This window comes from Indicator indicator, chromosome 28 (genome assembly GCF_027791375.1).
Source record: "Indicator indicator isolate 239-I01 chromosome 28, UM_Iind_1.1, whole genome shotgun sequence".
NCBI lineage: Eukaryota > Metazoa > Chordata > Aves > Piciformes > Indicatoridae > Indicator > Indicator indicator.
Window position 1 is genome coordinate 10304929 of NC_072037.1, and position 70690 is coordinate 10375618.

At 51.6% G+C, this 70690-nt stretch overlaps 1 protein-coding gene across 3 annotated transcripts; it reads right to left on the minus strand.

The window, feature by feature from the left end:
- Positions 1 to 11371: 11371 nt before the first annotated feature.
- On the minus strand, positions 11372 to 49038 carry OLFM1 (olfactomedin 1). 3 transcript variants are annotated; one of them, XM_054393393.1, is made up of 6 exons: positions 48973 to 49038; positions 34704 to 34853; positions 28668 to 28823; positions 25591 to 25810; positions 17060 to 17166; positions 11372 to 12046 (listed from the first exon to the last, which is right to left on the minus strand). In XM_054393393.1, the coding sequence occupies exons 1-6, from the start codon at positions 49036 to 49038 to the stop codon at positions 11372 to 11374; spliced, it is 1374 nt and encodes a 457-aa protein (XP_054249368.1). The 3 variants fall into 3 exon arrangements, with proteins under 3 accessions (XP_054249368.1, XP_054249367.1, XP_054249366.1); XM_054393392.1 differs by lacking the exon at positions 48973 to 49038 and adding an exon at positions 36640 to 36756; XM_054393391.1 differs by lacking the exon at positions 48973 to 49038 and adding an exon at positions 36607 to 36756.
- Positions 49039 to 70690: the final 21652 nt, after the last annotated feature.

The following is a 70690-nucleotide window of genomic DNA, read 5'->3' on the forward strand; positions in this document are numbered from 1 at the left end:
TGGGAATACAAATGACATGTTCAATAGAGATCAGCTCATGGCTTTACAGCATCCCAAAGAACATAAGTACCACATTATCACAAGTCCTTGGCGCAGGCTGAGAACAAAAGCCTGGCGCACGGCGCTCCGGCACGGTGCTGTTTGTCAGGGCTTGACAGATCTCTCCTTACAGCTCTGCTGCACACCAGAGCTGCTTCCCTCAGTGATATCTGTCCTCCTCTGATGATTACACAACACACACTTCATGGGACATGAACTTATTCAGCCAGCAGGACCTGGGGACTCTAACAGGAGCAGGAAGCTGTTTGGGGTTAGTTAAAGCTCCGCATGCCAGTGCCTGTTGTGCTCCAGAGAAGCTGCATCCCTGCTTTCAGCTTGGATGTGGTGAAGGTAGCCATCCCTCCCAAATGGCTTGGGAATCATTTTTAAGAGACTTTCAGCAAATCACTTGATCCTTCTCCAAGCCAGCAAAGCCATTGCTGCTCCTCTTGCTTCATGTTTGCTCTGCGAATTCTAGGAAGAGCTTCACTCTAGGCTTGTAAGGTGCCCACCTCTCCCCTTTTCATTGCCCACCTCTCCCCTTTTCATTGCCCACCTCTCCCCTTTTCATTGCCCACCTCTCCCCTTTTCATTGCCCACCTCTCCCCTTTTCATTGCCCACCTCTCCCCTTTTCATTGCCCACCTCTCCCCTTTTCATTGCCCACCTCTCCCCTTTTCATTGCCCACCTCTCCCCTTTTCATTGCCCACCTCTCCCCTTTTCATTGCCCACCTCTCCCTTTTCATTGCCCACCTCTCCCCTTTTCATTGCCCACCTCTCCCCTTTTCATTGCCCACCTCTCCCCTTTTCATTGCCCACCTCTCCCCTTTTCATTGCCCACCTCTCCCCTTTTCATTGCCCACCTCTCCCCTTTTCATTGCCCACCTCTCCCCTTTTCATTGCCCACCACACAGACTCATCAAGGAACTCAGGTGAAGCCCTGGAACAAGCTGCTCAGGGCAGTGGTGACATCCCCATGCCTGGAGGGATTTAAAAGCCATGTGGATATGGTGCTGAGGAACATGATTTAGCAGCAGGCATGGTAGCTCTGGGTTACCAGAGCTCCATGAAAAGTCTATTCCAGTCTAAATAGGTCCACAGTTTTTTCCTTCTGTATTGGTATCTGGTAGCTGCACTCTTCCAGCTAACAGCTTATGCAATAGAGGGAATATAATCCATGCCCATCTGGCTTTTACTTAGTGGGCCTGATCCTGCAGTGTGCTGCTGAGTGAAGCTGAGCCTCTGCTGAAGGGTCTCAGCACCAACTGTCACCAGGTAGGGACATACCCAGTGGTAAGTTGATATAAAGAGGGATGTGTGCATTTATTTTTACAGGGCTATAAAAGGAGTCACAAGGAAATCAGCCTCTAATTGCCCTCTTAATTATTCCTTACTCTTCCACACTCAGAGAGCAGCATCTCCATTGTTCCAGGTATAAAAAGAGAGCAGCTCCACTGGCATGGTTTATGACTGTATTAAACCCCAGGATTTTACATGAATAACCAGCAGCTCCTCAAGCTTCTATTTCCCCAGTGAAGGCAATGTGTGGACTGATGGAGGTCCAAGGCAATTTGTAAACACCAAGCATTAAAGGGCTCAACAATTCTTAAAAAGTTTTAATTGGAAACTCAACAAATTGCTTTGCCACATCTCAATGCTTCAATATGGAGCTCTGAGATAATGAGGAGCTAATTAAGGGGCCAGGATTCTTTTTTTTTTTTTTTTTTAATACTAACTGTCTCCATATGGGCTCTGCATTCAGTGCTTGCAGAACTAATGAAGGTCAAAGAAGTAACAGTAAAGAAAGAAAGGAAAATTTTTAGCTGTGTTGTGATGATGCTAAGCAACAGCCAGGATTTGCTGCCTGGGTTTTAGGCCAGGTGCTGAGCAAACTTCATTTAATTCAAGGGGACAGGCTGGGGAAGAGCTGCTGCAGCTCTAAGCTGCATTTCACAGCCCACTGCTGCTCCCATGGGCTTTGCCACCAGAGGAGGAAGGATAAGCTGCATCTCCATATGGTAGTCCCAAAAGCCAGACTTACATAGAATCACAGAGTTGCTTCAGCTGGAACAGCCCTCTAAGATCATTGAGTCAATCATCAACCCAACACCACCATGGCCATTAAACCATGTCCCCAAGTGCCATGGCCACACATTTAGAATCATAGAATCAGTCAGGGTGGGAAGGGACCACAAGGCTCAGCCAGTTCCAACCCCCCTGCCATGCCCAGGGACACCTCACACTACATCAGGCTGGCCAGAGCCTCATCCAGCCTGGCTGCAAACACCTCCAGGGATGGAGCCTCAACCACCTCCCTGGGCAACCCATTCCAGGCTCTCACCACTCTCATGATGAAGAGCTTCTTCCTCACGTCCAGTCTGAATCTCCCCACTTCCAGCTTTATTCCATTCCCCCCAGTCCTGTCACTACCTGACACCCTCAAAAGTCCCTCCCCAGCTTTCTTGGAGCCCCCTTCAGATCCTGGAAGGCCACAAGAAGGTCAGCTCAGAGCCTTCTCTTCTCCAGACTGAACAGCCCCAACTCTCTCAGTCTCTCCTCATAGCAGAGCAGCTCCAGCCCTCTGCTCATCCTGGTGGCCCTTCTCTGGACACCTTCCAGCATGTCCATATCCCTCTTGTAATAGAGGCTCCAGAACTGGATGCAGTACTCCAGGTGGGGTCTCAGCAGAGCTGAGCAGAGAGGGAGAATCACCTCCCTTGCCCTGCTGGCCACACTTCTCCTGATGCAGCCCAGGCTCTGGTTGGCTTTCTGGGCTGCAAGTGCACATTGACAGCTCCTGTTGAGCTTCTCCTCCACCAGCACCCCCAAGTCCCTCTCCTCAGGGCTGCTCTCCAGCCAGTCCCTGCCCAGCCTGGATTTGTGCTTGGGATTGCCTTGACCCAGCTGCAGGACCCTGCACTTGGTCTTGTTGAACCTCCTGAGGTTGGCTTGTGGCCTGGTGGTGTTTCCTGAACACCAGCAGGGATGGGGTCTCCACTGCCTCTCTGGACAGCCTTTTCCAATGCCTGACCACCCTTTCAGGAAAGAAATTGTTCCTAATCTCCAACCTAAACCTCTCCCGGTGCCATTTTAGGCTATTTCCCTTGTTGCATCACCTGATACAAGGAAGAAGAGACCAACCCCAACCTCACTCCAACTTCATAGAATCAGTCAGGGTGGGAAGGGACCACAAGGCTCAGCCAGTTCCAACCCCCCTGCCATGGGCAGGGACACCTCACACTACAGCAGGCTGGCCGGAGCCTCATCCAGCCTGGCTGCAAACACCTCCAGGGATGGAGCCTCAACCACCTCTCTGGACAACCTGTTCCTTTCAGGTAGTTGTAGAGAACACTGAGGTCTGCCCTCAGCCTCCTCTTCTCCAGCCTAAATAGCCCCAGATCCATCAGCCATGGCTCAAAAGGCCTTTCACCAATCTTCCCTGCACACAAAACCAGTTACATGCATTGCCAGACCTGGACTAGAGAGAGACAGGAGGATGATGAGGTGGAGGGAGCTGCTGCCTGGGGTTAGAGCTGGCCAGACACAGCTGTACTGTCAGGAGGCTCTGAGCTGTCTTCTCATCCTACCATCCTGCTCATGTTTTTCCTGTGTCCAGGGCTAAACCACAGCAGTTGCTCTGTCACCTGATGACCCCTGTCCAGCCAAGACCAGGGATCAGGCAAAGGAGTGAAAAACCATGGGCTGAAGTGAAAAATGATTCAGTGAAGCATCCAAACTGATACCAACAGCAGCAGAAAGCATATAAAATGATACTAACCTCAGTGAATGCAGGTGGTCATGAGAAGCACAAAGGTGGTCCTCAGGAGCAGGATCTTCCTTCAAGGGAGGGAGAGAAGCAGAAGGAGAAGACATAAACAGGAGGAAGCCACTCTGAGCAAACTCCCCCTTTTATACTGAGCATGAGATTTATGGGATGGGATACACCTGATACCCAAATCAGGTCAGCTGACTCCAAATTGCTAATGAGCTACAAGCCATGGCTGGTCCAGCAGAACTGCATGTGGCAGCATGCAGCTGGGCAGGTAGCTTCAAGGGTGGGCAAGACAGCTCCTGGGAAACTGATATGTCTCAAAGCAAAGGACAGAAAAGGACCATGGCTTGGTGAAGTGCAAGAATGAGAGCAAAGCCCATCAGATACTCCACTCACCCCAAGCAAGGTATGAACCATCATTGGTTCAGGTGACCTGAAGGATGAAGGGCGGCAATGTTGTGATGTGAAAAATGGGATGGTCCTGTTACTTGCTCATCTCTTAAGCTGGGACTCATCAGGGTTACAGTATCACAGTACATTAGAGGTTGGAAGGGACCTCCAGAAATCATCCAGGCCAACCTCCTTGCCAGAGCAGGAGCACTGAGGGGAGTCTGCACAGGAATGCATCCAGGTGGGGTTTGAAAGTCTCCAGAGAAGGAGACTCCACAACCCCCCTGGGCAGCCTGCTCCAGGGCTCTGTCACCCTCACTCTAAAGAAGTTTCTCCTCATGTTGAGCTGAAATCTTCTCTGTTCAAGTTTGAACTCATTGTTCCTTGTCTGATCACTGTGCACCACCCAACAGAGCCTGGCCCCCTCCACTTGCCCCCCACCCCTCAGCTATTGATAGACATTGATCAGATCCCTCTCAGCCTTCTCTTCTCCACACTAAACAGCCCCAGGGCTCTCAGTCTCTCTTCCCAGGGGAGATGCTCAAGTCCCCTAAGCATCCTCCTGGCTCTCCCTTGGATTCTCTCCAGCAGGTCTCTGTCTCTCTGGAACTGGGGAGCCCCAAACTGGACACAGGATTGCAGCTGTGGTCTCAGCAGGGCAGAGTAGAAGGGGAGAAGAACCTCCCTAGCCCTGCTGGCCACACTTTGCTTGCTGCAGGATGCCATTGACTCTCTCAGCCACAAGGGCACATTGCTGTCCCATGCAGAACTTGCTGCCCACCAGCACTCTGAGGGCTTTCCCTGTGGAGCTGCTTTCCAGCAGGGCAGCCTCTAACCTGTCCTGGTGCCTGGGTCGATGGGGCTGGGGACATAGCTTGGGTTCTGCATCAAAGCAGAACCCCTCACAGATATCTAGTCTGGTGCTTTGGAATCCATCCCTTGTGAGATATGAACAGCACACAAACACACACACACAAGCACACCCCCCCAAAGCAGGGTCAGATGCTCCTCTGAAGTTGCTGGCTGACTCCCATGACTAAATTTGGACCAGCAAGCCTTGTGCACCAAATAATTAAGTCACAGGCTATAGAAAGCCCTCCTCTGGGATGTACTTGTCTTTGAATGGCTCATCCACTCCAGAAGTAATAGATAGCATTAAGAATATGACCATATGGCATCCATTTATAGAATATTGCATTATGGGCAAATAGGACAAAGGTACACACCCCTCAAAGCACTTTTGGGTTGGGTTTGGTTTGGTTTGGTTATTTTTTCGCCCTCCCCCTCCCCCCTTTCATCTCATTAACTTTGGGTACATGCTACAGAAAAAGCTTCTCTGCCTTTGTTGTGCTCAAGGACTTTTTGTGCTGTTGAGCCTTGTCTTAAATGAATTGCACCAGGAAAATGAGAATCTAAATGTGGCTGTGCCCTAAAGCAAACAGCATTATTTTGCCTTTCCCTAATCCAATTTAATTTTAAGGGTTTTTTTTCTGGGGCGGAGGGAGGGAGGGGTGGGGATGTGGATCAATGTTTTGAAGTGAACAGTGTTTCTCTTGTCCTCAGATCTCACCCAATGGCAAAGCTGACCTTGGGGAGCTTGGCATGTGGCAGTGCTTTGGTGTGGCAGTGTGCCACATGGCTGGCTGGCTGGCTGCTGGCTGGCTGGCTGGCAGATTTGGGTGGTGCTCTGGTTGACCTGAAACCTCACTCTGGTGAGAGCCCCACCTGGAGTACTGCATCCAGTTCTGAAACCCCTCTTACAAGAAGGATCTGGAGGTGCTGGAAGGTGTCCAGAGAAGGGCCACAAGGATGAGCAGAGGGCTGGAGATCCTCTGCTATGGAGACAGATTGAAAGAGTTGGGGCTGTTCAGGCTGGAGAAGAGAAGGCTCCCAGGAGACCTTCTTGTGGCCTTCCAGTATCTGAAGGGGGCTACAGAAAAGCTGAGGAGGGACTTTTAAGTGTGTCAGGGAGTGATAGGAACAGGGGGAGGGGAGCAAAAATATAAATGAGTAGATTCAGATTGGATGTTAGGAAGAAATTCTTCCCCAGGAGGGTGGTGAGACACTGGCACAGGTTGCCCAGGGAGGTGGTGGAAGCCTCACCCATGGATGTTCTTAAGGCCAGGCTGTATGTGGCTCTGAGCAACCTGCTCTAGTATGAGTTGTCCCTGCCCATGGCAGGGGGGTTGGAACTGGATGATCCTTGAGGTCCCTTCCAACCTTCACAATTCTGTGATTCTATAAACCCCTCACCAAAAATGGACAGATCTCCATAAACACCTACAGAGGGACAGATCTCCATGAACACCTACAGAGGGCTTTGAGAGGAACCATCTGGTGCTCACTCAGGGTGATGAGCACAGCTCTGTGCTGTGCAGGTGGGTAGGAAGCAGAATATGCAAAGCTGTCAAGGGTCAGGGTTGGGTTGGCCACCAGAGAAGTGCCAGAGGCTCTCTATGAACCCCTCTGCTTCCCAAAGGGAAGAGAACAGGAATAAGGGAGAGAGGCTGAAGGGCTGGGAAAGAAACTAAATCAGCTGGGATGGAAATAAGAACAATAAAATGAAACAGAGACAAATAGCTAGAAACCAATATCAAACCAACATCATCAAACCAATGTCAAACCAATATCAAACCCAACCCATAATGGTAATGACATCACCATCACCACTGCTGCTGGGGGCAGGCACAGCAGAAGTCCCAGACTGAACTCAGCAGCAGATGGGAACCAGAGTCAAGAGCTGGATTCTGGAACAGCCTTCAGGAGCTCACGGATCAGGATCAAAGGCAGAATGGAAAGAGTCCTCCTTGGATGCCAGCCATGGAAAAGGCTTGATCCTGGTGATGCCTCAGCTTTGTGTATGAGCATTTGAATGTGATGTGTATGGAGTGGAATCCCTTGATGGTCAGTTCAGGGTCACCTGTCCTGTCCACTCCTCCTCACAGCTGCCACCTCTGACTTTGTGTACTCCAGAGTGGCACACAAGATTTAGCAGTGCCCTTGGTCTGCAGCCCAGCCCTTGGCAGTCACTCTCCCCATCAGCCTTCTCACTGCCAGAAGCAGCCACTGGCTGTGCAAACCTGCCCTCAGCTTCAGAAAGTGCCTCATGGAGCAGAGACTGAGCTGAGAAGTCAAATCACCGAGTAGAAGCAGTCCTGTTCTAACTCTAAGCAGGACAAAAGCCCAGCTGCTGGGACAACACTCTGCACTACAAAGCAGCTCAGCACTGAGTTGCTGCTGCCACCAGCAAGACCATGCAGGACAATGATTACCCTGCTGCACCTGAGGAGCTGTGCAGGGAGCAGGCTCACTGATGTTGCAGGCATCAGTGTCCATCCCATTGATTGCAGCAGTGGCTGGATCCAGCTCTAAATCTATAAACCCAGCACTCTCCCCTTTAATGAGTTTGCACTGAAGAAATACCTTAATTAAAGAGAAATGACTGGGGGTGCCTTGCAGTTTTTTTGCTTTAACAGGTTTCTCTTTTGCATTGAGGATCAATACTGCTGCCAATTACACCACGGGTCTCTAGCCCACATTGTTGAGCCTCTGGGAGGGAAAACTGCTGCTTAGTATTGAAAACCTCCACGAGCCTGGCAGTCCAGAGCCCTGGAAATCTGATGTGTAGCACAGAAAGGAGTCCTCAGGGAGCTGTCCCCATTCTGGACCCAGCCAGCATTCAGTGCTGACACTGGGCAGTGTCTCAGCCCCCAGTGGCTGGCTCAAACATCTGCATGTGGAGGATCATTCACTTCTTGTGGTTTAATCCAGCTCTGAGAAACCACATTGCACCATTTTTTTTTTTTTTCCCTTTCCCCTCCCTGCTGAGCAGCCCAGCAGGGCCCTTCTGCTAAGGCTGAGGGGTTGCAACCCCTATGTGCAATTTGCAGCAGCCACTAATTGCTTAGATTCAATTTCCTGACCTCAGTGCTCCAAGCTCCTTCCAAGGGCCCTGATGCACCAAACTGCCCTGTTCCAAGGCTGATCAGTGACCAGAGCTGTTCACACACAGCTTGCCTGAAAAATCCCTGTGCCTGCTGGTGCTAAACATGGTCCCTTGCTTTTGTGCTTGGAAAAGAGGCAATGACAGTCTGGTGACACCAGAGTGAGACCTTTGCAGCTTGCACAGGTACCAGGAAAGAAGGGACTCTATATCTCAGATTAGAGGGGAAAGACAGAACCCCACATCTTGCACCAGAGGGGAAACATGGAACCCCACATGTCCCACTGGAGGGGAAAGCTAGGACCTCACATCTCCCATCAGAGAAGAAAGAGGAGAGCTCACATCTCCCACCAGGCAGTAACAGCAGAATGAAGCTGCTGGTGATGCTGGGTTCTCAGCACACTGAGCCTTGCCATTGGGACAGCAAAGGGTGGAAGGGGAGAGCAGAGAAGTGCAGGATTTATCAGAGAGGAGCACATCAACATCCAGCACCTTAAGCTTCAAAACACTGAGAGCTTTAGGAGTGTTCAGCTGGAAAAGTGCCTCGGATCATTTCAAGGTGCTTGCTGTGGTGCTGCAGCATCCTGCCAGGCTGTGAGGCTCCTGCTTTGGCAGAAGCAAGAGGAACCATTGTGTTGAGTGCTCAGGCCCCAACAGATGCTCATTGTAACAAGCATCTCAATGCTTGCACTAAATGGAAGGAGATTTTTACTAGCCTAAGACTATAGCAAATTAAGGACCAGGAGCACTCTGAGAAGGAAAATGATCCCTTTGTACCCAGCAGTCCAAGGCACCGTGGCTCCAACTCAAACAAAAGCAACAGACAACAGGATTCCCTCCTGTTGTAGCACTGCTACCAAATGCTGTCACCTCCTGAACCCCACTGTCAGCCCCAGGATGGGGAGATGCTGAGCACAGCTGCTGGAGCCCCTGCCCACATCAGCAGTGGCATGGCCTCACAGCAGCTGCAGAGAGGGGCTGTAGGAGGCAGGATTTTTATCTCCTTGAAGGAATATCTGCTCCAAATGCAAGTGGGAAAGCAGTGCCACTGCATTAGCCAAGAGCCAAACCCTCCACCTTTATCCTCTCACCTCCAGCTCCTTGCTGCTGGTCCCTCCAGCTCCCAGCAGCAGCCACACACCAGGTCACACCTGATTTGTACTCAATTCACCTTACATTGATTCAAGGTGTAAGGAAAGTTATAAGGAGCAGCTGAGAGAATTGGGGTGGTTAAATCTGGAGAAGAGGAGGCTGAGGGGAGACCTCATTGCCCTCTACAATTTCTTGAGAGGGGGTTGAAGTGAGGTGGGGGTTGGTCTCTTCCCCCAATTAAGTAGTGATAGGATGAGAGGGGAGCTTTAGGTTGGACATTAAGAAAATTTTCTTTACTGAAGGGGTGGTCAGGCATGGGACAGGCTGCCCACAGAGGTGGTGGAGTCACCATCCCTGGAGGTGTTCAAAAACCCTGTACACATGGAACAGGTTGCCCAGGGAGGTGGTTGAGGCCCCATCCTTGGAGATATTCAAGGCCAGGCTTGACAGAGCTCTGGGCAGCCTGATCTAGTGGAGGATGTCCCTGCTGCCTGCAAGGGGCTTGGGCTGGATGACCTTTGGGGGTCCCTTCCAACACAAACCATTCTGTGCTTCTGTGACTCTCTGATTCTGTGACTCTGTGATTCTAAGGTTTAGTGGGCATGGTGGTGTTGGGTTGACAGTTGGACTGGATGAATTTAGAGGTCTTTCCCAGCCTTAATAATTCTCTGATTCGAAGATGGTTGCTCAACAATCACCCCAACCCCCCTTCACTAATTCCTGTTCCCCCTCCCCTACACTTGGTAGAGCGAAGACAAACGAAGCAAGCAGGGAAGTCTCCTAATATTTTTATTGTTCCTTAGGTAACTGTGGATAGTACAAAGTTGTTTGTTTTTTTTTTTTCCTCTTAAAAAAAAAAATTGATTCCCTTCACACTCCCGTACACTGGGCTTCCCATGGGAATCTGCTGCCACAGACTTTTTAAATTTTTTAATTTTTTTTTTCCAGAGAAGCCATTTCCAACCCCCCTTAATGCTATGTAGAGAGTATAACAGGAAGAGAATATTCTGGTCACCATCAACATGAAGTTGGTTAGCTGTGTGTAAGGGTGAACACCGATTTTGTTGCTTCTTTGAACGATTATTCTCATTATTTCTTTATTTATTATTCTGCTTTTAGAAACAAACCCCATCATTTATTAACCCCCCCACCCCCTCCCCACCCCAGAACTACATCATTGCATTTACAACATTCATTGCATAAACTGGACATAACAAAGTTGGGGTGGTTTCTTTTTTTTTTTTTTTTTTTTTGTTGTTTGTTTGTTTTTTATCTTGCCACCTCTCAGGTAAATAACAGACATACAGGCTACAATAGAGGGCTGCTGAATACAGAGGTTCAAACAATATGGGTTACAACAACTTGTTCATAGTTACATACTCCAACCATCGTGTTTAATAAGTTACTAAGACACAGATCCATGAGCTACTTCGGGTCTCAGCACAGTTAATCTCTAAGGGACAGGAACACAGTTTGAGAGGCAGTAGGCTGCGATGGAAGGCGAAGGAAAAAACTAACCGGTGTGACAGGGGCTTGGGTCAGACAGCAAGAGCTCCTCACAGGCTCAGCTTTGCCTGCTGCAACTTACAACTCACACCTCCATCACAGCTGACCAGGATGCCAGGGGAATGTCCATGCAACCCACGCACAGAAGAGAGCCAGTCTCCCAAGGATAAGCTTCCAACAGTCATGGCCTTACTTCTTTAGTAGGTACTACAGGTTTGCTATCGGAACGGAAACGAAACAACCCCCCTGTCCCCCCTTTCCCCCCCAAAAAACTGAAGTGGTTCTTTAAGTGCAGTTCCAGCTGCAAGGAGATGGTTCTTGGTGAGCCTGTAACACAGGGGCCAGACTTCTAGAAATGTTAGAGGTGATGCTGATCTCTCAGGCTGATGCTGAACAACCGTCCGTGACGTTGGTCTGAATTTTGGCAGCTGTTTGTATCTTTACTTATTTCAAGTGAGTCGCCCCGATGCCGAGCATTGCAAAATTAGTTTCTCCCTTTGTTTTTTTTTTTGTTGTTTTTTGTTTCTGTGTCTGTTTGTTTGTTTGTTTTCCCCTTTTTTTTTGTTTTGTTTTTCTTTTGTGGTTTGTTTGTTTGTTTGTTTCTAAATCAGTTTCGGAACAAGGCTGGACTACAACTCGTCAGACCTGATGACGTGGAAGAGGGTGACGTTGTAAAGTATTTGGTGCCCATTGTTCCAGGCATAGAGGGCCCGATCCTTGGGGTTGTAGTCCAACATGGAAATGTGTGAGTACTTGTTTTGGAAGGGGATGTCGATGTACTCATAGGTGGAGGCGTTGGTCTGGTAGGCGTAGTGCACCTTGGTCCCCCCCGAGTAGCCGTTGGTGACGTAGAGGGTGCCGCAGATGATGAAGGCTTCCCCGGCGCTGCGTTTCGGGTAGCTGGTGTTCCAGGTCTGGAGGCTCTGCAGGGTGTTGGGGTCCAGCTTGCTGATGACAATGTTGCCTGCGTTCTGGTTGGTGGCATAGACAGCCCACAGCCCGTTCTCATCCACCATGAGGTCGATGTCCGAGTGGCCCCCCCAGGCGTAGTGGTACATGTTGTTGTAGCCAGCGTAATCCAGGCTGCGCGTCTTGAGGATGGTCTCCGTCTTCAAGTCAAACCTGATGATTATGTGGCTCTGGTACTTGTTGAAGTAGATGGAGCCGTTGTAGACCACTTGTCCCGTGCCTGACCAAGGGTGAGGGAGGCGGTGGGAGGTGAAGTTGTCGGTGTTCATGAAGTCTGCCATGGATTTGTACTCGCGGACGAAGCGGTTGTTGTGGTAGCTGTCCATGTACCAGACCTGGGTGAGAGAGACAGAGACAGCATCTTAGGGTACAGCAGAGACCCAGAGAATCCTTAATGTTCCAAAAGACCTCTAAGGTCATCAAGTTCAGAGATCTGTAGAGTGCTTTGGGTTGGAAGGGATCTTAAAGCTCATCCAGTTCCAATCCCCCCTGCCATGGGCAGGAACACCTCCCACCAGCCCAGGTTGCTCAGGGCCTCATCCAGCTTGGCCTTCAACACATCCAGGGAGGGGACATCCACAACTTTCCTGGTAACCTGCTCCAGTGTCTCACTACCCTCACTGTAAAGAATTTCTTCCTCATCTCCAGTCTAAATCTGCCCTTCTCAAGCTTCAATCTGTTCCCTCTCATCCTATCACTAGAAGCTCTTGTAAAAAATCCCTTCCTGGCTTTCTTTAGCCTCTTTCAGGTGCAGGAAGGCTGCTCCAAGGTCTCCTTGGAGCTGTCTTTTCTCCAGGCTGAACAGCTCCAACTGTTCAACCAACCAACCAAGTTCACCCATCCAGCTGAGCCCTTTGACCATCACCCTAGAGACTGAGCTGGGAGCAAAAGGCAGAGCAAGGAATGCAATCTGCTGGCAAAGGATGTGTCTGACACCTGCCACCTACACCCAGAATTACCCAGCCAAGGAAACAACTGAACAGCAAAGCTTTTCCAGGGGCTGACACGGGACTTCCCTAGGAACTTGGGAGCTTAAGAGGTTCCCTGGGAGTGCTGCATAACCCTCACTGTCCTTCCAGAGGGTAATTAGCACTTTTCCTCTTGCTAAACCCAGCAGGTTACATTGCTGCTGCTGCTTTGCAGCCTTATCATGGTGGTGCTCAGTAAGTGACACCAGCTGCTGGGCAGAAATTCACTATCTTGGCACGGGGAAGTGATGGATGCAATTCCTCCTTGTCAAGGAAATTCAGGTAAAATCCATATTGGTTTAAAAAAAAAAAAAAAAGAAAAATCACACATCTCTGCATCCAAAGCTGAAACCAAGGCCATTTAAATGCTGAGCAAGACATCAAAACCTTGCTGTAGGTAGATGGGGGAGAGATTTTGGATCATCATTTAAGTGCCAGTTCATTAGGGACACTGTCTAGACTCCTCCACCAGAAAAAAAAAAGCTTTTGTCATATGAAACCAATCCTGAGGCAAATGACAAAGCTCTGCAGTGAGCATCAAGAAGAAACATCCAGGCAGCAAGTGACATTCTGTATGCAGCTGCTGCCTAAGAGAGCTGCTCACTGTAGAAATTGTTTAGGAAGGAGAAAAAGTGAATCAAACAACAAGAGGGAAGCCTTTAAGGATGTGGATTTGGGGAATGTTGGGTTCTTTTGCAAGGCACTTTGCAAAATCTGACAGCATTGCCTCTGCAATAGGACTGTCTCCAGGTTCCCTTAGGGGAGCAGAGAAACATTTACACACAGGGTGAGTGTGTCAGCTGCCTCTAGCTGCTGGGTTTTAAAGGTGGGGGTCTGCAGAACTTTTGTGGGGAGCTTCACTCCCTGGGAATACTGCTGGGGAATGGATCTGATCTTTGTATCTCCACTGTGGGCTTAAGGAAGGCTGTGAAAGCACCAGAGGATTTTAGAATCAGAGAATGGTAGGGCTTGGAAGGAACCTCCACAAACCAAGTCCAACCCCCAGGATCACCTAGGGCAGGTCACACAGGAATGCATCCAGATGGGGCATGAAAGTCTCTGAAGAGGGAAACTCCACAGCCTCTCTGGGCAGCCTGCTCCAGGGCTCCAGCACCCTCACAGCAAAGAAGTTTTTCCTCACATTGAGGTGGAACATCCTGGGTTCCAGTTTGTGCCTGTCGCCCCTTGTCCTAAGATACATGAACATCCCTGAGCCCACAGCAGAGAAGTGCCTGCAGCTTGGGAGAGCTTCTGCCATCAGCTGTGGTGCTGGTGACTGTTCCTCACTTAATGAAATGCCTGCATTCAGTGAAGCCAGGTTGGGAAATCACAAAAACAAGCCCAGCAAACTGATTGTCTCTCCACTGCTCTCCTTTCTTTATTTGGCCTTAAAAAAATTACATGTCAAGGCTTTGTACTCAGGGTCCAGAGAGACAAAGAGAAGCCCAGAAGAGCAGAACTTTGTATTATGGAATTGTTTGGGTTGGAACAGAGCTTTCAGATCATCCAGTCCAGCCATTAACTCATTACTGCCAGGTCACCACTAAACCATGTCCCTCAGCACCACGTCTACACAGCTTTGAAAGGTGTCCAGGGATGTGGACTCCCTGGGTAGCCTGTTCCAGGGCTTGACAACCCTTTTGGGGAAGAAATTGTTCCTCATGTCCAACCTAAACCTTCACTGGCATTTCCTCTTGTCCTATCGCTTGCTCCTTGGGAGAAGAGATCAACTCCCACTTTGCTCCAACCCTGGGATTGCAAGGTGGCAGGACCCAAAGGCATTTCATGTTCTGGAGAAGCAGAGGTTGATGGATAGCAGCATCTCAGCACACCACCTGGCTTTGAGCAACCTTCTCCTGCCCACAGACATCAATCCCAGCTCTCAGCACCCAGCACTGCCTTGCTGCAGGGCTGACTGCTGCCAGATTTGCAATATTCCTCAGTTGTGTTCCACGATTTCGTGACATGAACAAATGGCCACATGAGGCACCAAACACCTCCTGGGGCTTGGTGTTTATGATAGACTGCCCAGCTCACCCCATCCCCAGTTCCCCACTCTGCTGAGTAGCCAAAGAAGTGCACATAATCGTGTGGGTTTGATGAAATTCACAGTGGACACACTAAGAGTCATGGAATGGGTTGGGTTGGAAGGGACCTCAAAGATCATCTAGCTCCAAATCCCTCTGACGTGGGCTGGGACACCTCCCACCACCCCAGGTGGCTCAAGGCCTCATCCACCCTGGCCTTGAACACCGTCAGGGAGGGGACATCCACAACCTCACTGGGCAACCAGTTCCAGTGGCACAGTCCAGACAAAACTGTTTGCTTCCTCTCATAACGAAACTAATGAAGAAAAAGGAATGGGTTAAAAAAGAAAAAAAGAAAAAAAAAAAACAAACCAACCAATCAAACAAAAAAACCTAACCTTGCTTTGAGACAAAACTCTCTGAAGGCATGGGAAAACCTTTAGCTTCAGCTGCCCCAGGCCTAACTCTTCCTTCACAGATGCATAAATGATGTTAATGCTGAAGGATGCAGCAAACACAAAGGGCTACAAGCTTGTCCCTTCTCTTGAGCAAATCAAGATGAGATGTGGGTAAAGTCCTCCCATCTCACTTTGTAATTAGGATCTTATTGGGGCTATAGGTGAAATCTTGTTTAGTAACTGCAAAATATGGAGGTGCTGTCTTGGAGAACCAGTGCCAACCAGTTGGTTGTTGGAGGGAAGTGTTGGTCTCAAGTTGCTGCTGGTTCATTAGGAGAAGAGGGGGCATTGGATAAGATGACCTTCCAACCCTTCCAAGCTTTGGGGGTCCCTTCCAGCCTCTGAGGATGCCTTCCAACCTTTGAGGGTTGCTTATAACCTTTAAGGGTCCCTTCCAACCTTTGAGGGTCCCTTCCAACCTCTGAGGATGCCTTCCAACCTTTGAGGGTCACTTCCAACCTTTAAGGGTCTCTTCCAACCTTTGAGGATGCCTTCTAACCTTTGAGGGTCCCTTCCAACCTTTGAGGGTCCCTTCCAACCTCCGAGGACGCCTTCCAACCTTTAAGGGTCCCTTCCAACCTTTGAGGGTCCCTTCCAACCTTTAAGGGTCCCTTCCAACCTTTGAGGGTCCCTTCCAACCTCTGAGGATGCCTTCCAACCTTTGAGGGTCACTTCCAACCTTTAAGGGTCTCTTCCAACCTTTGAGGGTCCCTTCCAACCTTTAAGGGTCCCTTCCAACCTCTGAGGATGCCTTCTAACCTTTGAGGGTCCCTTCCAACCTTTGAGGGTCCCTTCCAACCTCCGAGGATGCCTTCCAACCTTTAAGGGTCCCTTCCAACCTTTGAGGGTCCCTTCCAACCTCTGAGGATGCCTTCTAACCTTTAAGGGTCCCTTCCAACCTTTGAGGGTCCCTTCCAACCTTTGAGGGTCCCTTCCAACCTCTGAGGATGCCTTCTAACCTTTGAAGGTCACTTCCAACCTTTGGGGGTCCCTTCCAACCTGATACAATCTGTGAATCACTGCGGCACATCCCATCCCAGGAGCCCCCACCAAAGGTGACTTCTCCAGAGCATCCCTTGTCCTCTCTTAGCTGCAGAAAGCTGATCACAGGGCCAAGCTCTCAAAACAGCTGCCCCAATGCAGCCCTTGCTGGTGCCTTCACCCCTTGTAGAGGATGCTGCACGCAGCCAAGCCCTGTGGCTTTTGATTTTGATTTGCTGCCTGCAAATCCTCAGCAAACACTCAACATATTTTCCATTCCATCAGTCATGGGAAGCCTGGATTGATTTTCAGCCAGTTATTGGCCTCCTACCTCCTTGGGATCAAAATTGAATGGTCTGAGTGGAACAGAAAAAAAAAAAATAAAGACCAAAACAAAGCAAAACAAATCTCTCTCTCTGCCTGCAGTCAGTTAATTCCTCACAACAGTGAAGGTGGAGGATGGAGAACAAATGCAGTCAGATGACATTATCAGAGGCACCAGCAGCAGAAGAGCAGCAGAGACTGGGACCACAGGTCCCTCTGCTTGGCCCCAGCTCCCTCCTGGCTGCCAAAGCCAGATGAGAAACCCAGTATTTGATTTTTAAGCTCCCACAGGGGAGCACAGATCTCCTGGTGACATTTCTGAGCCCACTCACACTCAGCACTGCAGTGAGTTTCACCTACCCTGGGAAGGGACCACTGCATGGGGCTGCTCAGCCCCATCCTCTTCCTCCCTCCCTGTGGGATCCTCAACCCCCTCCCACTGCTGAGGAGTCCAGCAGAGCCCCGAGACACAAATTAGGACCTTCCACAGGTTTCACAGGGCACAGCCTGGGCTTTGGTGCTTGGCTGCAATGTCCTCAGCCACTCTGGGGGGAGGTGGGAACACAGAGATGAAGCTGTTGTGGTCTTACCTTGTTCTCTCCCTCAGGAGCAAGAGGGTCTGTCATCCATGAGCCAAACCTGGACCCCGAGGTTTTAATTGTGATGGGGTCACTGATTCCTGTCAGCTTGCCACAAGCTGCAAAAGAGTTGCAAGGTTGGTGAGCACCACATCCAACCACCACACCCAACCACCTCATCCAACCACCACATCCAACCACCACACCCACCCCACCCCACCCCTCCAACCACCTCATCCACCACCCACCACCACACCCAACCACCCTCCAACCACACTCCACCACACCCACCACCTCATCCACACCCACCACCACCTCACCACCACCACCCAACCACCTCATCCAACCACCTCATCCAACCACCTCCACCACCTCCCAACCACCATCCCCCACATCCAACCCACACCCACCCTCCACCCACACCCACCCCACCCACCACCTCATCCAACCACCTCATCCAACCCCCACCACCATCCACCACCCATCCAACCACCCACCACCACCTCATCCCACCACCCACCCAACCACCTCATCCAACCACCCATCCACCACCCCCAACCACCACATCCAACCACCACACCCAACCACCCACACCCAACCACCACACCCTACCACCTCATCCAACCACCTCATCCAACCACCACACCCAACCACCACACCCAACCATCACACCCAACCACCTCATCCAACCACCACATCCAACCACCACACCCAACCACCACACCCAACCACCACACCCTACCACCTCATCCAACCACCTCATCCAACCACCACACCCAACCACCTCATCCAACCACCACACCCAACCACCTCATCCAACCACCTCATCCAACCACCACATCCAACCACCACATCCAACCACCTCATCCAACCACCACACCCAACCACCACATCCAACCACCACACCCAACCACCACATCCAACCACCACACCCAACCACCTCATCCAACCACCACATCCAACCACCACACCCAACCACCACACCCAACCACCTCATCCAACCACCTCATCCAACCACCACACCCAACCACCACATCCAACCACCACACCCAACCACCACATCCAACCACCACACCCTACCACCTCATCCAACCACCTCATCCAACCACCACACCCAACCACCACATCCAACCACCACACCCAACCACCACATCCAACCACCACACCCTACCACCTCATCCAACCACCACATCCAACCACCACACCCAACCACCACATCCAACCACCACACCCTACCACCTCATCCAACCACCACATCCAACCACCACACCCAACCACCACATCCAACCACCACATCCAACCACCACACCCAACCACCACACCCAACCACCACACCCAACCACCACATCCAACCACCACACCCAACCACCACCAGGGCTTCTTTGACCACAGCTCTTTGCCAGCCAGCCCCAGTGAGGGACACCAGAGCTGCCCCCCACCCACACTGCTCTGCCCACTGCTCTTCCTTGCTGATGGGCAGCTCTGCTTTTATTTAATTAGAGGTCATTAGGCTAAGAACAACTGTTGGATGCTTTTGTTTGTCTCATGCCTCTTAATATCCTTTATCACACTGCCCTGGGGAAAAAAAACCAAAACAGCTTTCCTGAACCAGCCTTGCTGCTAATGTTAGAGACTAGAAAATGAGAGGAATTAGCCAGGGTCGAGTGGCCAGGTGGAAAAATTAGCTGCATTAGAACATTTCTGCTCCAGCAGAGTGGCTGGAAGTAATATAGAGACCAATGTGCCTACTCCAGCCCTGCAAGAAACAGGCATTATGCCAAGGAAGGAAAAAAAGAGAGGTGGGAAAATTCTATGCCATAGAAATTTCATCCCTGCAAAGATCATTTACCAGCTTCCACCAGCCAGCTTCTCTGCTCTCTATCCTGTCTGCACACTTAGGAGACACTAATGAATTCCTCCCATCTCCTCTGCCAGCTCCTCCTCCAAGAGAGGAACCCAAATGCAGCAGGATGGGAAGCAGGAGGTGGAATGTCCCAGGGGGTTCCTCAGGAGCTGCCCTGGGAATCCTGCCCAGACTCAGCACCACCACAACAGGGAGGTGCAGCCACACAGCACCATGAGCCAGGATTTGAAGCATCCCCAAGGGCTCCACCCAGTTGGTTTCATGCTGTTCAACTCAGTGGGCATGGCAGCACATTTGCGAGCCCAGCTCTGTGTCTGGCTGTGGTTTTAATTCCTAAATCTGAGGTGAAGAAGCAGCAGCACCTCTCCTCCAGCTTGCTATGCTGGCTGCCCATGGCAGCTTGTTTCCCTTCCATGCTTCTGTCCCCTGACACTGGACCCAGCATCCCTCTGGGGACACCCTTGGAGGCCAGCAAAGCTCCAGCTTCAGCTACACATCCAGTTCCTGTTTCCAGCAATATCCTCAAGTTTCAGCAAAGCTGCTGCTCTGCATTTTAGGAATGAGGGGAAGTGGAGAAGAAGATGCTGCAGGAGAGACTGTGAGCTGGTGCTGGATGGTCTGTTGCTCCAGGAGCACTCATTTAGAACCTGGACACGTTCAGGGCAGAGCTGGTCCTGCAGCAGCAATCTCCTGAGCAAGGCAAACTAATGTCAGCAGCAGCAGGGGGACAGCCACAGCCTGAAGTTCAGGAGGTGTTTCCTGACTTCTCCTTTTTGATGTGGAAGCCTCTGGCAGGCTGTGGGAGGGGAAGGTGGTGGTGGTGGTGCTGGGATGAGCAGCTGCTCTGGGTGCTAGGTTTGCTGAGCTGCCCTGCAGTGTGGATGGTCCCACAGCCCAGTGAGGGTGCCCAAGGCCAGAGCTGCAGGTGGGAGACTGTGAAGGTGCTGCTAAGCTCTTCCAGATCAGGACAAGGTCCTTCTGCTGAAAATCACCAAGCAGAATAATAGATTGGTTTGGGTTAGAAGGGACTGTTAGAGGTCACCTAGTCCAACCCGCCCTGCAGTGAGCAGGGACATCTTTAGCTAGATCAGGTTGCTCAGAGCCCAAGACAACCTGACCTTGAATGTTCCCAGTACATACACCCTGCAGTATCTCCTAGCTGCCTCTCTCCTTAGCCTGTTCTCATCTGCCTCCTTACATTTCTGATCATAGCCATGGGACACATCCACCTACCTCAGCCCTGATCTGTGGCCAAAGGGGATACCCTAGCCTGGGGCACAAAACAGATGAAGATATTCTTGATGTGCATCAGCATGACATGGCCAAAGGGACCATCAGACTTCCTCCAACCTTCAGACACCAGGCAGATAAAGACAGACCCCACCGAAGAGCAGAGAGCTTCCCTGGCCTCACTGAGACATGGCTTAGGGGAATTTGTCCTCCTGCTTGTCTGATGCATTCAAAAGCTCAGCTCAGGAGGAGGAGAGCAAGATGTTGACAAAGGGATGCAAGGGGTTAAGTTCACAAATGCCTAATGTCTTGCAAACTACCTTTGCAGAGGACCAACCTTGCTCTAATCACATCTGCTCAGCACTGACTTCCATTATCACAGCCTTACACTGCTGTCACTTTATCTTCTCCCTTCCATTTCCCTGGAGAGAAAGGTTGTGTAAAAGCTCATTGATATAAAAAAAAAAAGGGGGAGAGGAAATAAAATAAAGAAGCAGACAGCAGCAGCTGATAAGGGTAAAGCAGTGTTGTCTGCAAGTGGTGAGGCTACATCTCACACATGTTTAGCTGGAGGCACAGCCACAACAGCTCTTCAGCAATGCAAGAGGGTTGCTCTTATGCAGGGCAAGGTGTTTTCTGTCCTGGTGCCAATCTAACACAGGCACTCAGATGCCAGGGGGAAAGTTTAAGAGGGATCTTTTCAGACCCCTGGTTGGCAAGGTCCCAGCAGCTCTCACAGCCTTACCACCCAGGGATGGACAACCACAGCCTCAGGATCCTCACTCACCCCTCCCTCTGTTCCTGAGGGCAGCCACACCACAGTCTGAACACCATCTGCCTTTTTCTTTTTGCCCCTTCTGTGGGTAGCAGTCATTAAAAGTAGGAAGATTGCTGGGGCCAGAGAGGACTCTCTCTTCCACTGCATCTCTTGGACAGGAGCTTCCAGGACAGGATTCCTGCATCTCCCCCTGCTCAGGCATGAAGCAGCAGCCTGCACAGCCTTCAAGCACCCACCAGCAGCACAGGGCAGTGCCTACTCTGTGGGTGAGGAGCTGAGCATGGGGTGGTGGGCTGGGAGTAGAGCTGGGCTGAGAGCCCAAGACACCAAACATCCTCTCTCACACTCTAGTGACCCCCACAGGGGAGATTTCCAGCCTTGGCTGTGATTGCCCTAAACCTGCTGCTTGGTTGCCCAGCAGAGCAACCCATGGGTGCTGAGCCTTTTAGGGGGACTGCCCTTCAGCAGCTGGATCATGCCCTGCCCTTGCCTCTGTCAACTGGCTGGGAGCCCCTCTATCCCCAAAACCTCCAGGACAGGCTGGCAAGGCTCTGTCCCCATCCCTGCACCAGGATGGTGGGGTGGGATTCATTTTTGGGGGCAAGAGTCAGGGAAAGCTTCTGCTATCAGGCAAACATGAGCCTGGGGAACACAGCTGAGTGAAATTCCCCCTTGAATCAGGGAATGACAACCTCTCCACTGCTCCAAGGCTCCTCTTAGGAACATTAATGGGCATGTTAAAATCCCTGTATAAATAGTGACCCTTCAGAGTGTAAACAGAGTAACAGATTGACTGTGCTGTTATTGATTCCTTTTTCCCTTCACACACATGCCAGGGTCAGGAAGTGTTTTCACTATTGATCCATCAATAACACTTAGGAAATCCAAAATGCAAGCCAGGACTTTCCCTAGGAAGGAAAAGGCTGCTGCACTGCAGAGCATTCTGGAGGATGGGGAGAGGGAAACTGGATGGGAATGTGGCAGCACCCCCTGCTCTTGTCCTGTGCTTATTGCAGCAGCTACCTGATCCTGTTCTGGGAGCTCTAAGCTAAGACATTCAAGGTCAAACTTGATGGGGTCCTGAGCAACCTGATCTGGGGAGGGACTTTTTAGGGTGTCAGGTAGTGATAGGACTGGGGGGAATGGAACAAAGCTGGAAGTGGGGAGATTCAGGCTGGAGGTGAGGAAGAAGTTGTTCCCCATGAGAGTGGTGAGAGCCTGGAATGGGTTGTCCAGGGAGGTGGTTGAGGCTCCATCCCTGGAGGTGTTTGCAGCCAGGCTGGATGAGGCTCTGGCCAGCCTGCTGTAGTGTGAGGTGTCCCTGCCCATGGCAGGGGGCTTGGAACTGGCTGAGCCTTGTGGTCCCTTCCAACCCTGACTGATTCTATGATTCTATGATCTAGTTGGAGATGTCCCTGCTGACTGCAGGGGAGTTGGACAGGATGACCTTTGAGCTTCCCTCCCAACCTGATGCATTCTGTGATCCAGTCAGCCATACCCTGAGCTCTAGCAAGCAGACACTCAGCACTGCTGGCCTGAGCAGGAGCAATTCTAAGCTCAAACATGCTCCTTGAAACATCAGGTGGATCCCTCTGAGCAGCTAATTTGCTGCAAACAGCAATCCCCAGCAAACAGGACCTCAGCATGTGGCAGCAAAAGTGTCTGGAAGGTTGTTAGCCAAATTTAGCTTAATTGAGTGCCATTTCCACTGGTTTATGCACCAGAGCCATCACCACATTTGGAAATTCAATCCATGCTGTTTGCTGTTAAGTGACCAAATCAATCACCCTCCTGGGTGAGCAGCAAACCCTCCCAGGTGAACCCTTGCAAGACTCAGTGGCCATCTCTGCCAGCACCCAGGGGTGCTGCAATGCCCTGAGGCAGAAAAGCTGCCCTGACCTCATGGTTGTAAAGACAGCAAGAGGAGAAAGAAGGGGCACAGCCAAAAAGCCCAAAGAAAACCTCAAAGAGATTAAAAAACAAAAACAAAACCAAAAACACACCTTAGAAGCTTCTAGAAAAGGTTGCCTGCAAGAGCAAGAAGGAGAGCTCAGTCTTACCTGGGCTACTGCCTTGGATGGATGTTCCAGCTGGAGAACCTGAGCATGAGGAGGATGTGATGAGCCAAGACATGGCCCAGAGCAGAAGCAGCTAATGGTCCATGAGCAAACTCTGGGATTTATGGAGCTTTTTTGGGAGTTACTTCTTAAAGCCTGCCCAGGGTCCTGCCCAGGAGGATCATCACAGCTTCCCTGCTTCTGGTGAGGTCAGCCTGGGCTGGGCAGCTCCACCAAGGCTGGCTGTTGAGGGGCAGTGGGATCCAGGATGGTTTTTCTTTAAAGAACTATCCCCAGGAAAGTAATTCTACAGCTCCAGCTCAAATCCTTGGTCCTGCTGTTGTTCCATCTCCCTCTCACCCCCAGCTCCTTCTCGTCTTCAAGAGATGGGCTGAAGGGATGCAGCAAGTGGACCCCTCTGTGGCCACCACCTCCTCTCATCACACCCACCTCTGCTTTTGACAGGGGAAGAAGGGGAAAAGCCATTTGCAGGGCAGAGCTGCCTTGTGCTGGCAAAGTGGGGCTCCCTGGGGGGGTTGTTGTGTGACCTTGGTCATCTGACCACTCCTGGGGCTGTTCTCCATCCTTTCTTATCTTACCCACTGCAGGACTGTCAGTGTTTTTAGGGTCTCCCCATGATAAATCTCCAGGTACTAGGCACTGCTAACACAGGAAGCACCAAGGCATCCCCACCTCCATCATTTCTGTCAGGGAGAAATTCAAGTGGGGAAGGACAAGGTCAGGATTTCCCTGACATACCCCAGCCCTGCTGCCTTCCCTGTGGCCATCATCAGGCAAGGAGAAGGACCACAGACAGGGAGTGCAAAGCAATGGCACAACTGTCCTCAGCCTGTTCTGCCTCCAGAGCAAAGCTGGGCACATCAGAGCTCATTAAGAAATGAGAAACCAGGCTCTGCCCCCTCGCTTAGCCAGGGCAGGGGGGTTAGACCTGCCTGCCAGGCAGCTCCTCAGGGCTATCTTGGTGCATGGCTTGTAGTTCAAATACCTTTGAGCATCCAGGCTCACTTGGAAATTCAATTCCCTCTCTGAGTTTTCAAGTGAGAGGTAGCTTAGACAATCATAGAATTGTTTTGTTTGGAAGAGATCTTTCAGGTCATCAGGTGCAACACCACCAGGTCACCACTTAGCCATGTCCCTCAGCACCACATCTACAAGGCTTTGAAACCCCTTTCAGGGATGGGGACTCCACCACTGCCTTGAGCAGCCAGTTCCAGGGCTTGACAACCCTTTTGGGGAAGAAATTATTCCTCATGTCCAACCTAAACCCTCCCTGGTGAAACTTGAGGCCGTTTCCTCTTGTCCTATCACTTGTTACTTGGGAGAAGAGACCAACCTCCACCTCAGTCCAACCTCTTTTCAGGGAGTTGTAGAAAGCAAGAAGGTCTCCCCTCAGCCTCCTTTCCTCCAGGCTAAACAACCCCAGTTCCCTCAGCTGCTCCTCACAAGCCCTGTGCTCTAAAAGGGCTGTCCAAGGTGTCAGAGGACAGGATGCACTCACAGGGGGAACACAGGGGAGGTGTCTGCCTGCAGAAGTGTGGAGGCATTTAGAAACAAGCAAAAGCAATCCCAGCAGCAGAGACAAGAGAGAAACAAAGTGTTACCTTGCCAAGGGTATGGAATGCTCAGAAGAGATCTGATCTTCCATGGAGTTACCTGAGAGTGTAATTTTGTATGTGCTACCGAAATAGACTGCAGAGCAGTTAATGTGTTTAGATTATCTAAATTGCTTAACAAGAAAGTCAATAATGGAAGTAGAAATTAAATCAGAGCTAGGCCAGCCAATGGTGGGAAGATTTCCTGCAGCTGCAGAAGGCAGTGCCCTCCTTCCCCCCTTCTCCACCCTCAGTTTGGGGTCAGATGCTGGGCTCGCAGCAGTTGTCTCTCCCCACAACAGACCCAGAGGCTGCAGTCAATTAATACTCCCTGGATGAGATTCCAGCTGAATCTCTGATGGCTTAGCAATGCTGGTTGGGTGGGGCTCCTGCTCCATTCCATTCCACCTCTATTCCCCTCAGGGAATGGGAGAGATGGGGAGGATTGGCATCCTGCACCGGACCAAACCCACCAACCAGCTCCATCATGCTCTTCTCAACAGGGATTTGCAAGATGCAAAGAAAGGAAAGAAAAAGGGAAACTCAGTCACAGCCTGCAAACACACACACACACACACACGCTACTTAAAGCTGTGTGTGGAGACCTTTGCTGGTGTGCTAGACCCAGCAACCAGCCCAGACATGGATGCAGAAGCAAAATGGGTGCATGTGTTTGCTTTGCATAAGCACCACTTGCCAGGTGTCTCCCACATGCCACCATCCACTTATGCAAACGCTGCACAGAGCCACATGCCTAGTCGAGGGCCTGATCCTGAAGCACTTACACCATGAGCAACGTGGCTCATGCAAGTAATCCTCAGCAGGACTCACTCCTGGGATTAAGGTTACTCATAGGGTAACTGTTTACAGGATCCAACCTGGCTGCGCCAGCTCATCCCTCACAGCCAGGCCGAGCCCAAGGAGATGTCCAGTCTAACATCTCTACCTCCGAGGAGGGATGAGTGGTGTGAACCAGTGCCACCATGTTGTTCTGAGCCTACCTAATTTTTGCATGCATGCACGAAGCCTTTCTTCAAGATTTGACACTCTGTTCTGAAGCTCTTCGTAGTCATAGGCGCCAATCTCTTCCTGGAGTTCGTTTAGAACTGACGTCAGATTCTGGACCTCCTCTTTAAACTGCAATACCAATTTTGCATCGGCTTTGTACTCTTCCAACACTGGTATCAAAGGCCTAAGTTCCTCCATTTTCGCTTTTATTGCCTGCAAGGTTAAAATAAGCTTGGTTCAGTGCTATGCGTGCAAAAATCTGCAACACTCTGCCTCGACCTGGCCGCTTCCTACCTTGAAGTGCAAGGGTTTTATTATCTCCCCCAATTACTGGCATTCGAATTAGTTTAGTTATGATTTGGGTCCCCAAAAATGATGGCTTGGAAAGAACAATATTAAACAGGCTGCAGAACACCAAAATATTTGGGAAAGGCCTTTATTTGTCATTTTTAGAATGCAACATCTTAGGGTTACATGCTTCAGGTCACATACACAAAGAGTTCGTTGGTTGGTTGGTTGTTTTTTTGTGATTTTTTTTTGTTGTTTTGTTTGTTTGTTTGCTTTTTTTTCTTTCCAAAAAAAAAAAAAAACAAAAAAAAAGAAAATCAAATCAAATCATATATATATATATATATGCATTGACAAGGGTTTCAAACTATTCATGAAATGCATCTACAGTTGCATGCAAAGGAAGATCTCAGTTGTGAGGTTCAAGGTTCCTTAGTGAGATATGGTGCTAATTTGGAAAATAATAAAGAAAAAGGGAAAAAGAAAAAAAAAAAAGAAAAAAAAAAGAAAATAAAAGGGAAAAGGGAAAAAAAAAGGAAAAAAAAATCAATGCATGGTGCAAAATGCTCTGTGGCCCTCTTTTCATGGTTACATGGGAGTGAACTGCTTCTTCAGTCACTGCAGCATTGAAAAAACTTGCTTTTAAGTTAGCCCTGTAAGCAAGAAAATGAAATACTGTTGAGGATCTAGCTCACTAACCTGCCTTATATAGATAGCCATTCATAGACAAATAACTCTTAACAGAACTAAAGAGAGAGACAGAAAGAGAGAGAGAAAAGGGGGGAAAAAAAGAAGAAAAAAAAAAAGGGAAAAGAAAAACCAACCCAAAACCAACACAAGAGCTTCAAAACCACTCACATTTTTTTTTTTTTTTAACACTGGCATTAGCAGGAACAAAATGCTGTGGCTGTTATTTCAAATGGTGCTTTGGCAGCAAATTAGACCAGGAACAACAACAACAACAAAAAACCCCAAAGAAATAAAAATCCCCTTAACTGGGTTTTTCTGTTTTGGTTTGGGTTTGGTTTTGGATTTTTTTAAGGCATGTTAGAATGAACATAAAAATCCAAGTCATTAGCAAATTTATTTCACAGAAATAAAGACTTCTAATTTTTAAAAAATTGTATTATTATTCTTCTCACTATTCTTTGGTTGCTGTTGTTGTTAACTTAAATGATGGCCTCATTTACAGGCACAGGTTTGCAGCATTTTGTTGAGGATGCTTTGCTCCAGCAGCTAATGAGTAGACATTAAACATGCATGCACCTAGCCCTTAATGAAGCATGTGAGCACACAGAGGATACCTGCTGCTGCTCAAACTGCTGCACAGCAGCCAAGTGCACAGCACTCAGGGTTGGGATAGCAAGTTTGGGAGGGGTGGGGTGGTGAAATTTGGGTCTCAGCCTCCCTTCTTTCTTTTCCTTCCCATCCCATCCTATTTAAGTCAAAAGGATTTTTTCCCCCTCCTGCTGTTTGCATGTGGGGAAGGTGTTTGCTTATTTACTTGCAATTCCTGGTGCAAGCTCCTTGGAAGGCAATGGGAAGGATTAAAGTTATCAGAGGGGAAGGATTAAAGTTACCAAAGTGGAAGGAGGAGGGGTGGAAATAGTAATAATAATAATAAATTCTAAACTCGTGCTTTAAACAGAAAGATGGTTCTTACATCCAGGCTGCAGAGCTAAATTTAGGTAACTGGAGATGGGGGAAGTGGAGGAGGTGGAATTGGTGAAAAGTTTTAAGAGCCTTCTCCCCAGCTTCTTCTGATGTCATCTTGGTATTTTGGTATTTAATGTATAAATTTAAAAATCCTGCTTTAAAACAGCAGGCAGCTGGGTGGAAGTTGGGAATCAGCTGGGTGGCTGCTCAGAAATATCTCCCAAACTCCACTAGAAACCATCTCCCTTTCTTTTTTTAGGTCTCTTAAGCCAAAGCATGACTAAAATTTAAGGTTCCAAATACTGCTGACAGCTTCTTTTTGGCCGTTTCCTTGGTTCTCAATCAAGTTCTTGACAGTTTGACCATGGCTTGCAGCGACAGATTCATTTCAAAGGCTGAGATCTTCACTTCTCATTTGCATGACACCAGGACAGAACACAGCCAATCCATCAGAAGGTGCTGGCTCTGCTGCCAACTCCCTTATTTCAACATTGGACATCTGCACACCCTTGAGATGTGCACATTGTCAGCCCAACTCCAAGAGGCACACTCTGGTTTGGGGTTTGGTTTGGGTTTTTTTTTTTTTTTTTTTTTTTTGAGAGGCATTGATTTGTTTGATTGCTTGCCCCATTGCCACAAACACCCTAAAGAGGGGAATGATTTGCTGACAGCCTGTTGGGGTTTGCCATATGCTGCAGAAATGGAAATGGAGCTCCAGCTCCTGACTCTTCCCCAAGAAAATCAGGTCCTGGACCGCCTGGTTGTGGAGGGGAACCCAGCTCAGGCTGACCTCAGCTGCCCCAGGGTCTTCCTGCAGACCCCCTCTCATGGGGCAGTCCTACTATTTGGGACACTCAGGTGGTTTGTGGGTACATAAATATGAATATTGGTGCTTCCACCCTGTAGCAAAATGGCTTGTGGCTGAGGAGAAGATGCCACAGCCTGGATCTGGCCATGCTTTGAGTAGGAGGGAGCTTCACGGGTGGGCAGCCACCAGTGCAGTGTAGAACTGGACCAGTGGCTGCATGAGCTGACAGAAACAAGGGCTACAGCCCCATGCACACCCCCCCTCCCCCCAGTAAATCCCTGGCCACAGCTTCATTAGTGGTTTGGAAAGCAGACATACCTTAAACTGCCTTGCCAGGTGCTGCTTGTGGCTTTCTTCCACTTGCTTAAATTTTGTTTCCAGTCCCCTCATCTGGTTTTCCATCTTCTCCACATACTGTAGGTCTCGTTGAGTTCGCCTATCCAACACCTCTATCGACTGGGACATGTTTTGCACCTGTCAGAGGAGAAGGGACTCATTAAGGAGGTGCTTCCCCAGCAGCAAAGGCAGCCCTGCTTGCATCCCAATGCTGAGTGCTGACCTTTTCCTACCCAGTCAACAAGACTAAAGGGTAATCAACCCATGCATTATTTACCAGTTCATCAACAGCCTCTCCCAGTATTACGACCCCATGCTCTAAAGGAGAGCAAATTGCTTGCACCAACATTTATTCTGCCACGCTGCAGAGACTAATTTAACAATCACACATGCAAATAAGGGTTGCAGTCAAGGCTAAAACACCTCACTCTTAATGGCCTCTTGGAGAGGCTGGAACAGCTCCTGCTGTGGCACGTGGAGAGGCTCTTAGCTGAGCAGAAACACTCTTGCTGAGGTGCACATCATCATTTCTTCACGTACACAAGTGACACTTACTGATTGCCTATGTGCAAACTTTACTCCCAGCCAGTAAAAACCTCATTATCCAAACAGCCTTGCTCTTCACACAGCTCCTGCCACAGCCAATCCAGCTGCAGGTGAAGGCAACCTGAAGCTGGGAAGTACCATGAGGATGAGGTGTGTGTGCCCTGGCCTTGCCCACTGGGGTGGCTGCGCTGCCTCAGCAGCTTTCCCAGCCGAGCGATGCCGCATCCCGGCGGCTCCCCGCGCTGCTCCCATCTGGTCCTGAAGAAGGAAACGATGCAGGGAGCTTGGCTGGGCTCATCGTGAGAAAAAGAGATGAAGGTGTAAGGAAGGAAGGGAAATGCTAGCTAGGCTGACCTGATTTTGAAGGTTGGCTGCCAGCTGATTTATTAAGATATTCCCTTCTCTCCTTTTCTTTTTTTCTCAGGCTGGGAGAGGGTAAAGGAAGCTCTGACTTCAGCAGGAAGCTAAGCACCTCTTTAGCATGAAGCCATGAGTGTAATTTTAGACCTTTGCATCAAAGATGGTTGTGTTTGTACATGATGGGGCTGAGCCCACGACTGGTGCTCCTGCTGCTGCTGCATTACCCTCGGAACTGTGGCTGTTGGCGCCGGGAGTGATGACGCTGGAGTCTAAAATGAATCATGGATCTGAGCGTGCTGCTGCGTCAGGGCCCTCACATTAAAGTAGTCATGAGGTGTAGGGTGACAGGTTGGACTCGATGATCTTTGAGGTCTCTTCCAACCTTCTTGATTCTGTGATTCTAAAGGCATCTTGGTTCAAGTCCCTTCCTCTGTGGGTGTCTAGCAAAACCCAAATGGGAGCCAGCACCATCTCTGCAGAGCCCCTCTGAGACAGCTTCCAGAGCCCAGGCTGCCACATCCGCTCCCATCTCCGTCCTGGCCAAAGCCCAGGTGCAGACAGGCTGGGGTGGGGAAAAGGCTGGTGGAAGCGCAGTGTTTCCTCCAGCAAATCACACTGGGCTGCTGTGACTTACCTCAAGTGACAGAGCGAGGGGACAGCAGGGCACCCGCACGCAGCCAGCTCCTGGAGACTACTTGCTGCAACCAGGCAGTTGGCTGAGACATTGAGTTGTTTCAGAATGAACCCAGAGGAATGGAGAGGCAATAGTGGCCTGATGACCCAGCTGAGATTTGTGTGCTCAAAGCCATGGTTTAAACCCTGCTCAAGCTTCCCTGTGGATCAGCTTTTCATGGCAGCTCAGGCAGGGCTGTTCCAAGCCCATCTTTGAGGTTTGCAGTGGGATGAATCTTAAGCTTTGGGCAATCAGACAAACTGATGGAGCAACAGTATGAGGTGTCTTGAGGTGCACAGGAAGAATCAGCAGAGAGATGGGACTCAGCTGATGAACCAGGGCTTGAGAAGTTCATCTCATGAGGGGCAAAAGCCAACTTTGGTGTCTGCTTCTCTGAAGTGATCAAAATGCCCATTGCTCATGCATGATGACAGGAAAACTAGTCCAGGGAACTCTTACAATTGCATGGGTGACCTGAATTTCAAAGGCCACCAGTCAGGAGGCATCCTGTAGAACCAAGTACAACTGCTCCAGGGCTCTATAATAGCCTTCCTCAGCAAAGGTGAAGTGATTTCCAGTCCCTGAGCTCTGACACATCACTCAGAGATGAACCAGCATCCATCCTGACTACCACCAAGGACCTGCTTAGGGAGGTGTGAGGAGCAGGGAAGAGCTCAACAAGGCACTCAGTTTGAAGAGGAAAAGAGCTAAACCTGAGCTCAGCTTCTGTGGCTCCCATTTAGCCATGTCTCCCTCAGGATCCATGAGCTCTCAGCTGTGTTAGTCATGAGGTGCTGGGTGATAGGTTGGACTTGACGATCTCTGAGGTCTTTTCCAACCTTGTTGATTCTATGATCCTACGATTCTATGACACGGTTGGGTGCTAATTTACCTGAGCTGGATGTGGAGGAGTTTGAAGACCTCTTTCTGCCCTGAGGCAGGAGATGGGAAGCCTTTAACAAGCATGACTGGTCTGCAGGTATTTTTATTCTGCTAATTCAGTCTCTCCTCCTTTGAGTCCAGCTGTATCCACACAGCAGAGTTGTTCCAAAGGGATGGGAGAGGAATGATTTGCAGGGATCACACAGACCTGATCTCATTTATTCCACTAATGCCTAACCCAAATTAGAGGTGCAGCTGCAAGTAAGCAGAAAAGAACATTTCTGTACTGATACTCTGGTGTCTGACCCCTGAGTGGGGTTAGAAGGGATTCCTTACTCTGCCTCTTGGATGATGGGCAGAAAGGACAGACTCTGAGAGGAAACAAATTGGAGCATCTTTTGCTCAGGCTTCTGTTCTGAATCACCTCCAGAGGAGTCTGCTTGTCCCCTGACTGCAGAGGAAAACAGCCTCCTCACATGTCTCTGCACTGAGACACCTAAAATGAACTGCTGTGCTATTTTGGGGCTGTCCAGACTCCCTCTGTTTGTTGCTGATATTGTTTTCAACCAGCCAAGAGTCTGGCCAGACTTATAGAAAGTCAGTCTCTATCACTCCTGATCTCTGACAGTACTGTGTGCTTCATCAGCTCAAGATCTGCTTGTTTTCCTTCATTAGCACATCAAACCCTTGATCCAGCAAAGCACTTGGGCAAATGATTAGATTTCAACGAGATTGGTCATAGCTTAAACTTCAGCATTTGTGTTAAGTGCTCTGATGAACCCAGCCTCAAGGAGACTGTCTCTCAAATTCCCTCAGCTCCATCCATTAGCTGTTATCCTCAAATATCAGCTAAAATGCTTTCTGCTTCCGCTGGTGGAGGACACAATCTCGACATGAAACCTCATTTTCCATCAAGCTACCATGAAAGAGATACCTGGGAGTGTCTTGGGGAAAAGAGTTAATTTTAGCATTTGAAACAGAAAATTGATACAAATGGAAGTTCCAGGGCTGCTCTTGTTTGACATTGAGTTGTTTCAGAATGAAATCAGAGTAATGGAGAGTCTGGAGGACCCTAATAAGATATATATGGTCAAAGCCATGGTTTAAATCCTGCTCAAGTTTCCCTGTGGATCAGCCTTTTGTGCCAGTTCAGAAAAGGCTGTTCCAAGCCAATCTTTGGGGCTTGAATTGGGATGAATCTTAAGCCTTGGGCAGGCAGACAAACTGGTAGAGGAACAGCATGAGGCATCTTGAGGGAGAATTTTGTGGTCTGTAGGAAGAATTAGCAGAGAGATGGACTCAGCTGGTAGACCAGGACAGAAGTAGTTCATCTTATAAGGACTGTAAAAGTCAAATCAAAGTCTGAGAAGCGATGTCTCTGTCCTTCCTACGTACACCTTGGAGTGAATATCAAACAAGCAGAAAGAACTGTTTAATCTGGAAATTAGTGCTGGCAAAGAACAAGAATTGGCAGGAAGCCAAAGATGGTTTAACCATCAGAGGAGGAAGTCCTCCCAGATAACAGGGCCAAAGGAAAAAAAAAAATAATCCTCTTGAAGAGGAAACATAATCTGTTTATGAACAGGATTGAGGTGATGCCTCGGTTTGGGTGCAGTCCAAGCTGTGGACTCAGCACCTGACACAAGGCTGGAAGGACTCAGTGTGCTCCAGCCAAAGATGAGCTCAGACACCTCGGTGTCAAAACAGGGACTGAACAGTTTGTGCGGTGGAGAGCAGCCCTGGCTCACCTCCCCTCTCTCTTTACACTGATGGGGTGCCCAGGATCCACTCCCAAGCAGCATCAGCTCCTCCACGCATGCCCATGGCCGTGTGTGGAAGGTAGATGGCATCTTGGCAGCTTTGAACCTCCAAGTACCTTCAAGCTGCTGAAGGCTCTGTGCAGAGCTTTGCGGTGGAGCTGCTGGAATTGGTTTGTGTACACACACAGGACACACACAGAGGAGCGCAGCTGATTTCTTCCTGTAAAGGCAGTGCCTTATTACTGCTGTAGGTGACTGCCAGGTCTCCTCCTTTGAAAACCCAGGCACAATTTACCTTGTTGACACAATTACGCTGGCAGAGAGAAATCAGGAGAGTTTTCCCATCACAGAGCTAGAGTTAAAATGCCAGGGCAAAGGGAAGGAGTTTTCAGGTCTGAAATCCTTGCTGGGAAGCTGGAAGCTTTTCTCTGCGGTTGCGTTTTCCTACGGGGCTGAGCATTTCAGCCTTCCTCAAAGAGCAGCTGTCTGGCAACTGAAGAAGCCTGTGCTTTATTTTGGGGGTTTTCATCTAGGTTAGCGTAGGAGTGAGACACAGAGAGAGCAGCAGCAGGTACCACATCCCCACAACACACGCCTGGAAACACCGCTCCTCCCTCACCTCATCCAGCGGCAGCCGGAGAGCTGCAGGAGGGCAAACCCCACCCAGCACAGCCAGCCTCCAGAGGAGATGTTAGCCCAGGTCTCGCCTGTCTGTTAAGCAGAGGGCATGGGGTCAGATCCTGCTCTTTATTGCTTATTGAGCAGCTGTGGGAACTCGATGGCTCTCAGACACCCGCCTCAGCTGCTGATAGAATGCCTGCAGCCTCTCAGACAAATGTGGTGCTGGACCGAGCGCTGTTCTTGCTTAGGGAAATAAAAGCTTGAGTGGGGGATTATTTTTAGAAGCCTCTGACATACCAAAGAAGTGTTTTAGGGCTAAACGTTTCCTGCCTCGATTTATTGTCCTTATCACATCGGGGGGAAAAAAACCCAAACCCGGTTTAAGTGTAGGTTTAATATCGTTACCAGTGACTAACACATCACCTTCCTAGAAGCAGCAGGAGAAAATTTATATGGTCATGCACAACACATGCCAACACAGCACTAGGGCACGAGGGATAATTACACATCCAGCACAGGAGTCCACTTATATTTTAAAGAGAGGAGCACCATTTCCCATGAACCAGCATTTCTTCAATGAAATCTATTATCTGGAAAATTTCTTGTTATCAGGAGCGTCTCCCTAATGAGATTCTTTGATCTCCTTGGACAGCAGACTATTAAAAACTAATCAAGTAGATGCCAACCATCAGAAAGCAAACCACTAACTGTCATTTCTCTGCTATTTGATGTCGACAGCTTGTGCTGTTTGATTCGACCTTTTTAATATCAGCTTGGCTAGGACTGCATGGGCTTGGGGTTTTTAATTCTATCTCCTCTCATCTGGTTGAGGCTCATCCTTTGAAACTGCTTGTGTTAACATAATGAAAAAAAAAGTGAATTACATTTTTTTTTTTTTTATGGTTCAGTATTGTTGTTATGATGTCAGCAGTTTTAACTTGATCTTAAGCCATGGGCCCTTTTCCTCTGTGCCTCAGAAACAGCTAAGAGATTTACCCTCCCAGTCGTGGCTGATGATTCCCCACCACACACATGGGGATGACTCCAGCCCAGGAGGGCTGGCCCAGGGGGGCACATCTTCTCTGGAAACCAGAGCTCAGGCCAGCTGGCTGGTGTTTTTACCCCCATATGTCATGCCAAACCAAACAACCTTTCCCCAGAGGGGTCAGCTGTTACCTTTTCTAATAGTTGTCTCAGCTGCTTTGTCCTGGCATCACGCGAGCACATCGTCTGTTGAGGTGCCACCACTGTGCATATACAACGCCCCTCGCTATCCTGGGCAGAGCTGTAGACCTGCCAGCTTTCCTCTGGGTTGGTTGGCAACACCTAATTAACACAGGGAAAGAGGGGTTAAGTAATTGGGGTGAGGCCTGGCAGGGGTGTGGGAGGTGACAGGGGCAGAGGGGAGGAAGCAGGAAGGATGTGGCAGATGCTGGAGCTGCTGCTGGAAGTGGAGGGAGGCTCCTCCAAGGGCCCAGCTGGCAAAATTCGCTTGCAATGCAAAAATATGGATTGGGGACAAATGAAAGAAGGGTCTGAAGAGGAGAGCAAGAGCTGAAGGAAGGGAAAACATGGACGTGAGGAAAGCCACAGAACTGCAAGGGTTGCAGTGTGCCGTAAGGCACCGAGCGCATCGGGGTGGAGAGCCACTACTGTCGTTCAAGTACTTGACTTCTCCTTGACACCACGAGAAGGATGTGCCCAAGCCACCAGTGAGGATATGGTGTCCTGGCTGAGGGCAGAGCAGTGATCAATGTGCCTCTACAGAGCTCTCTCAGATCCGGCAGCAGGAAAATCAGCTCTCCCGAGTAAACGGATACCGGGTGTTGCATTTTCTCCCCTCCTCTGCCAGACTCTCCTGGGCATGGGGAGGCTCACTAACCATTCATTTCTCTCTGAATGGTCTGTGGGTCAGGGCAGGGAGAGCCCAGCGCTGTACCCTGTGAAGCACACCAGCAAAGGAGGGATGTGGTGTGGAGGGTACAACCAGTACCTCCATCCCTGATTCCAGGACACGCCGCAGAAAGGGAGCCCAGCCACGAACACAGCATGTTCCCCAGCCCTCCTCCCCCCCCACAGTCCAGTACCCCCCTGGTGCTCTCCAAACCTCTCTGATCTTAATTTTTCCTTTGATCTCACAGCACTTTGCAAAAATGCATTATTTAATCACAATTCAGCCTTGGCTCGCTTTGAAGGTGGCACCGTTTTGCCAACCAGAAGGGAAATGTGCTTCCTACTCTTTGGATAGCAGAAATAACCTTGCAAATACCCCTCCTGACAGACAGGCACCGAGAGAGACAGCCAGAATCACCAACTGGGGGGGGGGGGAAAGCCAACAAATGGGTCTCATAACCCTACATCCAGCTTCATTCACCAACAGCACAACCACTGCATGGAACACTCCCCTTGAAAGAGCAGAGCTGAGATGCCTTAGCTCTTTGAGGCATGCAACCCAGAGGCAAAAGGTGCCCCCTTTCCCCCCCCCCTGCTCCATGCTAAGGGAAGACAGACAGAAGGATCGTTTCTCCCAGCCATTTCCAAAGTGACAAGACCAGGCACCACACCAGCCCTCTGGCAAAACAAGGACAGGAAACACAGGCACAGCCAAAAATACCCTGCAACTTCTCTGCTGCATTTGCCCATCCCATTAATGACTATTGATTAAAGGCAGGGAGGGGAGTGAGGTGGCACTTAAGGACATGGTTTAGTGGCCATGGTGGTGTTAGGTTGACGGCTGGACTTGATGATCTTAGAGGTCTTTTCCAACCTTAGTGATTTTATGAGCTTGCAGGACTTGCACCTGCTGCCCTAAGGAGGAGCCAGATGGACGGGGAGGTCCTGGGGGTACCGGAGAGATTCTGGGTACGGCCGGGGAGGTCTTGGGGGTACCGGGGAGGTTCTGGGGGCGGCCAGGGAGGGCACCCGGGTAAGGATGGATTTAGGCAGACCGGAGGACATCCAGGAGAGGAGGGACCGGGAAGCCGCTCCGGGAGGCAGGGATGCTCCGGGCAGCCTCCCACCTCGTTCCCCGGCCCCATCCCCTTCACGCCGCCGCCCCCCATCCCCACCCCGCACTTACTCCCGTGCTGCGGTCCAAGGTGCCGCCCGTGGCCGCCGTGAGTTTGGTGGTGTTGAGCCCCACGAGGGAGGGCAGCGTCTGCGACATCCAGTTGGTGATCATGGCCATGGTGCTGAGGACGACTCCAATCTTGAGTAAAGGCACAGACATGTCTGCGGGGCGGGGCGCAGGGCACCCTTCATTCTGCACCGGCACCGGGCTCCATGCCGCTGGGGACGGGTTGGACCAACCGCCCGGCCACCGCCACCGCCTCTCGCCACCTGCCCATCGTCCGTCGCCTCCCCGCCGTGGCCCTGCCCGGCGCTGGCGGTGGTGTTGCAGGTGCCTGTGCCGGTATCGACGGTACCGGGGCTGCCTCCCTCAGCCCGCAGCCACCGCCGCCGCCCGGCGAGCCCCAGCCGGAGCCGAGCGGAGCGGGAGGCTGCGGGAGGCGGGACGGGACGGAGGGAGGGGCTGGAAGGGGAGGAGGCGGTGTGAGCGCACGGAGAGCCGGAGAGACTGCAGACGGGGCGGGGGGGAGGAGGGATTTGGGGAGGTAGAGAGGTTTGGGGGGATAAGGGGGGCTGTTTGGGGGAGTGGGGAGAAGGAAAGGAGAAAAGATTTTGGGAGAGATTTGAGGAAAGGGGAAGAGAATTGGAGAGAAGCAGAAAGGCGTGGGGTAGGGAGAGGGAGGGTTTGGGGAGAGGGGGAAAGGTTTGGGGAGAGGGGGAATTAGGGAAAGGGGAAAAGATTTGGAAAGGGATGAAACATTTCGGGAGAGGGGGAGAGGGGGAAAGAATAGGAGAAAGGCAAAAATACTGGGATAAGGGAGAGAAAGGTTAGGGGGGAAAGGAAATATTTGGGAAGGGGGAAAATTAGGGGAAGGAGAAAAAGTTTGTGGAGAGAGGAAAATTGGGGGAAGGGGAAAAGATTTAGGGAGGAGGGAGAAAAAATAGGGAAAGAGGAAAATATTTGAAGAGGATGAAAAGAATTAGGGGGGGAAAAGGAAAAAAATGGAGAGGGGGGAATTAGGGAAAGGGAAAAAGATTTGAGGAAGGTGAAAAGAATTAGAGAATAGGGAAAATTTGGAGGGGCATAAATTAGGGGAAGGGGAAAATATTTGAGGAAGTGGGAAAGTTAGGGAAAAGGGAAAGATTGGGGGAGGGGGAAATTAGGGAAAGGGGAAAGATTTATGGAGAGGGAAAATTATGGAAAGAAGGAAAAACAGGGAAAGAGGAAAAGATTTGGGGAGAGCGGAGAAGGTTTGGGGAGGAGGTGGAAAAGCTTCGGGGAAGGAGGGGCAGAGCAGGGAGGGGGGTGAGGCTGGGGGCGGCTCCCCCGCTGCGGTGCGGCATTGCAGCGCCCCCTGGCGGCTACAAGCGGCACCGCCGGATGCCGTTGCGCTGCGGGTCCGGGAGCGCTGCGGGATCGAAGTCGCTGTGCCGCTCCCATGCCACCAGTTCATGAGGTGTGGGACCCGGGTGGGGCATCTGATGGTCCCCAGACCCGTGGTCTCTCAGGGTGGTGGGCTGTCAGAGCAGCCCCCACGGACCTATTTTCCTCCTCAGCATGCTCTCCAGCCACAGACATCCATCAGTATGAGGACTCAAGACTAAAGCATAATGCCCCAGCAGCCCTGCTCTTGCTGTGTTCCCAGCAGGCAGGGCTGCATGGCCAGAAGAGACAGGACTGCCAGAACATCTCACCCCAGAGTTTGCAAAAAACTCTTGTTTGTGGATGGTGTGGCTCTGAGGCAAACTCTGCCAGGGAGCCCCATGGGCTATTACACTGCAAACACCATAGAGCCCATCTGTACAGACCTTGCATTTGATCTGCACTGAGAGAGGGCTTGCTCACAACTCAGGATTGCTCAAGGCATTTGCAGAAGTGTCCTGGTCACTTCAGAACCTGACCAACAGAGACCTGCAGTTCCTTGTACATCCTACCCTAAGCAAACCTCTAAACACTCTGTGCAAAGCAAATTGTGACATTCCAGAGGATGGAAGTCATAGCCCTCACTCTGCTGGTGTAGCACTGCCCTCAGCATGTTGGAGCAGCCACCAGCACTCTGCTCCTGCACTGTTCTGTGGCCTCACCACCCCTGGTCTGTCCAGCCCATGGGAGGCCACCACATTCCCACTAAAGTCACATCAGCCCAGCCACAAACCTACCACATCTAGAGCTGCTCTCTGAAGGGATGGCTCCTTGGGCTCATGGGTCTTGAGGTCTATTTCCCAGAAGCTGGCTGGGCTGTGGTTGAGAGGGCACTGAGGGTGCCCCAAGGCCTTGACCCATCAGAACTTCCATGCCCTGCAGCATCAAGGCCAGTCTGCAACCAAGTCCCAACTGAGGATGTAGAGAGCTATGCATTGAAATGCTGAGTTGGCCTGTCCCACCTTAATGTGAGATCATCCCAGCACCTCCCAGCACTGTTGATCTGGAGCAGACTGGTGAGAGTCAAGTGGAGCTGGTTCTGCAGAGAGTGCTGGGGAGCTTCTGTGCAGCACTGAAATGAAAGCACATTTAGCAAGTCCACCAGGTGGAGAAAAAGAGATGAGTTAGAGCAGAAGCACTCATGCCAGCTTGGATCCTGTCCCTCAGACAATGCACAGCAGAAGCGGATGTGGCTGTGCCTGGTGCATGTCACAGGCTGCTGCCATTCCCTTACCAGCACCCTCTGACCTTGTCACCTCTGCCCCTTCCCCTTGCTCAAGCCAGACCAGCTCTGATTTGAATAAATCAGCCAGCCAACAGCTCAACCTGCTGCTGAAATCAATGAGGAAACATTCCTGCCCTCCAAATCCCTGTCCTGCTTGGTGCTCCCAAAGTAGCTAAACTCCTTCCACCCCATGAAACAGGCTTCACCCAGCCCAGGTGCCCTTTCCATGGGCCAAACTGCCATCAGGTCATGCAGAGGAGCTCAGCACCAAGGAGATTTTTCAGGCTGTGGTTGTAGAAACAAGTTCTTTAGGCAAAAGCTTCAAATGGCTTTGACCCTTCAGAACAAATCACACCTCCCCATTCCCTCCCAGTTCAGCCCATTCTGCTCTAACAGGTGCTTATGCTGTGCTCAGCACTGTAGCAGCTGAAACCCTGATTGCTTTCACAGGGTATGAAACACTTAAGTGCTGCCCTTAAATCATCTTAACATCCACTCTGAAAGTGAGCTTGCAAGTAAAGTTTATCCCTCTTATTTGTCTACTCCAAGCACAGACAAAAAGGGAATTAGACCTAGGGATGTTTTATTATTCAAAATGCTGCTCAGCAGGGTAAGAAACACTTCTCTGCCTTGCTCTGGATTCCACCAGGGCTGAAGAAAGACTCAATTTCTTACCAGTGCACCCAGGTGATTTCATTCTTATGCCCTTCAAGCACTTTGCAATGATTAAAGCTTCTGCAGACAGCGACCAGGGATGCATGGAGTGAGGAGCAGCAGCCACAAGTCTCCTCTAAGGAGGAGGCTCCATCACCATGAGTCTTTTCCCACCTCCTGGCACAGAAGGTCTGTGCAGGTGGAGGGAGCCCGGGCTTTGGGAGTCAGCAGAGCTGCTCTGCTTCCCTGGAGCAAACTCCTTCATGCCAGCTGAAAGAGGGGCAGAGCGTGTAATAGTGGGGGAGAGGGAAATCCAGGGGATTATAGAATGACAGAATCATGGAATTGTTTTGGTTGGAGAAGACCTTGAAGATCATCAAGTCCAACTGTCCACCCCACACTGCCAGGTCACCACCAAACCATGGCCCTCAGTACCACATCCATGCTGCTTTTCAATCCGTTCAGATATGGGGACTCCACCAACTGCCCTGAGCATCCTGTTGTAGGGCTTGACAACTCTTTGGAGGAAGAAATTGTTCCTCATGTCCAACCTCAACCTCCCCTGGGGCAACTTGAGGCTGTCTCCTCTTGTCCTATCACCTGTTCCTATGGGTAGGAGGCCAACTCCCTTGCTATCTCTTGCTCCAGTGTTTAAAAAATAGCCAAAACCAGCAAGTTTTGGGAGTCTGCTGGCAAGAGAAAGGGAGCTGAGTTAGGGACATCAAGAGCTGGGCAGTTCTTCCATACCTTCTTAGGAAGTTCAGTGACTTAAGGAATTAATGACCTGCACCAGGATCCTGAGAGCCCTGAGCCCAGAGGTTATAACCTATGCTGACAGAGCCATGGCCCTTTCCCAACATCTCAGGCTGCCCCTGGCATGGCCATGCAACCTAAGCCCACATCAGCTGGCACAAAGCAGAGAGACCTGAAAGGAAAGAGGCTCCCAGAAGTGCTGCTGCTTTCCTTCTTTTGGCCAAGGGGTTATCTGAAGGGGAAAGGTGATGGTCACCATTGTGCACCAAACAGAAAACTAACCTTTGTCTTCTCAATGCCTTGGAGTAGGTGGTCTGCAAATATAGAAACCTCTTCTCTACACCCTGATGATTACCCTGGTTTTTAGAAGCCCAGCATGGCAACAAAATGAAACACAGCCAGGAAAAAAAACAAAAACAAAAACAAAAACAAAAACAAAAACAAAAAAAAAACCACCAAAAAACTGCAAGGACATGCTCTTGATGGGGGAGACCTGACATTGCCTTTACTCAGGCTGGAGCAGATGAGAAGAAACACTCAAGAAGGAGGAGACTCAGAGGACTCTCTTTGACCTGATAGCATTTGTGGATGGGTCTTTCCAGGGCAAAGCAGGATCTGGCCATTAAAAAGCAATTTCCCCATCACAACATCTCCAGAAATCTCCTCAGCATCCATTTCCCTGAACTGCTTGAGGTCACTTTTCTCCTGATGGTTGCTTTATTTTTTTTGTACAAGGCATTGCCTTGAAAAAAACCCCAATTCCTGATGATATCCCCAGCTTTTTCTTGTCCTGATGCTCTTGCTACAGCTACCCTCACAACAAGAGCCAGGGCTGCAGAGCTGCCTTCTTCATGCTTCTCCTGCTGAAAGCAGGGAAAAGGAAGGGAAAAAAAAATAAATCAGGAAAAGATGAATTGTTAGGGAACAAAAGATCCTCTTTGCATGCATATATTCTGAGCAGAGAAAGAGGAGGATGATAGATGAAAGCAAGGAACAGGGTCTTCCAAAATAGCTCCTTAGTGGAAAATTCCACTGCTGGGAAGTGGTGATGAGAAATGGGACTGCCTGCCTAAAGGAGCCCCCCAAGGGTCAAGGTTTGCCAGCATGGCCAACTCCTCTGTGTGTGTGCGTGCAGGACACGGTGGTCATTGTCTCCCTCTCCTGGCTGGTTCAGAGAAGGTGCTGAAGTTCTTGCTGCTCCCGAGATTACGTGGAGTTGGTGCCTGTAGGACCACAGTCAGAGAGCTCCAATCCCATGCACAGGAAGAGGATGGGATCTGCCTCACAGCTGTATTTTAACAGCCTTAGATCTTGCTGGGGACCCAGGCTGGCTCAGTGAACGGTGGAGGCATCTCAGCTAGCATCTCCAGTGGGGAGGATGTGTCCACCTGAACGGGTGGTCTCAGGCACATTCCCAGGGCTGGGAGCTCCTGTCCTGGGAGCACAAGACTCAGGAATTCGGCAGGTCCTGCCCTGGCATTGCCCTTCAGTAAGTAGGACATCCCCTACCCCAGCTCTTCTCAACTCCTCCTCCAAGAGACTCACCAGATGTGCCATGCCCTCTGCCCAAGGGCTGGGGAAAGGTCTTGTCCTTTCCAGAAGCACCTTGCTGTGTAACTTCAGGGACCCTTCCTAGACACTTGGACTAAGTGACTTCTCAGAGTTGTTGCTGGAGGGGCTCAGAACCAGCCTCTGGAGAGCTCTCCACATCCACTGTCTCTTTGCATTCCTCCTGGAGTCCTGACTGATGCCAGGCCACTGCCAGGTACTGCTGTGTGGACACAGCATGGAAAGGACCACATCCAGCACACACAGCTGGGAAAGCACCCAGGAAACCAGGGTGAGATGCTGCATTCCCTGGCACTGCAGCTGAAGGCCACAGGAGTGCTGAGCAGCTCTGGCAGGGATGTCCCTACAGCAGGGTGCAAGGCTGAGGGTAAGGAGCTGGCAGTATAGCCCAGCCCTGCCTGCTCAGCAGGTTCAAGGCTAGGGCTCCAAATCCATCCCAGCACCACTGGGTGGTCACTTTGCCCCTCTGCTGAGTTACAGAGAGCCCTGAACTCTGCTCCTGAGAGAAAGATGACTTTTCTCCTCCCACTCAACTCAGTAAACATTCCCCATTGCCTGGGCTTGTGCAGGAGGCACCCAGAATCCCTCTGCACCAGCCTGTGGGCAGCAGGAGGGCTGTGAGCAGTGCCAGACAGCAAAGGCATCCCACCTACCCTGAGAGGCAGCTTCATCCTCCTTAAGGAACATACTCTTTGTACACATCACCTCTGGAACGTGGGACAATCTTCTCTTGCATCTGCTGTGGGGTGTCTGTCCCTCAGCAGGTCATGAGAGCCACAGCAAGAAATGGTCCCAAGGCTTCCCTGATTTGGGGGTCTGATGTCCAATTTTCCTTACCCCCTTGCCTGGTTTTGTCACTGCTTGTGGTACCATCACTCACACAAGCCTCAGTCCTGGACCTGTGCCCTGGCACCTCTGCCACCCAACTTTCCTTGCCCCTCTGTCTGATTTTGTCACTGCTTGTGGTACCACCACCCACACAAACCTCAGTCCTGGAGCTGGACTCAGCACTGAACCAACACAGAGCAAACTCTTCATCTCCCATCACAGGAAGGGGAGGGATGAACAGATGAGGAAAGCAAAGCAAGGAATAAAAAACAGCAACTAAAGACCCCAAGGTGCTTTGGAAACAGTGACCACGATGCTGCAGATCACCTCCAGCTCCCAGGTGGACTTTGTGTGAAACTGCCTGTGCCTGGTGCTGAGCTTGGCTCCAGGAGCAGACACGCTTTGGGATCAGGCAGTTACGGACTTCCACTGGACAGTGGAACTCCTCCTGCACACAAAGCACTCTGCAGCCTTTCCTTTTGTTACCCAGAGGGCGAGCACCAACACACTGCAGCAGAGAAAACCTGCTCCTTACCCTGGAACAGAATCAGCCCCTTTGCAGCTCTGCACTTCGCTGGAGCTGTGTTCAGCTAAAGCTGCTCTTGCCATTAAACTCCTGCTCTAACCACCAGGGCCAGCACATGTCAGAGCCTCTGGGCTACAGCAGAGCTCATTAAAGTCAGCACAGCTTTCATGGGCACCTTGCTGGCTTCCAGTTACTCAGGTGTGTTGGTTAGGGATGATGATTTGGGGGTGCATATTTCCCTAGGGCTCTCACACACCCCCAGTCTCAGAGCTTGTTCTGCATGTTGCTTGCTAGAAGGCAGAGCTCCACAGCATCACTGCTGCCTGCTCCTGGAGCCAGGGCTCCCACCCTGCTCTTATCTTCCCAGGCCACCTTCTGCATTTGGGTTGGTTTTGACTCCTGCCTCCCATGCTGGGCTGGGGAGAAGAACTGGGAGGCAGGATCTGGGACCTGAACAAGAAGAAACTTCCCCAGGACCAAAACCTAAGGCAAAGCCAGTCTGGAGGTGGGGACCAAGGCTCCTGGGCTCAGCTCCTGGAGGGCAGGAGGAAGCAATAGCTACAGTCTACAAAAGAAGGAAAGAAAATCAGGATTTTTAGATGCTTGCCCCCCACAACTGAGAGTTACTGGTGCTAAGACACAGCTGAGGCTCTGTGCCTCAGTGTCCCCAAGTGCATCCCCTCCCTTTTGGGGAAGTCTCAACCTCTTGACCATCCCCTTGCCCACCCAGGCCTCCCAAAGAGCCTGAGCAAGGCACCTACAGACCACAAACCTCAGGGGGACACTCCTTGGTTGTTCCTGTGCCTGCCTCATTCCCTTTTTATTTGTTTGTAGCTTTTTCACAGAAGAACAAAGCCAACACTTCTCCCTCATCACTCAAGAATTAGCTTCTACCACTGCCAGCACAAGTCTCCAGCCTTAATCTATCTAGTTCACTCAGAGAGTAATTAGTTTTGTATTACTTTAAGCAGTGATGCTAATACTGATTACAAAGACTGATAATGAGGAATAAATAGGACCCAGGGCTGAAAATTACCTTTTTTTTTTTTTTTATTGGTTAAAGCTGAAGTTAGTGACATTAGACACAAATTGGTTTATGAGATGAGGCAGCTGCCTCCTGTTCCAGGCTTGCAGCTTTGCAGCCTAATCCTACTGGTTTCCATGTGTCTCCCTGAGAGGGGAGGGAAGAGCCCAGGCACCAAACTAGGCCCTGGGGAGTCTCCCATGGACGGGGGGCAGCCAGCATGGTTGAAGCTGGGTGCTGCTGGGGTAGAGAGGCAGCATGGGGAGGGCAGTGTGCATGCCTGGAAGCTCCTGCAAATAGCCCCAGGAGGGCCCTGATCTGCCTTTAAGAAAATCAAGGCAAAATTGGTTTGGGGTGGGGTGGGGTTTTTTTGTTTGTTTGGTTTTGTGGGTTTTTGGTTTTGTTTGTTTTTTGGTTTTTTTTTTTTGGTTTGCAGAAACTCTAAATGGTTCCTAGCTGCCTGCTCCAGGGTTACCTCTTCCAGGTAAGTGGGTGTCAGAGCACCCACTGCCCAGCTCTGCACCTGTACCCACAAGGGAGGTGGTGGAAACCTCATCCCTGGAAGTTTTTAAGGCCAGGCTGGATGTGGGTCTGAGCAATCTGCTCTAGTGTGAGGTGTCCCTGCCCAAGGCAGGGGAGTTGGAACTGGATGAGCCTTGATGTCCCTCCCAACCCTGACAATACTATGATAAAACTTAGAGGAATGCAAAGAGCTCTTCACCAGTAACATCCCAGCAGCTCACCAGTAAGCATCTGGCTTGATAAAAGGATGGGCTGGACAGACAGACAGACAAGCAGATGGCATCCAGAACCCCCTCTGCTGACCCCCCTGGCTGTACTCCAGCAGTCATATCCTCTGCCCTGCTGGCAGCGTTCTCCTGCTGCACATGACAGGCAGATCCTTAGAGAGCAGAAGTTGGCTCTGCTCCCTCATGGCAGCAGGACAGCCACCCTCACTGAGAAGACAAAAAAAAGCAAGCCCAGTGCTTTAACTGCTCAGAGATGCATGCCCAGCCAGAGCTGCACCCCAGGGTGCCCAGAGCAGCAGCTCTGCCCCCTCATCCCAGCACTTGTACCACAAAACCAACCTGCTCAACCCAGCCAAAATATTTCTCATTTCAGATTTCCATCACTAACCTGTGGAGAGCCAAGACAAGGCACAAAGCAAATTAGGAGACCTTTGGCAGCCAGAAGAAATCCCCAAGCCTTGTGCAAGTCTCACTCTAGGGCTTGGGCTCCTGCCATCCCCCCTGAACCATGCCAGAGGACATGCAGAGGGCAGAGGAGCAGGCAGGGGCTTCTGCAAGGGACTGGGTTGTGGGAGGGGTGGGGGATGTGGGGCATCTCTCCTCTTGTTTCAGACAGCTTAAACCAACACTGTAGACAGGTTCCAAAGCTCCTACCAAAGCTGGGGGTGCAGCCTGCAGTGTGTGCATCACCCATGTGCTCCCCACTGGGCACAGGCACCCTTCCTCCCACCCAGGGTGACCATCAGAGGATGCTGCAGTACCAACACCTTGAAGACAGCTCCCTTCCCCCCAGGAAAAGAGCTTTCCAGCACCCAGCTGGAACGACAGCCATGTGCTCGCCCTCTCCAGCAGCATTCAGCTGCTGTCCCTTTCCCCTTTTCTTCCTTTCCTGTGCGCTGGCCTGCCGGTGTCACTGCAGGGAGGGAGAGGAGGGGACAGCAGCAGCTTCTGCATCACCAGGGAAAGCTGCCTAAATCAGCAACCTCTCTCCCCTGAACCTCCTTCCCTCCCCCCTCCCCGGCACGGGATCTCAGTAGGGGATGAGAGAGACTCAACACACGATGGAGATGTGAATCCAGCACGGAGTTAAACACGGTAGAGCCACTGAGCTGGGCGGTGCCTGGGCTGAAAGGCAGATTTGAGGATTGCATCTGGCAGCTGGGCTAGAGAAATGAGATGCTAAAACTCTGAAAGAGCTCTGCAGTGCCAAGCAAGTCAGCAGGCAGGCTGGCAGGAGAGCTCTGCATGGCCAGCGTGCAGGGCCTGGCAGGACTCTGCTACCTGCAGGCACCAAAAAGCTCAGGTAGAGGCTGCAAAGCAGAAACCAGCCCTGGCAAAGCAGAAAGCAGCCTTGGCAAAGCAGCTCAGCAAAGCCAAGGCTTTCAGGCAGGGCTTCCAGCCTCCCTCTGGTGGGAGGTAACTCTGCCAGAGTCAGCTCACAGCCCCCCAGCTCACAGCAAACTGAGTTCCCCACCCCCGTTGAAAGTCAGATGAAGAGTTGGGAGTGCTGCATTCACCCAAAAAAGGAAAAAGGCAAGGAATAGAAAATCAGCCAGGCACAGCAGAATCCTTGGCACAAGGGGTGATAACCCAGTGTGTCCTTGACAAAATCCAACAGTGAGGGTGCTGGAGCACTGGAGCAGGCTGTCCAGAGAGGTTGTGGAGTCTCCTTCTCTGGAGACTTTCAAAACCCACCTGGATGCATTCCTGTGCAGACTACCCTAAGTGGTCCTGCTCTGGCGGGGGGGGGGGGGGGGTTGGACTGGATCATCTCTGGAGGTCCCTTCCAACCTCTAACATACTGTGATGCTGTGCTACTGAGCAGAGCAATGAGGGCTGTTCAGGGATGTTGACAGCCCCTGGGGCTGGGAGGTACCACCCAGGTACTCCCTGGGGACAGGCAGGCAGGGAGGCTGGAGGGACAGCTGGGACAAGGGACAGCTTTTACTACCCTGCTTTGCCATCCTGCTGGCATGGCCCTGGCTGGTTGTACCTCTGGCTGGGCTGGGTGGGTGGGTGGGTGGTGAGGAACTCCCTACCACCACCTCCACCTTCTTTTATTTTTGCTGACTCCCCGGCAATGCTGGCAGCCGCTGGCTGCTTTGTCCAGCGCCGCGCATGCGCTGCCAGCGCAGCCTCCCGCACACAATGAGCTCCTCCTGAGTGCTCACTTGCAGCTCTGCTTTCTTCCCACCCCTCCTTGTCCACACAGCTCCTGGATGGCTTGGTGGTTTGTTTTTTTTTTTTTTTTTCCCTACTCCCTCACCCCCTCCTCCATCCCAAATTACCTCCCCAAACTGCCCCCTTCTCATCCTTTCCCTGAAGGGTTCCATGCAATGAAAGCAGCTCTTGGCTTGAGCCAAGGCTTCCTGGGGGGGCAGCAGAAATACTCTGAGGGTGCAAAGCCAAAAGGCTTCAGCTTGCTGAAACTTCAGCAGTAGGGCAGTGACAGGAGTGAACATTGTTAGCAGGAGAAAGGAGGAGGAGAAAAAAAAAATCATCTCCATAAAGCACCCAAGATGAGAGCCCAGCTGCTAATTGCTCCTACAGTAAGAAGCCTCCATTCTCCTCCTATTTATAGCTTCTTTTCATTTCTTTTTCTCTTGCTTTTTATTTTTTAATTCCTTCCAGGCAGCATCACAACTAACCCCACAATCTAGAGCATCCTCTTGCCATTACTTTTCTTCCTTTCCTCAGTGATTAGGGAGGAAAAAAAAAAAAAAAAACAAAAACCAACCAAAACCCCACCCCAAAACAACAAAAGGCAACCTCCCTGCCTGCCTCTCCTCAGTTATGTTAAAGAAGTCAAAGGGAGTTTTATTTCCACTTGCAAGAGGTGGCTTTTTTGTGCCTCCTGTCTCCCCCCTCCCCAGCCACACTAATCACTGGGTTCAGGGGCTGGGATAGTAAAGACAAGCATTAAAATCCAGTAAAAAAAAAAAAAAGAAAAAAGAAAAAAAAAAAAAAGGGGGGTGGGGTGGGGGAGAGGGAGATAAAGAAGCTGCCCCTCTCTCCCACCAGCCTGCCACAGATGGAAACATCAAGGGACACTCAAATGTCACTTAAAAAAAAAAAAAATCAGCAAAGTTACCCCTGCATGAGGAGCTGGTGTGGAGTGGGGGGTGGCAGGAGGAATCCCACCCTGCACTCCCACCTGGTCCCTGCGGGGACCTGGGACAGGCAACCCCAAACTTCACCGATCTGAGCCCAGCAGTGGGGGTTCCACTGCCCCTCTTGTGTCTCTCCCACCCCCTCATGACAACTTTCCCCTCAAGTGAGGCGAGCAGGAGCATGCCCCCTCATACATCCTCAAGCCCCCCAGGAAGGAGGGGGTGGGGGACACACTGGGACAGCTCCTTTTTGGGGTCCAAACTCCTGAGCACCCCTGTAAACCCCACCCGGGCAGGGTCCACCTGCTCCACGGACTGAGCAAAGAAGGATGCTCAGAGATGAAGGTATGGAGGGGGGTGGGGATGGGGGGGACACACGACACCAAGATGCAGCTTTCCTACTCCAGTTTTCTTTTGTGCTCTCGAGGTTTAATAGAAAATGGCGTTGGGGAGAAAGGGAGAGAAGGTGGAGGGGGTGGGGGGGGGGTGGGGGGGAAAGGAAGAGAGAAACCTACTTGAGTGAGTTCTGTGCCCATCAGGATGAGGAAGCAGAGGGTCAGGAGCTTGCTTGCCGGTTGCATCTCTCGCACCCAGTTCTAAGCACCTCGCATACAGATCAAGCTCCCCGGCGAGTCTCCCTGTGCCGATCCCCGGGCTCCTCGCTGCCTCCTCACTCCTTCAGTCTGATTATGATTTTAATTCAAATAACAACGGTTATCGTAATAAAGGAAAAAAAAAAAAAAAAGGGAAGAAAGAAAGAAAAAGAAAAAGGCAGCAAGGCAATTAAAAAACGGAGGGGGGAAAAAAATTAAATTAAAAAAAAAATTGAAAAATCAGGCTGATTTTTCCAGGCAGCTCTCAGCACCCCCAGGAAGCAATGCAAGAAATCTGCTCAGCAGAGCCTTCACTTTGCATATTTATTGGGATCTCAGGTTCTTTCCTGTGCTCTCGGTGCTGGGCTCTCTGGTAGTGGGGGGGGGGAAAGGGGGGGAAATTATTTATTTATTTTATATATAGATTTTTTTTTCTCCCCAATGGCTCCCCTTAATCGAAAGATATTTGCGAGGAGAAATCCGGCGGAGCCCGAAATGATTATCGCTGCTATTGCCAAAAGTTTGCCTTGCAAAGGGAGAGGGGGGTGGAGGAGGGGGGGTGGGGAGAGGACAGGGATTAAACAGAATTTAAAAAAAGAGAAAGAAAAAAAAAAAAGAGGAAAGGAATTGGTAGGGCTGGCTACTAGCAGGGGATGGCTGTGGAACAGGATGTGACATCAACTAAGGCGGGGGAAATTTAACTAAAGACGGCAAAGGGAGAAGGGGAAAAGCAACCCCGGCAGCGGCTGTGCGGGATGGGGGATGCTGCGGCCCTGAGGGGAGAGGCGATGGGGGTTGAGCAGGGGGTTAACCCCCTCCCTCCTTTCCTAGCTTCAGTTCTGGAAGCCAAGGATCTGCTGAGCTGCACTTCCCTCTAACCAACCCAGTCGGGAGTTGCCCAGGGCAAGGGAGTGCAGAGGAAGCTGATTCCCTGCAAAGTACCAACCCTCAAGGGCTGCTGAGGGATCTCATCCCCCTCCCGAAGCAGCAACCTCCCCTCTCTTCCCAAGTACCAACCCTCGAGGGCTGCTGAGGGATCTCATCCCCCTCCCGAAGCAGCAATCTCCCCTCTCTTCCCAAGTACCAACCCTCGAGGGCTGCTGAGGGATCTCATCCCCCTCCCGAAGCAGCAATCTCCCCTCTCTTCCCAAGTACCAACCCTCGAGGGCTGCTGAGGGATCTCATTCCCCTCCCGAAGCAGCAACCTCCCCTCTCTTCCCAAGTACCAACCCTCGAGGGCTGCTGAGGGATCTCATCCCCCTCCCAAAGCAACAACCTCCCCTCTCTTCCCAAGTACCAACCCTCGAGGGCTGCAAAGAGCTCTCATTCCCTTCCCAAAGAACCAACCTGCAAGGACTGCAGAGGGTTCTCATCCTTCCCAAAGACATCTTTAGGACACAGAAAGGGGATGTTGCCCTTCAGAGCAGTACTCACCATAAGCCTCAGACCCAAGTTCACTTGAGGCAGTAGGAGCAGGGTGACAACCCTCTTGTTCTGCTCTTCTTCCCTTTCAGCTGCTCCCAGCACCCTACAAGGATCCTGCCACTGTACCAGAGGCTTGGCTGGCAGGGCTACAGGTAGTGCCCAACCTCATACAGGTCTGGCTGTGCCCTTCCTAAGGTCTGTGGAGAGGGTTTAACCCTCACCTCTTACACATGCGCTCCCTGAGTGCTTTCCAAACCACTTTTCCCAGGACCTCCTAAATTCTGTTAGGTTTCTGGGGATGCAGGCGAATATCATCACCCCCCTCTCTCCAGAGGTGAGGAGTGGCAGAGAGGTCTGCCCTTCATGACTATGCAATGAGTTAATTGAAGTCACTTGCCACAGACCCACAGTTAGCAGAGGCCCCACCACAGGACCTTCCCTCTTGATTGCTCATTGCAAAGGGTTTCTTCTGGTACTGGTTATACTGGAGTAGGAGGTGGGATCTCTGGAGCAATGAGCTGCCATGGGCTCTTTTCCAAGCCCTGGGTCAGGTGCTTGAGGCTCTGTGAGGACAAGCAGCTGAGAGCAAACTGGAAAAAAGACTTCTGTGTGTTGCCATCAGCAAATGTCTAGGAGAAGGCTGCCCCAGAGCTCCTAAGAGGGGGATTCAGCAGTACCCTGCAGCTCCTGACAGCTCTTCTGTGGGAAGTTAACAGAGAGCTCAGACAAAGGCAGTTCAGGGAGCAGCTGTAGGAAAGCTGAGAGGTCTGCTTACCCCACACTTTAATATACTTCCCTCAGCACCTCCATTTAAGGTCAATGCTTTATAGCCTGTAAAAGCTGAGGACCTTTAGAAAGCATTAAGCTCCCCTTGACTTTATCAAGAGCAAGCAGGATGAAGCCAAATGCTTCAGTGGCACAACAGAGTTTGAACACATCCTCCCCTGGGGCTTTAGAAGGCTGAGCTTTTTTCAGCATGGGCATCACCTACCCTCTGGCAGGGATTGACTGCAGTGGGATGCCCTGGCCATGAATCTGTTCTCACCAAAAATCAGGAGAGGGAATGGCCACTGGTGTGGCTGGGTGCAGTGTTCCCAGTGCCTTCAAAACCACCTGAGAAGCTTCCTATGAACCCCATGACACAAAGCAGCAAGTCATGGATGTGGCTCAGGATGCTCCATGTGAGGGCTCAGGTGCAGCTAGAGCTCACAGGGCTTAAAATAGATTTGAGAGGTGCAGAAGAGCAGCAATGAGAGCTTCTGTCACACAGAAACGTTCAGGGATGAGATCAGCATCACCTAAAATTGCAACAACTATAGAGGGTGACTTCTGTCCCAGGCTGCCCAGAGAGGTGGGAGATGCCCCATCCCTGGAATCATTGCAGGTCAGGTTGGTTGGGGCTCTGAGCAGCCTGCTCTAGCTGCAGATGTCCCTGCTGACTGCAGAGGGGTTGGACTGGATGAGCTTTAAAGGTCCCTTCTAACCCAAACTACTCTGTGATTGCATAACTTCAGTTTGAGTGTTTTAGACCTCAGAACAGAGGAAGCCCCTCACCTTGTTTTCCACAGTGGGACCAGAGAAAGCTCTGGAATGCACCATTTCCAAGTCAGCAACAGCATGTCCCCAAAAGGGACTCTTTCTTCTCCCCCTCCTTTGCTTTTCTGCACATCCACTCCATTGACCTTCATGGTAATAGTCACAGCTTGCACCTGGGTAAATGACAAAAGCATCAGCTCTGCAATTTGTTTTAATTTATTCCTCTTTTGAAGTCTTTCCTAATTAAGATCAAGAACCTTGTTATGTTTAACTGGAGCTCCAGAGCTTCAGGCCTTGTGAAGTCCTTCCTCTGGGAAAGAGCCCTGTGCCACAGAGCTCCACTCCTTGGACACCAATCACAGGAACCCAAAGAAATCAAAGTGTGGGACACAGCAGAGGAGCCCAGGAACACTACCTGCATCTTTTGCTTCCCAGTATCTGACCCCAAATTTGACCTCCAGGAATCTGGAAGGCTTCAAGAGGTGGAGAACCTGCCCAGAGGCTCCAGCTCTGTCACCAGCAAAAGGAAAGGCTGAGAAGAGGCTGCCCAGGGGAAGGTTCCTGTACATGAAGGCTCTGTAACAAGAAAAAAAATCAAAGCTGGAGTCCACATTTTGGAGTAGAAATAGGAGCTGGGTTTTCCCTCAGGGGAAGATAATCAGACTGTGAAGTAACTCACACAGTGCCCTCTCCACCACTTGACACAGTTAAACCTGAGCCAAGAGCCTTTCCAGAAGCTGCATCCCAGCTCCTCCAGAAATTACAGGCAAGATGCCTGCAGTTCAGCTCTGCTGTGGGATGAAGGAGAGGAGATCAGAACACTTCTGGCTTCTCATCTCCATCTGCAAGATGCAGCTTAGGCCAGCATCCTTCTCTCTAGACCATGCTGCCCTCCAGAGCAGTCCACTGATGAGACGAAGATTTGCTGGGATGCCAGGATGCATCCTGGTGGACAAGGATTGTGTGGGCAAGGTATGGCAGGGGACATCAGGGAATGGCATTGGGTGGAAGGCAGGAGGTGGAAAGGGATGGAAGGGGATGGCAGGGGATGGAAAGGAATGGAAGGGGATGGAAAGGAATGGAAGAAGGATGGCAGGGTGTGGAAAGGGATGGAAGGGGATGACAGGGGATAGAAAGGAATGGAAGGGGATGGCAGGAGGTGGCAGGAAGCCCTTCCTCTGGACTGGGAACTGGAGGCATCTGCAGAGCCACGACATGGTCAGCTGGATGCTGCTGTTCACTGTGTGGGGACAGGTGTGTGGCTGCCTCTGGATCTCAGTAGGATGCTGACATTCCCCTCACCACCAGTGAGATTCTCCCTGTCCTTGCCTCCCTCTGGGCTGGCTTTCAGCTGGTTTAGTCCTTTCCCAGTGGACCTGGCAGAGTCCCATCCACTGCTCTCCATGCACAGAGCCAGGTGGTAGCTCAGCTCTCCCAGCCTAGCTCTCTCTGCCCTTTATGAGGGGCTGGATTTAAAGAACAAAACTCTCTATTTTCTCCTCAAGGAGCAGGCTGATGAGCTGCCTCCCTGAGAGCTTCCCTGGCTCTGCTATCCCCTCTCACCTCTCTGAAAACCTCTCGTGGAGCCAAGTGCCTCTCGCTCGCAGGGGTCTTGCTCTTTTTCTCCTCACTGAGATGAAGGCTATTCCAGGAGTGATGAAAAGAGCTGCTCAGGGGGTTGTTGCCTACAGAAAAGCACAATTTTTAGAAAAGACCTGACACTCAGTTGCCCTGCCTTTTGTATGAGTTCAGTGAAGCTGCCTTCCCATCTTTTTTTTTTTTTTTTTGTACCCTTCCCCCATAAATTTTGGTGTCAGACAGGGGGGTGGGGGGTGGGGTTTGGAACTAGATGATCTTCAAGGTCTCTTCCAACCCAAACCATTCTGTGAGTCTGTGAGTCTATGATTATGATTCTCAGATTCTCTGATTGGTTCTGTGAGTCTATAATTCTGTGATTCTTCGGTTCTGTGATTCTCTGATTATGATTCTGTGATTCTGATTCTCTGATTCTATGATTCTCTGATTCTGATTCTCTGATTCTCTAATTCTATGATTCCATGGTTCTGTGATTCTATGATTCCCTGTTTCTATGATTCCATGGTTCTGTGATTCTATGATTCCCTATTTCCATGATTCCATGGTTCTGTGATTCTCTAATTCTCTGATTCTATGGTTCTATGATTCTCTGATTCCCTATTTCCATGATTCCATGGTTCTGTGATTCTCTAATTCTCTGATTCTATGGTTCTATGATTCTCTGATTCCCTATTTCCATGATTCCATGGTTCTGTGATTCTCTAATTCTCTGATTCTATGGTTCTATGTTTCTCTGATTCTCTATTTCTATGATTCCATGGTTCTATGATTCTCTGATTCCCTATTTCCATGATTCCATGGTTCTGTGATTCTCTAATTCTCTGATTCTATGGTTCTATGATTCTCTGATTCCCTATTTCTATGATTCCATGGTTCTGTGATTCTCTAATTCTCTGATTCTATGATTCCATGGTTCTGTGATTCTATGATTCCCTGTTTCCATGATTCCATGGTTCTGTGATTCTCTAATTCTCTGATTCTATGGTTCTATGATTCTCTGATTCCCTATGTCTATGATTCCATGATTCTGTGATTCTATGATTCCATGGTTCTGTGATTCTATGATTCCCTGTTTCCATGATTCCATGGTTCTGTGATTCTCTAATTCTCTGATTCTATGGTTCTATGATTCTCTAATTCCCTGTTTCCATGATTCCATGGTTCTGTGATTCTCTGATTCCCCATTTCTATGATTCCATGGTTCTGTGATTCTATGATTCCCTATTTCCATGATTCCATGGTTCTGTGATTCTCTGATGCTATGCTAAGATGGACAGAAGGGTTGGAGACACCTGAACAAAGCTGTACACCCAGCCTGCCCATGGTCACTTGATGTCCTTTTTCCTCCCCTTACAATGTGGAAATACTTTTGGAACACAACCTTTTGGGTGTTTTTTCTTCTCTTCTTTTCTTGCATGTTTACACAGCAAACAGTCCAAAGCGGCTCAAGGTCACGACCAGGCAGTGTTGTGCTCCCAACAGTAAATCTAAATTAACACACTTCCTCCTCTTCCATTACCAACTCCTGTAGCATCTCTGGAAGGATGCAGGCTCAGCTCTGCTCCCTTTCCAGGGGGGTGACAGGCACCACAGAGCTGCAGGTGCTGCTTTAAGGCTCCGTGCACCTCGGGCAGAGCACCACCGTAACGTGATGCGGCGGTTGCCAAGGTAACAGCACCAACAGCTCCCTTCTATTTAGTTATTTTTTTCCATGAAGAGCAAAGCAAACTGTCATGGACCAGTAAAACCCACATCCCTTGGCAGGAGACATGGCTCTGTTGCCCCAGGGTTACAAGGGTTTACAGGTTGTTTGGCGTTTGTTTTCCCTCTCCCCATCATACCCACGTATCATTTATGGCCACGAATCCCTCGTGTGCAGCTCCCCTTGTCCACTCACAACAGAGACATCAAACTGATGCAGGGTGTATGGCCAAGGCACAGGAGGCAAACTTCACTTGGATCTTCCAAATTCCACCCCCATGCCTCAGCCTGCTCTGTGCTTTGCTCTTTGGCTGCCCCAGCCGAACACAAAGGATCACAGAATGGTTTGGGTTGGAAGAGACCTCCAAAGGTCATCCAGTCCAACCTCCCTTGCAGTAAACAGGGATATCCTCCCTTAGATCAGGTTGTCCAGAGCCCTGGCAAGCCCTAACCTCCAGGGATGGGGCCTCAACTACCTCCCTGAGCAGCCTGTTCTGATGTTCTACCGCTCTCAAGGTAAAGAGCTTGTTTCTACCACCCTACCTGAATCTCCTCTAATTTCAAACCATTGCCCCTTGTCCTATCACTGTAGGTCTTTGTAAACAGTCCCTCTCCAGCCCTCTTCAGTAACTGGCTCCTTAATGCCTCCTCATTCACCTTGGTGGGTTCCCAAGGTACAAAGGGTTGAGGAACACCAGTGAGGAGCAGCTGTTTCCCTGTTCCTGGCTGTTGACCAGAGCCCAGCATGTGCCTCCTTGCAGAGCTGGCTGCACTGTGCTGTCTCTCTGCTCTTGGGAGCTGCTTTGCAGCCCACAGCACCTTCCTGCCAGAGCTTCTGTCAGCTCAGCTCCTCCTGGGATGTCTCCTCACCTTCACCACTCACAGGAGAGCTTTTATGGACACAGAGCACACTGGTCACAGGGATGACCATGGCAAAGGCATGAATTAGCCAAGTCAGAAGGTGACAACATGCCCAGGTAGGAAGGACCTTAAAGCAGCAACATGTCTCTCCCCACTCCAGCTGAAAACAGGAGCTGGAGAAGATTGTCCTTTGTCCTCAGTGCTGAGCACAGGCAGAGCATGCTTAGGCTGAAGGACTCAGGCACACCACCACCAGTGGGTGGTGGGGAGCAGAGCTGTGAGGTGCCAGCAGCAGTCTCTGCCCAGGAGGGACACAATACTTCAGCAAATGCCTTCCTGTAGGCACCACAGCCAGAGTCTGTTGGGAATTTGGCTACATGATCACAGCATCATAGAATCAGTCAGGGTTGGAAGAGACCACAAGGCTCAGCCAGTTCCAACCCCCCTGCCATGGGCAGGGACACCTCACACTACATCAGGTTGCTCAGAGCCACATCCAGCCTGGCCTTAAAATCTTCCAGGGATGAGGCTTCCACCACCTCCCTGGGCAACCCATTCCATGATCTCACCACCCTCATGGGGAAGAACTTCTTCCTCACATCCAGTCTGAATCTTCCCACTTCCAGCTTTATTCCATTCCCCCCAGTCCTGTCACTACCTCATATCCTAAAAAGTCCCTCCCCAGCTTTCTTGGAGCCCCCTTCAGATCCTGGAAGGCCACAAGAAGGTCACCTCAGAGCCTTCTCTTCTCCAGACTGAACAGCCCCAACTCTTTCAGTCTGTCCTCATAGCAGAGCAGCTCCAACCCTCTGCTCATCCTGGTGGCCCTTCTCTGGACACCTTCCAGCATGTCCATATCCCTCTTGCAATAGAGGCTCCAGAACTGGATGCAGTACTCCAGGTGGGGTCTCACCAGAGCTGAGCAGAGAGGGAGAATCACCTCCCTTGCCCTGCTGGCCACACTTCTCCTGATGCAGCCCAGGCTCTGGTTGGCTTTCTGGGCTGCAAGTGCACATTGACAGCTCCTGTTGAGCTTCTCCTCCACCAGCACCCCCAAGTCCCTCTCCTCAGGGCTGCTCTCCAGCCAGTCACTGCCCAGCCTGGATTTGTGCTTGGGATTGCCTTGACCCAGATGCAGGACCTTTCATCTGCTCTGGCAGGGGGGTTGGACTGGATGATCTTTCAAGGTTCCTTCCAGCCTCTGAAATGCTGTTAGTCTGTGAAGAGAACTGGCAAAGACAGACCTAATGGCAAGAGAAAACCCAAACTCCAACCAGCTTGGCTTTTTGATGACGTTTGCAGCTTGCCTCTTTGTTTGCTGCACTGAATGAGTGGTGGAGTGGACGAGGTGGGGGATGGATGTGAGGCAGGAACCCTGGTGGCACCCAGCTTCCATGACACCCAGCTTCCGTGACACCCAGCTTCAATGGCACCCAGCTTCCGTGGCACCCAGCTTCCGTGGCACCCAGCTTCAATGGCACCCAGCTTCAATGGCACCCAGCTTCAATGGCACCCAGCTTCCGTGGCACCCAGCTTCAATGGCACCCAGCTTCCATGGCACCCAGCTTCCGTGACACCCAGCTTCAATGGCACCCAGCTTCCGTGACACCCAGCTTCAATGACACCCAGCTTCCATGGCACCCAGCTTCAATGGCACCCAGCTTCCGTGACACCCAGCTTCAATGGCACCCAGCTTCAATGGCACCCAGCTTCCGTGACACCCAGCTTCCATGGCACCCAGCTTCAATGGCACCCAGCTTCCATGACACCCAGCTTCAATGGCACCCAGCTTCCGTGACACCCAGCTTCAATGGCACCCAGCTTCAATGGCACCCAGCTTCAATGGCACCCAGCTTCCGTGACACCCAGCTTCAATGGCACCCAGCTTCCGTGACACCCAGCTTCCGTGACACCCAGCTTCCGTGACACCCAGCTTCAATGGCACCCAGCTTCAATGGCACCCAGCTTCCATGACACCCAGCTTCAATGGCACCCAGCTTCAATGGCACCCAGCTTCCGTGGCACCCAGCTTCCATGACACCCAGCTTCAATGACACCCAGCTTCAGTGGCACCCAGCTTCCGTGGCACCCAGCTTCCGTGACACCCAGCTTCCGTGACACCCAGCTTCAATGGCACCCAGCTTCAATGGCACCCAGCTTCCATGACACCCAGCTTCAATGGCACCCAGCTTCAATGGCACCCAGCTTCCGTGGCACCCAGCTTCCGTGACACCCAGCTTCAATGGCACCCAGCTTCCGTGGCACCCAGCTTCCGTGACACCCAGCTTCAATGGCACCCAGCTTCAATGGCACCCAGCTTCCGTGGCACCCAGCTTCCGTGGCACCCAGCTTCAATGGCACCCAGCTTCCGTGACACCCAGCTTCCGTGGCACCCAGCTTCAATGGCACCCAGCTTCCGTGGCACCCAGCTTCCGTGACACCCAGCTTGAATGGCACCCAGCTTCCGTGACACCCAGCTTCCGTGGCACCCAGCTTCCGTGACACCCAGCTTCAATGGCACCCAGCTTCAATGGCACCCAGCTTCAATGGCACCCAGCTTCAGTGGCACCCAGCTTCAGTGGCACCCAGCTTCCGTGACACCCAGCTTCAATGGCACCCAGCTTCCGTGACACCCAGCTTCCGTGGCACCCAGCTTCCGTGACACCCAGCTTCTGTGGCACCCAGCTTCCGTGACACCCAGCTTCAATGGCACCCAGCTTCCATGACACCCAGCTTCCGTGGCACCCAGCTTCAATGACACCCAGCTTCCGTGGCACCCAGCTTCAATGACACCCAGCTTCCATGGCACCCAGCTTCAATGACACCCAGCTTCCGTGGCACCCAGCTTCCATGGCACCCAGCTTCAATGGCACCCAGCTTCAATGGCACCCAGCTTCGGTGGCACCCAGCTTCCGTGACACCCAGCTTCCGTGACACCCAGCTTCCGTGACACCCAGCTTCAATGGCACCCAGCTTCAATGGCACCCAGCTTCAATGGCACCCAGCTTCCGTGACACGCAGCTTCCGTGACACCCAGCTTCCGTGACACCCAGCTTCAATGGCACCCAGCTTCAATGGCACCCAGCTTCCGTGACACCCAGCTTCCGTGGCACCCAGCTTCAATGGCACCCAGCTTCAATGGCACCCAGCTTCCGTGGCACCCAGCTTCCGTGACACCCAGCTTCAATGGCACCCAGCTTCCGTGACACCCAGCTTCCGTGGCACCCAGCTTCCGTGACACCCAGCTTCAATGGCACCCAGCTTCAATGGCACCCAGCTTCAATGGCACCCAGCTTCAGTGGCACCCAGCTTCCGTGACACCCAGCTTCAATGGCACCCAGCTTCCGTGACACCCAGCTTCCGTGGCACCCAGCTTCCGTGACACCCAGCTTCTGTGGCACCCAGCTTCAATGGCACCCAGCTTCCGTGACACCCAGCTTCCGTGGCACCCAGCTTCCGTGACACCCAGCTTCAATGGCACCCAGCTTCAATGGCACCCAGCTTCGGTGGCACCCAGCTTCCGTGACACCCAGCTTCCGTGACACCCAGCTTCCGTGGCACCCAGCTTCAATGGAACCCAGATTCAGTGGCACCCAGATTCAATGGCACCCAGATTCAGTGGCACCCAGCTTCCGTGGCACCCAGATTCAGTGGCACCCAGATTCAGTGGCACCCAGATTCCGTGGCACCCAGATTCCGTGACACCCAGCTTCAATGGCACCCAGCTTCGGTGGCACCCCGCTTCCGTGACACCCAGCTTCCGTGGCACCCAGCTTCAATGGCACCCAGCTTCAATGGCACCCAGCTTCGGTGGCACCCCGCTTCCGTGACACCCAGCTTCAATGGCACCCAGCTTAAATGGCACCCAGCTTCAATGGCACCCAGCTTCCGTGGCACCCAGCTTCCGTGACACCCAGCTTCAATGGCACCCAGCTTCAATGGCACCCAGCTTCAATGACACCCAGCTTCCGTGACACCCAGCTTCCGTGACACCCAGCTTCCGTGACACCCAGCTTCAATGGCACCCAGCTTCAATGACACCCAGCTTCCGTGACACCCAGCTTCCGTGACACCCAGCTTCAATGGCACCCAGCTTCCGTGACACCCAGCTTCAGTGACACCCAGCTTCAATGGCACCCAGCTTCAATGGCACCCAGCTTCAATGGCACCCAGCTTCTGTGACACCCAGCTTCAATGGCACCCAGCTTCCGTGACACCCAGCTTCCGTGACACCCAGCTTCAATTGCACCCAGCTTCAATGGCACCCAGCTTCAATGGCACCCAGCTTCAGTGGCACCCAGCTTCCGTGACACCCAGCTTCCGTGACACCCAGCTTCCGTGACACCCAGCTTCCGTGGCACCCAGCTTCAATGGCACCCAGCTTCAATGACACCCAGCTTCCGTGACACCCAGCTTCCGTGACACCCAGCTTCCGTGACACCCAGCTTCCGTGGCACCCAGCTTCAATGGCACCCAGCTTCAGTGGCACCCAGCTTCCGTGGCACCCAGCTTCAATGGCACCCAGCTTCAATGGCACCCAGCTTCTGTGGCACCCAGCTTCAATGGCACCCAGCTTCAGTGGCACCCAGCTTCAGTGGCACCCAGCTTCAATGGCACCCAGCTTCCGTGACACCCAGCTTCCGTGACACCCAGCTTCAATGGCACCCAGCTTCAATGGCACCCAGGTTCAATGGCACCCAGCTTCCGTGACACCCAGCTTCCGTGGCACCCAGCTTCAATGGCACCCAGCTTCCGTGACACCCAGCTTCCGTGGCACCCAGCTTCAATGGCACCCAGCTTCAATGGCACCCAGCTTCAATGGCACCCAGCTTCCGTGACACCCAGCTTCAATGGCACCCAGCTTCAATGGCACCCAGCTTCAGTGGCACCCAGCTTCAGTGGCACCCAGCTTCCGTGACACCCAGCTTCAATGGCACCCAGCTTCAATGGCACCCAGCTTCAGTGGCACCCAGCTTCAGTGGCACCCAGCTTCCGTGACACCCAGCTTCAATGGCACCCAGCTTCCGTGACACCCAGCTTCCGTGGCACCCAGCTTCCGTGACACCCAGCTTCTGTGGCACCCAGCTTCCGTGACACCCAGCTTCTGTGGCACCCAGCTTCCGTGACACCCAGCTTCCGTGGCACCCAGCTTCCGTGACACCCAGCTTCTGTGGCACCCAGCTTCCGTGACACCCAGCTTCAATGACACCCAGCTTCCGTGGCACCCAGCTTCCGTGACACCCAGCTTCAATGGCACCCAGCTTCAATGGCACCCAGCTTCAATGGCACCCAGCTTCGGTGGCACCCAGCTTCCGTGACACCCAGCTTCCGTGACACCCAGCTTCAATGACACCCAGCTTCAATGGCACCCAGCTTCCGTGACACGCAGCTTCCGTGACACCCAGCTTCCGTGACACCCAGCTTCAATGGCACCCAGCTTCAATGGCACCCAGCTTCCGTGACACCCAGCTTCCGTGGCACCCAGCTTCAGTGGCACCCAGCTTCCGTGGCACCCAGCTTCCGTGACACCCAGCTTGAATGGCACCCAGCTTCCGTGACACCCAGCTTCCGTGGCACCCAGCTTCCGTGACACCCAGCTTCAATGGCACCCAGCTTCAATGGCACCCAGCTTCAATGGCACCCAGCTTCAGTGGCACCCAGCTTCCGTGACACCCAGCTTCAATGGCACCCAGCTTCCGTGACACCCAGCTTCCGTGGCACCCAGCTTCCGTGACACCCAGCTTCTGTGGCACCCAGCTTCAATGGCACCCAGCTTCCGTGACACCCAGCTTCCGTGGCACCCAGCTTCCGTGACACCCAGCTTCAATGGCACCCAGCTTCAATGGCACCCAGCTTCAATGGCACCCAGCTTCAGTGGCACCCAGCTTCCGTGACACCCAGCTTCAATGGCACCCAGCTTCAATGGAACCCAGCTTCCGTGGCACCCAGCTTCCGTGACACCCAGCTTCTGTGACACCCAGCTTCTGTGGCACCCAGCTTCCGTGACACCCAGCTTCAATGGCACCCAGCTTCAATGGCACCCAGCTTCAATGGCACCCAGCTTCGGTGGCACCCAGCTTCCGTGACACCCAGCTTCCGTGACACCCAGCTTCAATGGCACCCAGCTTCAATGGCACCCAGCTTCCGTGACACCCAGCTTCCGTGGCACCCAGCTTCCGTGACACCCAGCTTCAATGGCACCCAGCTTCAATGGCACCCAGCTTCAATGGCACCCAGCTTCGGTGGCACCCAGCTTCCGTGACACCCAGCTTCCGTGACACCCAGCTTCAATGGCACCCAGATTCAATGGCACCCAGATTCAGTGGCACCCAGATTCAATGGCACCCAGATTCAGTGGCACCCAGCTTCCGTGGCACCCAGATTCAGTGGCACCCAGATTCAGTGGCACCCAGATTCCGTGGCACCCAGCTTCCGTGACACCCAGCTTCAATGGCACCCAGCTTCAATGGCACCCAGCTTCGGTGGCACCCAGCTTCCGTGACACCCAGCTTCCGTGACACCCAGCTTCAATGGCACCCAGATTCAATGGCACCCAGATTCAGTGGCACCCAGATTCAATGGCACCCAGATTCAGTGGCACCCAGCTTCCGTGGCACCCAGATTCAGTGGCACCCAGATTCAGTGGCACCCAGATTCCGTGGCACCCAGATTCCGTGGCACCGAGCTTCAATGGCACCCAGCTTCCGTGACACCCAGCTTCCGTGGCACCCAGCTTCAATGGCACCCAGCTTCAATGGCACCCAGCTTCGGTGGCACCCCGCTTCCGTGACACCCAGCTTCAATGGCACCCAGCTTCAATGGCACCCAGCTTCAATGGCACCCAGCTTCAATGGCACCCAGCTTCCGTGGCACCCAGCTTCCGTGACACCCAGCTTCAATGGCACCCAGCTTCAATGGCACCCAGCTTCAATGCCACCCAGCTTCAATGGCACCCAGCTTCCGTGGCACCCAGCTTCAATGCACCCAGCTTCCGTGGCACCCAGCTTCCGTGGCACCCAGCTTCAATGGCACCCAGCTTCAATGGCACCCCGCTTCCGTGACACCCAGCTTCAATGGCACCCCGCTTCCGTGACACCCAGCTTCCGTGACACCCAGCTTCAATGGCACCCCGCTTCCGTGACACCCAGCTTCAATGCACCCAGCTTCCGTGGCACCCAGCTTCCGTGACACCCAGCTTCAATGGCACCCCGCTTCCGTGACACCCAGCTTCAATGCACCCAGCTTCCGTGGCACCCAGCTTCAATGGCACCCAGCTTCCGTGACACCCAGCTTCCGTGACACCTCGCTTTGGTGGCATCAGCTTCTGTGGCACCCAGCCCCACACCTCCAGCTTCTGTGAGCTGCAGAGTCCTTTCCCCATGGAAGGCTCAGTCTTCCCTGCAGGAAGGCTCAGAGAACCCCAGGGCAAAGCCTGCTGTCAGCCACAGTGCCCCAGGCAGGAACAGATTTGTCACAGGCTTCTCCCTGTCATTTACCTGGAGCTGCCTTTCCCTGGTGCCAGCAGCATGCAGCTATTTTGCCTCTGTGTCCTAGTGACTTCCCAGAGCCTTTCCAGGTGCAGCCACAATTTCCAGATGGTTGCCCAGCGAGTTCCATTAGCAGCTTTGTGTTTTCCCTTGCTTTCAGGTATGGTTGTGGGTTTTTCTTTTTTTGTTTGGTATTATTTTCCCCTTCATCAAGCACCTCAGTCCAAGCCTCGCAGGTGGAAATTTTGCTGGTTTAAAAGAGTGGATCAGTGCTGCTCCTGGCTTCTTCATTATCCAAACATTTCAAGGGCCTCCATGAGGGAGAGAAACCCCCCTGGGCAGGCACAGCTGGTGCAGGAGGGCAGAACTTTCTGAAGCAGCTCCTCTGCAAACATCACCTTCCCTTCCACAGCCCTTTGAAGTGGGTTTTGCACTTGCTGTCTCCTCTCAGGAAGAAAACAAAATCCACATTAGCAAATTCGAAAGGGTTTTTGCAAGCTTCCCAGCAGCCCTGAGCTCACACCAGGATCAATGCTTCATGGTTACAAACCCTCTCTGCTTATCCAAGTCAGGCAAAAACCTCCAGCACGTTCCTGGTCTTTCTGACTCCTGCAGGGAATCCACCCTTTGGTACCACTTTTTCCTATCAACAGTTGGGGGGAAGCAGGATAACAGCTGACATCAGAGGCTCAGCATGCCCAAGGCACTCAAGGAAGGTTGCCCTGTGCAGTTTAGCAGCCTGATCTCTTCTAGGTAGCACTGAATTGGGCATCCTTGATTGATAAGCACCTTGCCTGGGAGAGATTTAGTAGGAAAAAAAACAGGTGGGAAAGGTGAGAGTGAAGTGGGTTTGCTGCTTCCTTTTTATCTGTCATGTATGGATAACAGGAGAGGGAAGGGGGAGAGGGAGAGGGAGGGGGAGAGGGAGGGGGAGAGGGAGGGGGAGTGGGAGGGGGAGAGGGAGGGGGAGAGGGAGGGGGAGGGGGAGAGGGGAAGGGGAGAGGGAGAGGGGAAGGGAGAGGGAGAGGGGAAGGGAGAGGGAGAGGGGAAGGGAGAGGGAGAGGGGAAGGGAGAGGGAGAGGGGAAGGGAGAGGGAGAGAGGGAAGGGGAGAGGGAGAGAGGGAAGGGGGAGAGGGAGAGAGGGAAGGGGGAGAGGGAGAGAGGGAAGGGGGAGAGGGAGAGAGGGAAGGGGGAGAGGGAGAGAGGGAAGGGGGAGAGGGAGAGAGGGAAGGGGGAGAGGGAGAGAGGGAAGGGGGAGAGGGAGAGAAAGATCAGAGAACAGCTTCTGTTGCTAATAACCCCCAAGTTTGCACTCTTCTGGGTTCAGCTTTCTTAGCCAACTGCTGAGAACTTTAGAGTAAATCTCAGCATTTCCCAGGGCCCAGATTGCACATTGGACCATATCCCCTGAAATGTTTGTATTTAATTTGAGCCCACATTATGCTGCCTGCATATGGTGACACACAGATTCCATTTTATGCAGCAGATGCTGCTTTGCTGTTGAGGATGTAATATACTGAGTGCATTATAGGATCGTTTGGGCTAGGGTAACTGCAGGGGTTTTTAACTCCCATTAGCCTTAATTTTAAACCTGATTTCCTCAGGAAATGAAGCCTGCCACATCCCCTCCTGGTGGCTGCTCCACATCAGAGAATCATGGAGGGGTAGTAAGGGTTGGGAAGGACCTCTGGAAAGCATCTAGTCCAGCCCCCCTGCTGCTTATATCAGAGAGCTCGGAGCCAGGCAAGCAAAAGCAGCTGAAAATGAAAGCCCTGCCCAAACGTTTTTCCTTAGCTCATAACCAAGCCAGCCTACAAATGCATCCCTGGAGCAGTGCTAAGCCTCTCAACCACAGAATCCCAGCATGGTGGGGATTGAAAGGGACCCCTGGGGATCATCCAGTCCAACCCCACTGCTAGAACAAGGTCACCCACAGCAGCTTGCCCAGGATCACAATCAGTTTGGAATACTTCCAGAGAAGGAGACTCCACAACCTCTCTGGGCAGCCTGCTCCAGGGTTTCAGCTCCCTCACAGCAAAGAAGTTTCTCCTTAAGTTCAACCCCTTGCTGATTACCTGTGAGAAGAGACCAGCACCAACCTCTTCACAACATCCTTTCAGGTACTTGTAGACAGCCATGAGGTGTCCCCTTAGCCTCCTCTTCTTCAAACTAAACAGCTCCAGCTCCTCCCAGGTCTACAGGAGGCCAAGAGCTGGCAGTACCCAGCACCACCACCTTCACCTTGCAGGGAGCAGTGAGGTCTGGGAAGACAAAATCAGGGGCTGCAGGGAGCCAGGAGGACAAAGGACTGAAGGAAGGTTGCCCTGTGCAGTTCAGCAGCCTGATCTCTTCTAGATAGCACTGAATTGGGCATCCTTGAGTGCCAGGCTGCTGGAACCTCAGCTGCCCCATCAGCTGTACCCCAGCTCACTGGAAGCAAAGTCTGGGGTGATGCATGGTGTAGCCAACACCTCAGAGTCCACACAGCCCAGAATCCATGAACTCTGCTGTTCACAGGTTTGGCCAGGAAGAACCAGACACAGATCTGGCCAGGAAGAACCAGAACCAGCACTTAGTGATGCATAATATATGCAAATGGCTCATGCTGAGCTTTTGGATACAGAAGGAATTCCTCCCCCCACCCTGCCTTTTAATGCTATTACAACATTTTCCTGCAGCCATGGAAGGACCATCATAAATATTTAAAAGGAGGTTTAAAAGACTCAATCTGTGGAGATTGAATATTTATGGCCAACAAACCCCTGCCCTTTAGATTTAGGGTCTGGCATACATAAACCACCCCTATTAAACTGCACACCACAGGTCAGCCTGAGGAGCTAATCCAGACTGAAACCTCCTTCTGTGCATTTTTTTACAGTGCCTGGTGGAAACAGAGTGCTGTGAATTGAGGGTTCAGCTGGGGGAGCTGTGCAAGGGTGAGGAAGATCTGTGAGGCTGCAGTGGGGCTGGGGTTCTCCTCCTCTACCCTGGACAACAACCCAGATTCCCTGTGGGCTTCAGTTGTCCAGCATCTAAAACAGAGTGAAGAATAGCAATGGGGTGCACTGGGGAAACTTGGCTGAGGTGTTCCATGCAGGAAAACCATGCAATGCTGGGAATAATGGGGAAGGGATTGAAGTTTGAGGAGGGCAGATTTAGAGTGGATATTAGAATGAAATTCTTTGCAGTGAGGCTGGTGAGACACTGGAACAGGGAGGTTGTGGATGCCCTCTCCCTGAAGGTGTTCAAGGCCAGGTTGGATGAGCCCTTGAGCAGCTTGGGGTAGTGGAAGGTATCCCTGCCCATGGCAGGGTGGTTGGAGCTGGATGATCTTTAAGGTCCCTTTCAAGCCAAACCATTCAATGAATCTATGAATCGCTTGTGGTTATGAAGAGCTTCCTCCAGCCAGCTTTGCTGCCTTGCATTTGTCCTGTTATGGTGCTGAGTCCCCCCATGACACAAAGCTGAGTGTGCTCAGCCAAATCAGGACCTCAGCACCATCATTCAGGATTTTTCCAGCAGACCCACTGCAGCTGAATACTTCAATCAGAGCCAATCAGGGATTTTCAAGCCCACCGTGCTTCCCAGCTGGCACATGTGGCTTTTGTTCTGTTTCTTGAGGATCATGACTCACACTCTGTGTTTTCCAGCTAAAGCCCCACATCCTCTCTGCTCGCTCAGCTCATCATCCCAGCACTTCCCTCCCCCAAACCCCTGCCCAGGATGCAGCTGAACTTACCCTGGAGAAGGATGGAAATGGGGAACAAGCTGCACGCTCTGCCCTGCATCTCAGGAACCTTCTCCCCACAGCTCTGCCAGTGCTGGGCAGATGATGCTGGAGCTGGGAAGATGAAGTCAGGGGCTGCTGGGAGCCAGGAGGACAAAAGGCAGGTGCTGCTAGGAGCCAGGCCTGGACCTCATATTAGATCCATGGTGGAGGCACAGCAGAAGGAACGCTCAGCAGCCTGGTGTTTGGGGGGAAGTTGTTTCTTAGAGTAAGGCAGGAGCCTCTCAAAAGCTCAAAGGCCCTTCAGATCTATTTGTAGTCAGGAGTTTGCAAAGCTCCTCTGATGTATTTGCATATTTAAAAATAAGAGAGAGGAGAGAAGATGAAAGGGAAGAGTTTGTGCACAGCAAGCTCTGACCTGCAAACCCAGCGCTCCCTGGACCATGGGAAGGTGACACCTGATGAGGCCCTGGTCCAGCTGCTGGAAAAGGCAAGAACCATGAATTTTTAATCCACTTGTGTTTGTTCTTGGCCTACTCTTGCCCTTCTGTTTTTCCTGACCCTTTCATTCTTCCTCCAACATGAAGAACCTCCTTCACCTGCCAGAGCACACAGCAGAGATGTGCCTCCCCTCCTACAAGGGGCAGGTACCAGATTTCTGTTTCCTTCCCTGCAGACCTTCAGAACACATCTGGATGTGCTCCTGTGTGGCCTCCCTTGATGATCCTGCTCTGACAGGGGGGTTGGACTTGATGGTCATTGCTGTGAGGATGCTGCTGCAGGCTGCCCAGAGAGTTTGTGGAGTTTCCTTCACTGGAGAAATTCCAAACCCACCTGAAAATTGCAAGGTGCTGTGAATGACTCTGCTTTAGCAGGGGGGGTTGGACTGGATGACCTCCAGAGATCCCTTCCAACCTCCCCCTTTCTGTGGTTCTGTTTGGGTTCTTGGCACTTCATGCCTGCCAGAACCCATGTGTTAACTAACCCAAGCCCAGCACGGAGGAGCAAGGCTCAAGTGCCCTTTAAAGCTTAATGGGGTTGCTAACGAGTGCTGATGGCTCAGTCACATTTCCAACTCGTTTGCAGCTCGATGCCAGATGAGCACCACTCAGATACCACTTACAGCCCTGCCCAGAGAGGTGCTGCAGGCAATGGCTGCAGCTGAGCTTTGGTCTGTGTTTCCAAGTGCAATTTCCCCTTCTAGCCAGTGCTCCTCAGCTGGGCAAATGTGCTTTTATCCCTTCTCCTGATGCTAGGCTTTTCCATGATTTGCTTCCACTCCTGGTGAGGTGTTCCCATTCCTCTGTCACAGCAGTGGATTAATTGTGCTGCTAATGACTGTCTACCAGGTGCATGTCACACATTATCCATGGGAACTGGACATCAGTTTTTCTGACATGCCCAGCTCTGTTAGCTGGAATTGATCCTGCTGCTACATTAGCTGGAAAACAAACAAAACCACAGCCAAGCTGGCTGCATGCCTAGTGCTAGGAACCTGCTGGAAAGGATGGGAGATCCAATATTGCAATTAATAGGTCCACTGGGGGTGTTTTGAGAAGTGCTTCTGTGTCTTCACTGTGCTCCAGCCCGTTGCAATGTCTTCAGTGGTTTCAGACGGAGCCAAAAGCTGCCACAGATAATCCCTTGTGCTTCCCAAGCTGGTTCCCCACAGAGACCCATCAGGATCTGCCTCTCTCCTCCTGCTACTGACCTCCCAGGACTGCTGACAGCTCAGCAGGTTGCAAGGGGAAGCAGGGACAGCTGGCTCCACTCTTCCCATCTCATTTCCTTGCAGAGACACTGGATCAGAGGAGCATTTCATCACCCCGTGGGACATTCCACACACAACCCATAACCCAGCAGCAGCTAGAGCTGCTGAGCAAGGAGACTTTAACTTGGGTCTTGCTCCATCCAGCCTCTGGTTTTCCTGCAAACTCAAGGAAATATCCTTAAAATCTCTCTCCTCCTCTTGAATTTGGATGGTGCCAGGGTTCCTGGGGGTGGAGCTGGCACAGAAGCAAGGTGGCTGTTTTGCCTTGTTTCCCCAGGAAATCCTCCTCCCTGCCAAATCAGCCAGAGATGCTTCCTGCAGCCTGGGGAGCCAGAAAGAGAAACTGAACTAATTATTTTTCTGTGTAAATAGTTGGGAAACGTTCAACTGGGAAAAGCTGTGCAGATCCCAGGAGACCTGAGTGGGTGTAAGGAGGATTAATTAGTAGGAGTGGGTGGAGGATGCACCAAAACGTGTCCTGGCTTGTGTGGGTTAAAATTGCTGGGGTCCAGCTCTCATCTGGGGTGAAAAAGGGTAAAGAAAACATCTGAAGAGCTGCAACCAGACCTATTTATGGCACTAAAGGATGGCACTTGCTTTGGGGAACCTCTTCAATAAACTTTGCAGAAGGATTAATTTTCTCAGAGCCATCCAAGGGGGTACCCAGGGGAATCTCTGGCCCATGAGAATTTGCTGCTTTGTTCCCTCCTGTGTTCAGCAATCTTCTCTCCTCTTCCAGCTGGTTCTACAGGTTTTCTTTTGCTACATCTCTATCTCTGAGCCTGACAGTCTCCAGTGGAGGAAGATGAGCTCAGGGAATTGAACTGGTCCCAGAGGAGCCTTCCATCCCCTCCTGCTGCCCTGGGGGATCCTGCTTTGGGGGCTGCAAGTCCCTGGGAGTTTAGCACCTTCCTGGGAAAGGGCAAGGAGCTGATGGAGCTAAGGCAGTTGCAGGATGAGGGAAGGTTGGGCACCTCATCAAGGCAAACCTTTAGGGGTGTTTGAGTAGCAGCTGTCTGTGGGCACTCAGCACATTAGCAGAGCTGCTGCCAGTTATTCTGCAACCAGCATTTTAACCTCCCCCCCTTTGCCCCTTCCTTTTCTTTCCCTCATTTGACAATAACCAAAATGGAGCAATAAAGAGCCAGCCTGAAGGGGACAAATAACCACTGTTACAGTTTGTCCCTGGGCCTGATCTGCTCACTCTTGGGGCCTCCTTGGGCAGCTCAGTGCCACTCCAGACCTCTTCTACCACCCTGCCTGGGGTGTCAAGTCCCCCAGGGTGGGACCTGAAGGGGAAGAAGCCATTTCAAAGCAGTCCCAGCCACTCCACCTGACAAAACCTCTCCAGTTTGCAACTGGTCCTGCTTCCCTTTCCTGTCCTCAGGGAGAAGAGGGAGCCAAGACCATGAAGGGAGTTAAACTGTCATTTTCCCTGGCTCAAAGGCACTCCAATAGCCACAGCTTTGAAAAATTAAATGCTTGCATCCAATTGTATTTGCACTGCATAATGTCCTCATCCAATGCAATCACTTC

Excerpts from the sequence above, each read along its gene's own strand:
- OLFM1 (XM_054393391.1), bottom strand. The coding sequence starts at position 36,756 with ATGTCTGTGCCTTTACTCAAGATTGGAGTCGTCCTCAGCACCATGGCC. Across the intron at positions 34,854-36,606 it reads CCTTGGACCGCAGCACGGGA|GTGTTGCCAACCAACCCAGA; the intron begins GTAAGTGCGGGG and ends TGTGTTAATTAG. Across the intron at positions 17,167-25,590 it reads TGCATGCATGCAAAAATTAG|CTTGTGGCAAGCTGACAGGA; the intron begins GTAGGCTCAGAA and ends ACTCTTTTGCAG.